The 71,258-nt window shown below is 35.4% G+C and overlaps 6 protein-coding genes across 8 annotated transcripts in view; 2 read left to right on the forward strand and 4 right to left on the reverse strand.

The window, feature by feature from the left end:
* Positions 1 to 3,116: 3,116 nt before the first annotated feature.
* Positions 3,117 to 10,916, forward strand: LOC115974846 (phospholipase D Z-like). Its single transcript, XM_031095385.1, has 7 exons — positions 3,117 to 3,497; positions 3,603 to 3,807; positions 5,833 to 6,034; positions 6,393 to 6,586; positions 7,637 to 7,793; positions 8,415 to 8,579; positions 10,230 to 10,916. Exons 1-7 carry the CDS (start codon positions 3,302 to 3,304, stop codon positions 10,686 to 10,688), a joined length of 1,578 nt encoding a protein of 525 aa, XP_030951245.1. The 5' UTR covers positions 3,117 to 3,301; the 3' UTR covers positions 10,689 to 10,916.
* A 1,736-nt stretch (positions 10,917 to 12,652) lies between these two features.
* Positions 12,653 to 20,751, forward strand: LOC115974847 (3-hydroxyisobutyryl-CoA hydrolase-like protein 2, mitochondrial). The gene is made up of 14 exons (XM_031095386.1): positions 12,653 to 12,996; positions 13,186 to 13,266; positions 13,394 to 13,462; positions 14,003 to 14,066; positions 15,125 to 15,204; positions 15,896 to 15,979; positions 17,006 to 17,090; positions 17,279 to 17,364; positions 17,462 to 17,583; positions 18,499 to 18,559; positions 19,790 to 19,888; positions 19,973 to 20,074; positions 20,155 to 20,196; positions 20,299 to 20,751. The coding sequence occupies exons 1-14, from the start codon at positions 12,847 to 12,849 to the stop codon at positions 20,416 to 20,418; spliced, it is 1,245 nt and encodes a 414-aa protein (XP_030951246.1). The 5' UTR covers positions 12,653 to 12,846; the 3' UTR covers positions 20,419 to 20,751.
* A 1,414-nt stretch (positions 20,752 to 22,165) lies between these two features.
* Positions 22,166 to 34,615, reverse strand: LOC115974848 (DNA-directed RNA polymerases IV and V subunit 2-like). Its single transcript, XM_031095387.1, has 8 exons — positions 34,401 to 34,615; positions 32,784 to 33,269; positions 31,799 to 32,011; positions 29,548 to 30,431; positions 27,500 to 27,785; positions 24,897 to 25,847; positions 24,382 to 24,653; positions 22,166 to 22,796 (listed from the first exon to the last, which is right to left on the reverse strand). The coding sequence occupies exons 2-8, from the start codon at positions 33,255 to 33,257 to the stop codon at positions 22,295 to 22,297; spliced, it is 3,582 nt and encodes a 1,193-aa protein (XP_030951247.1). The 5' UTR covers positions 33,258 to 33,269; positions 34,401 to 34,615; the 3' UTR covers positions 22,166 to 22,294.
* Positions 34,616 to 36,964: 2,349 nt separating this feature from the next.
* LOC115974849 (chorismate mutase 2-like) lies at positions 36,965 to 40,622 on the reverse strand. Its single transcript, XM_031095388.1, has 6 exons — positions 40,379 to 40,622; positions 39,872 to 40,085; positions 38,368 to 38,454; positions 38,145 to 38,288; positions 37,843 to 37,935; positions 36,965 to 37,577 (listed from the first exon to the last, which is right to left on the reverse strand). The coding sequence occupies exons 2-6, from the start codon at positions 40,076 to 40,078 to the stop codon at positions 37,347 to 37,349; spliced, it is 762 nt and encodes a 253-aa protein (XP_030951248.1). The 5' UTR covers positions 40,079 to 40,085; positions 40,379 to 40,622; the 3' UTR covers positions 36,965 to 37,346.
* A 13,227-nt stretch (positions 40,623 to 53,849) lies between these two features.
* Positions 53,850 to 59,990, reverse strand: LOC115974850 (chorismate mutase 2-like). The gene is made up of 6 exons (XM_031095390.1): positions 59,789 to 59,990; positions 59,295 to 59,508; positions 55,004 to 55,090; positions 54,781 to 54,924; positions 54,479 to 54,571; positions 53,850 to 54,208 (listed from the first exon to the last, which is right to left on the reverse strand). The coding sequence occupies exons 2-6, from the start codon at positions 59,499 to 59,501 to the stop codon at positions 53,978 to 53,980; spliced, it is 762 nt and encodes a 253-aa protein (XP_030951250.1). The 5' UTR covers positions 59,502 to 59,508; positions 59,789 to 59,990; the 3' UTR covers positions 53,850 to 53,977.
* A 10,697-nt stretch (positions 59,991 to 70,687) lies between these two features.
* Positions 70,688 to 71,258, reverse strand: part of LOC115974852 (chorismate mutase 2-like) — a 3,548-nt gene continuing 2,977 nt past the window's right edge. For all 3 annotated transcript variants that reach the window (XM_031095393.1, XM_031095394.1, XM_031095392.1), the window contains one exon: positions 70,688 to 71,123. In XM_031095393.1, coding sequence (XP_030951253.1) covers positions 70,893 to 71,123 — 231 coding nt within the window. In that variant the 3' untranslated portion in view covers positions 70,688 to 70,892. The remainder of the gene's footprint in view (positions 71,124 to 71,258) is intronic.

The following is a 71,258-nucleotide window of genomic DNA, read 5'->3' on the forward strand; positions in this document are numbered from 1 at the left end:
TGACTTGTGTCACCAATTAGACTCTGCCATGTGTCGCTCACCCCACCCCTAAACTCCTATAAGTAGAAGCCTTCCTAAGGCAATTTTGCACACCAAGACATCTTGGAAGACACTAAGACATTCATGCCACAAGCAGCATCAAAGAAGATTCAGAAGTACAGAAGCTCTACCGGAATCAAGCCCTAAAGCCTCCAGGAACTTCAAGAACTTCAACCTTAAGTACGAAGAACATTCGAACTAGAATCATCCAAACTACCTGCCTAGATCTTAAAGTTTGCTGGAATCAAGCCCAAAAACCTCTAGAAACTTCAAGAAACCATAAATCAATGAACCTTTACAGATTCAAGCCCCAAAAGTTCCAAAGAACTTCCACCACAAACGGAGGATTTGAAAAAAAGAAGCAAATCTTCATTTCGTGGTTCAATGTATTTTTCTGGATAAGTTTTAATGAATTGGAACCTCCTATTTATAGTGGAGAGACGAAGAATGGTAGATGGGTATGTTAAATGAGAATGGTGGATGAGAATTTTTGGTGGGAATGGTAGATGAGAATGTTTGGCATTGAATGGGAATGATAGGTGGAAGACTAATAGGCACCAAACGGGAATGGTAGGTAGAATTGGTGACTCAATTTAACTTCAAAGAGGGCTCACGTATGTAATCCTTGCCCTACGCCCCACGGTATTTCATGGGTACCAACTACGCAATAATGGGTATCGCCACTAATCAAACTCAAGACCTTGGCCTCAGGGGCGACAAAGGCATCCAACCGCTATGCCACACTCACAAATGGTGACATGGAGTGGGATGAATTTTTCTTTATTAGTACGCTTTCAAAGGTAATGGGAAGATATCATGTACCTTTGTAGCATTGCCATGGCCAATTTAAGCTCTTACTGAGGAGTGGTTCTCGATTTTCAAGTGTAAAAGTGTTGCAAGAGTAGGGTTATAGCAAAAGACTAATCCTAGGGTTATAGCACAATATAGAATTACACTCCACCGATGATAATGACATTGATAGTTGGAATGATGATATTGATTATGGATAGCATCATTGGTGGCTGGTCAACAACTGATTCGAGAGGCACTTTGTGAGGTGCACATGTACAAGTTTATGGCCTTTGAGAATTCTTTTGCGTCGATTGAGCTAAAAAGAATGACTGATGCCCTTTCAAGGAGATTTTGTGGCCTTAATTGTGAAAATGGACTTCATATTTTGAATTTACCAAAAACTTGGTGGAAAAGGGGTTGGTTTAGCGGCAAAATGGTATTAAAAAAAGGTCAATGGTGGTAGTGTGAGAACGTGATATAACCTAAGCACATAAGAATTAAGGTGATTTGACTTGAAAATTTACACCTATAACAAAGTCCTGAACAATTACATCTTTATTATAAAACTTTGCGTTGCAATAGATTTAATCTAGGATATCAGGGTAGCATTATGCTTATCATACAAGTATTGTAAATAGACCTAACAAAATTGGACCTTGACCATTAAACGAACCCAAATGAACAAATAAGGTATGAGAAAAATGAATAGCTACCTATTTTATTTTGATAAGTTTTTGATCCTAACCCGATTTCGACTTAACCCTTACCCTACCCAACCTGCTCATCAAGCCTTTATTATAAAATTTTTAATTTAATTTATTTTATTGACTCATTTTCAATATATGTTTATATACTAAATTTATCAAATTTGATGGGCATTTCTCAAATACAAATATAAATGTTTTCAATGTTTGATCAACTGAGTAGTTTTTAAAATTGATCATAGATTATCTGCCAGGTGTAATTGTTGTAGTATTTTTTTTTTTTTTGGAGAAGAAATTGTTGTAGTATTAGTTGTACTACCAGTACAAATGAAAGCTTGAGAAAGAAATCTGTAGCAAGTCTAAAAAGAGATTGTTTATAAGTTGTAACTTGTAAGGATTCTCTAACTTCTAAAAGGAGAAAAGCAAAGCAAAAACAACTAAAACTGAAAAAATTGCTGACAACTAATAGGTTAAGTAGTAATTATTTCAACATCGATATCTAGTATTTGAAAATGACAACGGAAAGAAATACTGGAAGTGGATAATAGCATAATAATAATTCATAATAGCTTAACCAAGAATGCAATATTCACAATGTTTCCTTTTTAAGAGAAATGTTATGTAGTGATATTTCTACAACAAATCATAAATGGTAAGTTATTATTGATTGTAATAAGTAAGCAAAAAAAAGTAATTTAAGTTATGAATTTAAATTAGAACCAATAACAATTTACCACATATTTTAGACGTAACACTTATATTTGTTATAAATGAGAAAAAGAATAATTTAAGTTATGAATTCAAATTAGAATCATTAACAATTTACCACTTATTTTAAACGTAAAACACACATATACTAGTTTGAGTAGTCTCTTAACACGCGTTCACACGCGTGCTTAGAAGTTTTTCCTTTTTTTTAGGTAAATGTTAATAATTTGCATCTATTATAATTTAGAATTTTTTTAAAAAAAATTTCAAACAAATAAAAAGGATAAACTTTAGAGATAAACTAATTTCTTTTTTGAACGTGAAGGAAAAAAAAATCATAAATTTTAGGAATTTTCTTTTTGAATTTAAAATAAAATTCGTTATTTGACACTTATGACCTTATTTCTAAATGAAGTTACCCTATATTTATGAGGGTATTTTTAAACCACATAAAAATTCAGTTGAAAGAGGGGAATCCTCTTATATATAGTATAATATATATATATATATATATTTAACACTTTTTTAACAAATTCTTAAGGTTATTTACTGGTGGGTAAGAATGTATTTTTAGTGTGTTCAAATTTCAAATTACAATCGGTAATAATTTATGTTGTAAAATTTGTTGAACACACCATTATAGTTTGACATTTGAGGGACTAACATTGTAGTTTCACCATATTATGAATGTTATAGCATATATTATTAGTTTTTTTTTGTGTTGGTTTGCTAGGGAAAATGAGAGAGATAGAACCCCCAGCTAAAGGTATACAATGACACCGGATGCCACTAGTGTACAAGGCCCAGTGACGGGTATATTATTAGTTATTAGTATATTATTTGATTGAAGCTAATATAATATAATATTAGTTATATAATTCCCTGTAGATTAGGGAGGAAACGCAATGATTCCATAAAGATATTCTGCTCTCTTTCATTGACCTTCCGACTTTTCGTTCAGACTTCAACTTCTTCATTACAAATACTCAACCCCCCTCACCCCCACGCATTTTAGAAAATTTGAGAGAAAGAGAGAGAGAGAAAAAAAAAAAAAAAAAATGGAAGTGAGCATTGGCAACAGAAGTAGAAGAAGCAGAACCACCATGTTTGTGGTTTTAGTATTTGTGTCAGCCACTCTGTGTTTGCCACATGTGTCCGTGTCTGTATCAGCACACCAATGCAAAGCATGGTTGGTCCAATCCATCCCCACCGACATGCCCCACCTCGCTCGAGTCTCTGGTGTCCTCTCCACCGGTAATAATATCATATATATTAACATGTTGTTTTTGTTTTTATGAGTGTCAAACTCAAAAGTGTATACTGAGTTTGGGTTTTGTTTTTTTGTTTTTTTTGGCTTAGGGGATGTGTTTCGCTGGTTAGCTCAGAACTCGAGCCATAAACTGGACATAATAGCTCAGTACTGGCAACTGAATGCGCAGCCCAAAGACCCTCGTTCCGGGGACTATGGATATTCAGAAGCTGATATGAGCAGATTCGGTGCTGCTCAGGGGTCTCAAGTTTACAAGGCCATTGAGGACGCAGCTGATCGCAATGTTTCCATTAGGTACAATACGCAACTCAACTCAATGCACGCAACGTTTCAGTTGTTTCTGTCTTTTTTTTTTTTTTTTTTAGTTGATTGGTGTCTGTGTGATGATAGATACATATATGATAGGATTGCTTTCAATAATTCAGTTCATGTCTTTTTTAAAGCTAGTTACTTACTTCAACCGATTTCTCAAGCAAAGTGTAACAGAGTGCTCCTTTTCCTGTAAAACCCCATCCACTTATATTGTTCTTCACTTCACTTAGCAAAAAACAATATATATACAGTAGTAGTATATGAGGTGGAAAAACATATACAGTGATTTATGAGTTGGAAAAAGAATATAATCAATGCTTGATACGCACACCCACTTGTGTTTTAACTGAAATTGTTACTTAAAAACAAGGTGTGTGTAAGAGTAATTACTGAAAATAATATATGCGGTTCAGAATACATTACTTTTACAACTAATTTAATGACTTGTGTACAAAAGTGATACACAAGACAAGATAGTCTAAAGAATTTCATCCAAAGAGTTACAAGCAAATGAATGAGATTATATGTGCAATGGTACTATCTGTTAGAGATACATTGGGCTAATATGTCTAATATATATCTCTAACACTATCATTGGGACCTGAGTAACAGCAGACCATTCAAATAGTAATCTAAAGAAAGAGGTCTTCAATTGCATCTACAAAGCATTCATATCTTCAGAAGTGTGATTATTCCACTCCATCCACAATATCCAATATTAAGCATAAGCTGGTTAAATTCCAAATGGTGGAAGAGTGATTAGAAAACCAATTTCTCTAACTAGCCAATAGGTCAATCATTCGATTTGGCCTCACCCATTGAGCCCCAAACACGCACAAAGAACATAGCTCAACAAAGAATATGCAAGATCACAATGAAGTGACAAATGACCCAATGTCTCCCTGCTGCACCTACACATATAGCACCGATCTACTAGCTTGATTCCTGTCTTCTTAAGATTATTAATCAAAATTTTCCCACATGTTATTGTCAACACAAAGAAAGTGACCAACTTCGGAGCTTGGCGCATCAAATGCCTTTGCATGAAAACTAAATCTCCATAAGCTACAACCATGAGTTCTTTGCACTTGCTTCATTGTCCAGCCTCTCCAATCCACCTCATACTTTATTGCTACAACTTGTTTCCAACTTTCCATAAATGTGTTTCTTCCTCCCTAAAAGGCCAAATCTACTTTCCTAGGAAAGTTTGGTTAAAGGTGCTTAACTTGCACACCCCCAAATCCCTTCTGACAATTGGAGAACACATTGTATTCCAATCCACTAAATGGAATTTGAACTCATTTCCTAGACCAATCCATAAAAACTCTTTTACAACCTCTCTAACCTATTTGACATAAGAAACAATGATAAACAAGGAAAGATAGTAAGTTGGAAGACTTCAAATCATACTTTTTAGTAGCGTCAACCTTCCCCATTTTGACAGGTATAATTTTAATTTTTTCCAACCTAAACAATCTATGCTCCATTTTCTCTAAAATGGGATTCCACACTGTTGTTGCCTTGAATGATGAACCCAGAGGCATGCCTAAATAGTTCATTAGCAAACTCCCAATTCTATAACAGATAATATTAGCTAACTCATCCATACTTCCAACATCTCCTACAAGCACTATACCACTTATACTCAAATTTACATTTTCAAACTTGTAACAGCCTCAAAGCATTTAATATATTGTGTGTGTGTGTATTCAATTTTATTTTGTATGATGAATGGAGTTTTTTGTTGAAAAATACATATGTTTTTAACATAAAATATACTATGTGTATTTTACTAATTGTGTGAACAATTATAAAAACTCGGCCAGTAGTGAGTAATGTGTCATTTTTCTACCTAATTGATGGATAATCATAGAAACACATCAATATCATGGGCATGGTTCATGTTAGGTTTGAATTTCTGCCTCTTTTTGTTTTTGTCAGTTTGCATTTACTATATTCTACATATTTAAACTAATTGTTCTTTATATGAAATTGATTACTCTGTAGGCTAGTGTCACACTCAGGAGTTTATCCAGACTTTACAAAAGAACCATCCAACCTTGCTTCACGAAGGCCAAATGTGAAGAGTGTGACTTTATTGCATAGTGAATGGTGGGGTTCTGGCATAGTCCATGCTAAAGTATGGATATCAAATCGTCGAGATGTATATATTGGATCTGCAAACAATGACTGGAAATCTCTCACACAGGTATTCTGACACAGTTTTGTCTTGTCATGTAGAGAAAAACCATAACCACTTAGTCTCCCAGAGCAAAATCATTCAGTAAAAAATAGTGAAATCTAGAAGTTGGTATTTATCTATAAAAAGTAGTAAAAGCCATAACCAGATAAAGAAGTGGGGCGATTTGTTAGTCAGTAGCTCAAAATAATGATAAAGAGGTGAGAGTGAGAATCCTGCAAAGAGAAGAATTGGCAAAGCGGCAGATTAGGATCAATCATAAAACCATATTGAACTGTTTATTTTAAAAGTTCACTCTTCTAATTGTTTCAGTAAGTTGGTTTTCAATTCAACCATGTTATAAGGTGTCATTATTGAACGGCTATAGGTGAAGGAAGTTGGTATTTATCTTGTTGGTTGTCCAAAAATTGCAAAGAAGGTTGAAGCCTACTTTGAAAACCTGTGGCAACTTGCACATCTCAATTCTGCAGCTTACACCAAAACAGTGTGGGATGAACAATGGCAGGCAGAAAGAAAAGTTCCTTGCTGGTCACGCTTTGTTGATTCTGAAGAGAGGTGCTGGTAAGTCAGAGGCTTATTTCAAGAAACAACCTCTGTTAAGTTTTTATCTTCAGAAGTGCTAATCATGTAAAAATGATTTCTCTTCCCCAAGTGCTTAGATAGTTTGCCATCTTCACTTGGTATTATTACTCATGCTTACAGGATATCATTTTCCGTTGATTTTTCTTTTTCTTTTTTTGTGTGTGTATACATTTTGAGATTTGATCACTATGTATCTCCTTTTTTTGCTGGAATTTTGCTATTAAGGAAGGGAGAATAGTGTAAGTGTAAGATAAATATAATATATACATTACATCTGCTTTACAATTAAGCTGGTACTTTTCTGCGAAATTGCTTGCAAAATCAGTTTGCTTGTCCCTAATTTAGTGATGGCCCCTTCTGAATGGTGGCCTCAAGCCTGTGAGACCAATAATAACATTTTGACTTATAGATGTACAAGAATCTTGTTTGCAGGAATTTAGAAATAATGGGTAGCATTATAACAAGAAATTAGTTAAACTTTAAAAAAAACTATTTTGCTTGAAATTGACTGGTGGTGATTGCTTGGAAAGAGAGAGAGAGAGAGAGAAGCAAGCAAGCCTGCTGAAGGCTCCCTCCCCCAATTTTTTTTATTTTATAATAATTCCGAGTGTATATGCTGAATTTAAACTTGATCTACCCACAGAAGGATTTCTAGTATAGTCAAAATTCCATCTCCAAGTTTCTTATAGAGCTTTCTTTTTCATTTTGTAAGAAAAATTACAATCTTATTTATATTTTAGAGAGCTTATTTCTGCAGCTACTAGTTTCGTTCTTTTACCTGATCATCTAGCTTAACATGCACACTGCAGCTATATTTATTCCCCCCCACTCCCCCACCCTTCTCTCTTCCCAATAAAAAAAAGATATTTTGGTCATTTATGAGCTTGTATACCATTAGCAAAGAAAGCCTAATGATTTGCTTGAATGGCACAATTTTATTCATCTTTTTTATGGTCATTTGTCTAGTTGGCAAGCAAATGAAGTGAGGGGAAAAAAGCTATGATAGTTAATTGATTTGTATCATCACAGGTCGCCTCTTGATGATCATTTTGTGAGGATTCCCCATGTAGCAGGATATCCTACATTGTCCCACCCTCATATGTTTAAATTGCCAATTCAGAGTCCCGGGCAGAACTATTCAACTTTGCAGCCTGAATTTAGCTATCTCTCTTTTGCTCCTCCAGAGGTAACTGGGAATTCCTAACATTTTGTTGGTGATGTGGCTTTTGTTTTGTTCTGTTATCTAATACAAATCTAGGGTTGCTTAGAAATTGAATTTTCATTATATTAAGTAATATTAAGGCACAAACTCATCATTTAGATTGAAACTATTACAACCAATTATAATGTTGAACTGAAATGACATTAGTTGGTAACATATTCAATACATTTCAAATGCTGAGCTGTAATGAACTGGAATAGCAAAGCATGTAATGGCCTTGGAACAACACTTTTTTGCATTAGTACCAAATGGCACATATGCAGAAAGTGATTTTTGTCTAATAATGATGCCCAAAAGTGATTTTAGGCAAAGGTCATCAAGTGCAAATACCTAATCAAGGTGCATCTTACTCAAAATCATTTTATTTAATATTTGCTTAAAACCCTCTCTAAAGTGTGAACAAAGGGGTTCTAAGACCATGAAGATGTCATAGAAAACCCATTGGGGAATATATATAGGGTTGATATTATCTGCACTTATAGCCTATTTTTAATTGTTAACTCATTGCTATTTCTGGAAGTGATGTTTAGCATTTTGGAAGCATTGTGTTTTATGCTTTAATTTTGTTGCAATTGTGTTTGGCAGCTATCATTTGGCACATACCCGCCAGATGAACAGGCATGGGTGGAGACAATAAAGTCTGTAGGAAGCGGAGCAACTCTTAGAATTAGTACCATGGATTGGCTTGGTCAGTCCCAATATATGAAGCCGACAGTTTATTGGTCATCCCTTTCCTCTGCTGTATCAGAGGTAACTATCAATGTCATTGCTTCTTATATTCTTGAAACATTGTTAGCTTCTTGTTACAACCAGTTAGCAAAGTAGTGTTGGCCAATTATCTAGTTTCTTAGGAGTGTGCCACCATTACATAAGGAGAGGGGTTTAGGGTGACACCTTTGAGGCTGATCTCTGTGTGTGTGTGTAGATAACAAAATTTAGGGCCTGCCTTGGCCATGAAACATCACCCCTATTATCTATTACATTTTATTTCTTATTGTGGATTGGAGGATTTAAGGTTTGTTTCAGGCACTTTTTAAGAGTAGGGAGTTCCACATTCAATGCCAACATGATCTAAAGTAGCTGCCTCGAATATAGTTTGCATGACTGCTTTTTAGGCTCCTATTGTCATATTCTATGCAAAGAGAAAATTTTCCCCTTCTTTTGTGCTTATCTCTATGAAATCTGTCTCCTCCCCCCCCCCCCCCCCCCACTTCTGATTTCATTTGTCACAACCCTAAGAAAGTGCTACATCAAGGCTCCTTATGATCGCTTATATGGCCTAATGTGGAACTAAACACACACCCACACGACACATAGTCATAAAATTTAATCCAATTCAAACAATTTGGGGTATCACATACACCAATTCATGTATTAACACATCAATTTGAATTGTCTTGTAATTTTTAAATTTATTTCCATTTTTCTAAACTTGAGGACTTATACTCTGGGATTGGAACCATGTGCTTAGAGGCTTACTGTTCATCTATTTAATTGGTTTGCTGGGAAAGTATGGTTCAATGGCCAATCTGCCACAACACCTGACATTTTGTGTATGTGTTCTAGGTTTGGTGTGTTCAAATACCTTATTCATAAAACAAAAGCCTGTTCACTTTCAAGTTAGGACATAAGCAATTGATGAGATTTTATACGGAAAAAAAATTACAGACCAGCTTCTGATACTAGTGGAGTTTTTTATGCCAGGCCACACACCCTTCCTTTTCTAAATGCACTGGCATCAGCCTGATATTGGTGGACCCCAATATTAATAGCAAGCTTTAAGTATTCATTCGAGTTGTATTCTCCAGTGGAGGATTTAATGGTACTCCCTTATGCATTCCTTGAAAAAGAGTTTCTGTAGCAAAGTAGTGAATAGCGATTAATAATGCTGTCATTGTTACTTGTCCATGATTGCAATATGCATTTCCAGGACCATTTAACATACCTAAGTCATTCAAATAAAGATTCTGACCATGTTGAAAAGAAATTTGTCCAGAAAAATCTGGACCAATTATCTTATATGCATTAAATATATATATGGAGGTTGGTGGCTTGGGAACTTAGCACGAAGAACCTCCCCCCCCCCCCCCCAAAAAAAACCCACAGAGAGAGAGAGAGAGAACTCCCTAGGTTTTGGCAGCTTGTTTAACACCTGGTGAAATGAATTCATGCTATCTTGCTGTTTCGAGTTTCCTTATCTTTGAAGGCACAAGAAGTGTTCTTTCTATTGGCAAGGAAAACGAGAGACTTATTTCAAATGCTACCAAAAGGTGGAATGGATGATCTTTCATTGTTACCAAACATGATTTTACTCATTTAATAGATTTTCACCTGTTTATATCTTTATTAGAACCTTCAACATTCCAGGTTTTATAGTCTTGCAAAATTTATGATTAGTAGGTTGTCTTCTCCAAGCATGCAACAGTGAAGATATTAGTAGCCTACTGGGCACATTTTATCGACAATACTGATCTGTACCTGAAGTCTCTCCTTTACTCCAATGTTCTCTGCAATTCATCAAAGTACAACAAATGTTCTGGAAAAGTTGAGATCAAGTACTACAGGGTTCCAGGTTTCAATTTGACAGGACCTGCTACTCAAAAGGGAACTAGTACAGGAAATGTTTACCCTGGATATACCAGGGTAAACCATGGAAAGTATGCAGTTAGTGATGTGCGAGCCCACATTGGCACAAGCAATCTTATTTGGGATTACTTCTATACAACAGCTGGGGTCAGCTTTGGAACATACAACCCTGCCATTGTTTCGCAACTTCAACAAATCTTTGATGCTGACTGGAGTTCGCCATATGCTATTCCAGTTGAAGAGTTGGAGGTTGGTCATGCTTGTCCAAGATGAGGAGTAATTGAACTTGTTGATTTGGATTAGTTCCAATCAGTAAATAATGGTCTGAAATTAAATAAAGCTGAGGAGTAGCTGAACTTGTTGCTTTAGGCAAGTTCCAACCAGAAAATGATAGGCTTGAAACAAAGGGTTTAGTACATTTGATGTAAATTAGTTAAGGAATTGGATTTGGTATTACGAAGAATAAAAGTTTGCAATTGAATAATTATTCTTATTTATGTTTTTTGGTTTTTAACACTAGAACAAAATTACATTTTAGCCAATTTTTATAGATATCCTTCTAAAATTATATTTAAATTTTTTGTGGGTTTCAATTAGCATCCTGTTATATGAAATTTAAGCAATTGTATAGTTAATGTCTCCATGAACATTAAAAAAAAAATGGTAGCATCTCTCCCCAAAAAACAATTATTGTGGCATTCAAACAAGATACTGTCAGTAAACATCACTGGATTTTATATTAGAACCCCAATCAATGTCAAAACCAAGCTTAAGCCTTTGAAATACCTCTCACCTTCACTTTTATTTTATTCAATACAAACAAAATAAATAAATCCAAATGTGTGAAAAAAAAAAAAAAAAAAAAAAAATCCCATAGAGGGAGAACCCAAATTCAACCAGTTCAACACGTGCCAAAACCCAGTATTCCCAATCATCAAACCCAAAATTCGGAACCACAAATAATTAAAAGTTCAACATATGTAAGAGATAAAACCAAAGCTAATGAGGGTATCTTATTTATGTAAGAATTCAGGATAAAAAATTGTGATCATTCATGAAAATTGGTTGCTCATTTGATTAATTTATCGAAAATGACAATTTCCATGAATTGTGGGAATTCTACATCTCTCCTTTTAAGTTAAGGAGATATCAATTCTCACATATCTTGCATTAGTGAGAATTACTAGTGTGACATTTTAATTTTTCACAATTTTCCCTTAAAATTAAGTATATGTAACTAATTTCGGAAAATAAAATGTTTCTTTTTATTCAGACCATACATTTATTAATGTCATTTTTTTCATATTTTTAAAAAATTTATAATATTTAAATTTATAATATTTTTGTTACTAATAAATTTGTATAAAATTATCTTAATATCATATAGCAGGCCTCTTTTTATCAAGGCCAATCCTCTTTTCTCATAATTAAACACACGGCAAAAACCCAGACCCAACACAATGGACACTAGGCCCAATCTTAAAATAGACCAAGCCAGCCCACACTTAAACAAAACAAACCCACCCAAAGAACAAACCCACCCAAAGACAAACCCATCAGCCAACATTTCAAGAAATAACAAACTTCATCTATAGTGATAAGGGATTATGGAGTGTTTTTCTTTTGAAGGTTTCTTCAAAAAGTTTCCATTATTTCACTATGATTCAGCATGTTGCTTTATTCTTATTGTTATTTTACTGCTTTGTATTATAGAGATATATTTGTGATTTTTTTTATAAAAAAATTGTGGTTGGTATGGATATAAGTGATAAACTGATAATCAATGTTGTTATTAGAACAAATAGGACTCAAACTCAATATTTTCAAAAAGAAAAATGATAGATGCATAATTCTCAACAAAAGAAAAATATGCATACATAGATTAATGACCCTCCCACTTATTTAAAATTGAGTGTACGTAAATATAACAACTTAGCTGAAGTTAAAAGGTTTTTGTGAATTTTAGTTAGTTCAACTGGTAAAATTTCTTGTATTTAAATAAGATATTGAGGTTTAAACCCTACTTATACCAAATTATTAGTGCTTTAGCTTGATAACAAAGACTAAAGAGCAATTATTATAGAGCAGCACCACTGAAAACAAAAAATTAAGAGGCCTTAAAAAAAAAAAAAAAAAAAAAAAACTCTCAGGTAAAGCCCAGACATAAATACAACTGGGCTACACTAAAGCCCGACGACCATCTTAGAATGTCGAATTTATTACCCGACAAAATGTGTGCCTCACAATACGACGTAGTATGAGTCGTATGATGACCAAAGCAGCACACTGGTTGAGGTTGAGGGTTTAGAGAATTTGAGAGAGCTGAAGAAACCAACCTCTACTGTTCTGTTCTGTGACTGTGACTTAGGAGGAGAGAGAGTGTGTAGTGTAGCAGAGACAGAGTGTGTTTTTGTATTTGTAGAAGTAGAAGATGCAGAGTTTGAAAGCTTTGGTGGGTTTGAGAAGTAGAAGTAGAAATAGTTGTTCATTTCAAAGACCCAGATTTCTGTCTCACCATTACCAAAGGCCCTTTTCTGCTCAACCAAACTACACCCCCCAAAACGATGATCTCGAAGACCAGGTCTCTCTCCATTTATCTCTCTCTATATGTTTTTGTACCTCTATGTATGTACTCACTTTTAGAGATTTCAATGCCTGTGCTCTCTTTTTTTTCTCGACAAATTTTGTTCTTTTTGTTTCTTAAATGAAACCCCATTTGTGGGTCTTGCTCTATTGATCTCAAAGGTTTCGAATTTGCGTGTGCTTTCAGGTTTTGGTTCAAGGAAGAGCTAAGTCAAGAGCTTCCATTCTCAACAGACCTTCTGCTCTCAATGCTCTCACTACTTCTATGGTTTTTTTCTTTTTTCTTTTTTGTCACATTTTCTCCATCTCCTTGTGGTTGTTTGTTCATTTTAGTTCATGCCCATTTGGTAAATTTTTTAATTGGAGGTTTTTTTCCCCCCTTTATAATTTTGTAGGTTGCTCGGCTTAAGAGATTGTATGAATCATGGGAAGAAAACTCGAATATCGGCTTTGTCTTAATGAAGGTATTACATTGTTTCCGGTTGCCCTGACACACAAAACTCTTTGTTCTTCATGTTTTTTTTTTTTTTTTTTTGGGTGGGGGGGGGGGGATGTTTGATTTTATGTTCAATAACATCTTCTACAAGTTTGCCGTCTATGTGAGTTGCTAATATTGTTTTATGATTACACTGAAATTGGCCAACGTTGTCATATGATTGCGAAAAAGGCATGAGGTGTGGAGTGGCCCTGGCATTAGGGGGAAGAAAAAGGATTACATTGAGAATATTGATGGACTCTAATCTTGGGGATGTGTTGTGCTCTTATATTCTATTTAAATGATATATAAAAATGAATACATGGAAAGCTGCTTTAGGATGTTTCCGGAGGAATGCATTTTTAAAATAATTTTCGTGAAACTGTTAATGGAAATGAGCTTCAAAATGCATTCTGTGTCTAATTCATTAAAATCATTTGTGGAAGTGCTTTTGAACATGTAAACATGCCCCTATGCTTCAAATTTGGTCACCTTGATGTCTGAGATGCTATCTTGAATTTTTTTGAAGGGTAGTGGCAGGGCTTTCTGTTCTGGTGCGGATGTTGTTACCCTTTATCAGTTAATCAATGACGGTGCGTTGCCTATTGATCTTTTCCTTAATTATTAGATTCAATGTCCTCCATACTTTTCTTTTTAAGGTATTATTAAGAGTGATTAGGTTTACATAATGTAGTCACTAATTTTGGAACCAATGCAAAAGCAAATAATTTTTTTTCCTTTTCTTTGGAACTTCCTAAGACCTACTTTCATTTTTCATGGCAGTGGGTCTAAAGAATTCTGCCTTTTTTTGTGGGTATGAACTTATTTACACATCAACAAGCACTCAATTAGTAAAATTGTTGTTTCAGATGTGCATATCTGGCTAATTTTCATTATAGAGGAGAAGAATACTGATTCTGGTCATATGCCCCATTGTTTAACTAGGTCAGTGTCATATTACAGATTATAGTAATGATGAATCAGATGGTTATTTAGTATGGTTCTCAGTAATCAGGCCAAAATGTTAGCATTGTATTGAATCTTACAGTTTGTTCTCAACAAGTAAAATTGCTTATTCATCACCCTCCAAAAAAATAAAAAATTGAAGATCTTAATATCTTATAGATTTTTACATTTAGTGGCTTATGGATTTGATATTCAAACAATGGTAGTTATAATCTAAAATCCAGTAAATAAATATTTTTATGTCTTGGACCTCTTGTTTGTTAGGGCTAAGCACATCAGTGAAGATGTTATGCTCATTTAGACCAGGTTTGGCAGATGGGCTATAGAACAAAATTAACATTGGAATTCTGAATCAATTTAACAAAAGGGAGGGGGGGGGGGGGGTTAAGAGGTTGTCTAGAGGTGCTTGCCATGGTTTAATTTGGATTTATTTGGATGAAAATGTTCCACACATAGTTGTTGTATATTTGGGATCAGCAAGTTTAATTTGCCATAGTTTAATTTGGATTTATTTGGATGAAAATGTTCCACACATAGTTGTTGTAACTGGTGTCTTCTTGACTATTTGTGTTTTCAAATTCTTATTACAATTTTCTTCTGGTCGGGAAACAGTTGTCACCTTCATGGTCTCATTAGAAATTGAGTTGGTTGTTAATATCTTTATATTTATTTTGATTATACGCAGGGAATGTTGAGGAGTGTAAGAAGTTTTTTGAAACACTATATAAGTTTGTATATCTTCAACGAACATATTTGAAGCCACATGTAAGCATTCCTCCCTTTAGTTTTGGAAATTTCAGAAAATTTTAGTTAATCTCCTACCTTTTGAATTTGAAATTTCAGAAAATTTTAATGAATAATCTAATTATCTGAGATATCAGTTTTCTTCTTGGGGGCATGGCCAGGTTTCAATCATTTTAATGCCTGTGATTCTGTGAAAATATTATGGATTTAGACCATAATTAAAGATATGGATAATTAAATTATTTATTTTTATTGAGACATTATGAATAACTGAAAAATGTTGGTAAAATACCCCATAGGCATAGTGAGGATAAGCCCATATCTAAAGTATTGAGGAAGCGCTAACGTAATTTAGTCTGGCTGCTTATTAAGCCTCAGTAATGTTGATCTAATATAAAATGTATCATATATTGTGTCATAAAAAACATTGGCTAGTGTCATGTGTTAATTGCTTCTCTCATGTATCATCACTAAAATAAGTTTTGTTATCAACTGCTTTATCTTGTTAGGATGTCTGTAGCATTGACTATGGTATCTTGCATTTGATGTTTATGTGATGGAATGATATTTCATTATCATTTTTTTTAATCATGTGATGAGTTGTAGCATACTTGTGGTTTCTTCTGTCTTACGGGGGAAAAAATTCTTTTACCCATATGACTATCACTGTCCAGATGGCAAATTGATGATCATTTAATTGACATCTATACAGGTGGCTATCTTGGATGGTATCACTATGGGAGGTGGAGCTGGAATTTCACTTCCAGGAATGTTTCGTGTGGTGACTGAAAAAACAGTATGTAACTGCTGCTACTCCCAACTGAATATATAATATATAATTATTTTTTCCTTTTGAGCTATCAATATCCTCCTGTTTTATATGAACTGTAAAAATTTAAGCTAAGTGAAGCTCTAGGGTTGTTGACGGGTCGAGTTCAGTCGGGTTTTTGTTCAAAGTGCCACCTGATCCCATTGTGTCAGGTTCAAACGTTAGTAATAATGCCGAAGGAACGGTGTCTTCAGGTATTCAGCTGGTTGTGTTGGCTTAGCAAGTCGATGAAAACAACAAGCAGCCGACATCAAGGGAGGGAGAGAGGGGCTTCACTGTTTTCAGATCTCAAACTTGTGGAAGTCAGACCGGCGTCCCATGACCACAATAGGGAGTGTCTCACCTGCAAATGGTGGTGACTGTCAGAGAGAGAGAGAGAGAGAGAGAGATGCCTGAAGATTGTTTGGTCATGTTAATCAATTAAACTTCCTTAAATCTGATACCTGCACGGATCAAATTTGCTTTTATAAAATTCAATGCCAACCGAACTGGCTGGTGATATCGTCCGAAAAGGGTCAGGTTGCTTTGAACAGCTGTATGAAGAGCGCTATTGGATTTTATGCTATTATCTTGACTAATAAAGATGGTATATAGCCTTAACCTTTGGATGAGATGAAAAGCGCATAATCTTGATTGTGTGAGAATGTTTTTGCTGTTTTGTTAGGACTTCCAGATAGAATATGTATGTTCAGTTTCCTCAGGGAGATGAGGATCACTTTTTAAAATTATTTTTACCAGTATAATAACCAAGTAATGAAATATAAATCTCTAGAATCACTCCATGATATTACCTCTAGTAGCAAAAACTCTATGTAGCATTTTTCAATCTCCCAAACATCAGTAAAGCATCCTGAACTTATCAAAAAAAAAAGAAAAAGTAAAGCATCCTGAAATTTTGCTCTCTGGTGTGCTTTATATACTTTTGTATAATCACCATGTTTTGGTGAAGTAGATGCATAGTCAAAAGCTTCTAACCTCAGCATGAAATTGCAGGTTTTTGCCAACCCAGAGACTCAAATGGGCTTCCATCCTGATGCAGGAGCTTCCTATTATCTTTCTCGTCTACCTGGCTATTTGGGTAAGATATTTTGTTCAATTTGAAGTATGCAATATCTTCAAGAAAAACTTAAACACATACTTGGATTCACATGGTTTTTATACTGTTCAATCGCTAGGACTGAGCATTTAACTCTTTGAATTGTTATCCATTTTTTCTGTAAACATGAAAACAGATTTGCAAACTGTTGGATTCTATTTTCATTGCAGGGGAATACTTAGCTCTTACAGGAGACAAGCTCAATGGTGTAGAAATGATTGCCTGTGGCCTTGCTACACACTATTCATTAAATGCAGTTTGTTTTCACTTCCTTTACTTCTTCGTTTCTGTTTTCTATGTTTTTTCTTCATTATTGGCAGCTTGTAGTTTTAGCTATCAACTCTCTCTGACAGAGACTTGCTTGGGTTGAAGAACGCGTTGGTAAATTGATCACAGATGAACCTTCTGTTATAGAGACAGCCCTTGCGCAATATGGTGACCTTGTCTATCCAGACAGGGGGAGTGTTCTTCATAAGTAATGATCTGACAAATACATCTTAGTTCTGCAGATTTTTATCAATTTTATTGTCCATCATGCTTGTGTAGAAATTCTTTAATGTTTAAAGTAGAGTTATTAAGGATAAAAGTAAAATTATATATAGGGCTGCTAGATATCTTTGGCTATGTTCATATTGCAGATCATTGTAAGACTGTTGTTTTCACTTAGTGTGGTATGGAAGTACTGGACACTGTGATATTACTACTAGAGTGAAAGAAGGGACACTTTCATTTCTCTAAAAGATCATAAAGACCCATAATTTGATTGCTGGGACATCATTGATTTCAGTTCCATCTGAAACTATAATACCTGAAGATGTATCAGCTGGTATCTAATCATCTATCATACACTCATAGTGTAAACAGGTGCTTTACACATCTACTTGTCATGCTTTAAGAAACTGGACAAATCTATTTAGTATGTTGCATTTGAAAAATCAATTTTCAGTTTCTCAGATTTTTGTAATAAGAAAATTGCAAATCCACCTTGCTTTGATATAACTGATATCCAATGACTCATGTTGATTTAGTTTACTATTTTTGTTACATGGGGCGCCTAATTGCATGAACCATGCATGAGAGTGAAGGGAAAAGCGTGCTTCTAAGTTTCAAGTTGATATTCCCCATGGAAAACATAGTTCTCTGTGCAAATGCTCCTCTCTGCCTCTATAAATAGTCTGAAATCTTGATTTTCCATAATATTGATCTGTAGATCAAAAACATTAACTGATGCTGATGGCATTTTCTATAAAAATTCTTTTTTGTTCATATAAATTCTGTATTCTTGAAATAAGAGGATTCAGTATTTGATGGTCTGTTTTAGAAATACATGCAGCGGCACTGATGTCTCTGACTTAATTTACTTGCCCGTCCTGTTTTGATTTTGACTCAGGATTGACACAGTTGATAGATGCTTCTGCCATGATACAGTTGAGGAAATTATTGATGCTTTGGTAAGCATAAAACAATATTTCTTCACTAGGTACTTGATAGAGTTGGATGATAGTGAATATTTAAAAAATTAATTTAATTTTGTCAGATAAAGGTCCACCGCCCAGCAAAATTAGTTGGTGGTTGATTCTATTCTTGTACATGAGCATTGTCTTTCCTTTTTTCCCCCCTAGAAATTTTCTGGGGTTTCTGTAAAAGATAAGAATCTTTTTTAGTTAGAAAGAATGTAATTTATGGTAATTTTGAAATAAATTCCACATCCTGAAGTTGATTTCTGTTGGCTAATCGTGTCTTTGTGACGCTTTCTGAATCTAGACTGTTAGTGTGAACCATATTCCTTTATTGGTTCATCATCATCATCATCATTATTATTATTTTGGTTTTGCCACTTTAGAGAGTATAATGGAAATATTTTGTGCCTTCCAAATAGGAAAGTTGGTTCTATCATACTTATAAATTAAAAATTAAAAATAAAAAAAATTTGGTTCTATCATAAAAGTTATGATGAACTTCTTTAAACAGTCAGTAATTATCTTGTTAGGCACTTTGTCTCCCTTTCAGTGGGAAGCAAAACTCCATCACTGCTCTCAGAATATCGAGGGCAACAAATTGCATCAAGTACCTTATTAATGTTTAGTCCATTATCAGCTGGATTTGTTAGGATTTAATTATTTGTAGCACTATCTTTGCAGAAGTCATAAAACTTAATTGCTTGAAGTACCATGATTGATTTCATATAGCTGATATTGTTATCTCATTCTGATTTATTTGTTGATATGCCTGATTTGCAAAGTGGGTTCCAAGCTTAATCATTTTATTCTGACAGTTATATGGAAAGTTTTACTAGAAAACTAATGAACTCTATACAAAGAGTGGTAAAAATTAAGCCTTGGATTGAAAGATATAATACAAATCAATCTTCAACTATCAATTTGTATTTGCCGCACATCAGTCTCAGGCAAAGAGCTGGAAGACTGGTATTCTGCATTTCATGAGGCCTGAAAAATTGTTCCTTGCATTGAAGAGACAGAACACATTTTTAAATTACTTGTGATTAAATTTGATTTGATAGATAGCCAACTCTGGTGGGGCAATTGTTTGTGTGTGGATAACATTTAGCAACTCTTTTTTATCTCAATTTTTGCTAGAATTTACATCCTGATAATTTTTCTTTGATAAGTTAGAATTTTCATCCTGATGGATTGGTTGTTTCTTCCTACCAATTTGCTCAGGAAAAGGAGGCAGCGGAGTCTTATGATGAATGGTGTAAAACAGCCCTCAAGAAACTAAGTGAAGCCTCCCCATTAAGCTTAAAAATTACTTTGCAATCTGTGAGTTACCTTGTTTGCTTACATGTGGTTGTAAACGGTGTTTGCTTTTACACTCCATGCCTTGACTTTCTCCTTTGCAATTAGATACGTGAAGGTAGATTTCAAACTCTTGATCAATGTCTTGCTCGTGAATACCGGATTTCCCTTAATGGAGTTTCTAAACGGGTTTCAAATGACTTTTGTGAGGTATGGGATAAACCATTTCTAATGTGAAGATCACTATTGATTCTGCTCTTACATTATCCCTTCGTTTCATTCATCTGTAGGGTGTTCGGGCACGATTGGTGGATAAGGACTTTGCGCCAAAGGTATCTGATCTTTCTTTGTCCATAATTAGTATATCTTAATCATTAAATCATGTTTCAAGATAAAAGAAAAGTGTGAATTATTTTTTAATTCCCAATATGCAGTGGGACCCTCCTAGTTTAGCAGATGTATCAAAAGACATGGTTGACTGCTGCTTCTCCCGGCTTGATGAGTTTGAGCCTGAACTGCAGCTGCCCACGGCTCTGCGAGAACCTCACATGTGAGATACATTCATAAATACTGTGTAATGATTATCTGCCTTGGTGGTTGGTTTTGAATAAATGTAGCCATTTCAAGGTTTTTCTTAGAGAAATCATTTTTTGGAAATTTTTGTTGTAAGTAGCCTATCATTCTGAAAGCACTCAAAGCAGTCTTTCATGGCCATTATTTTTGGAAATAGTTTTTTTTTTATGGTACATTAGGTATACAAGTGTATTCCCTGGAGAACTATACATGAGGGTTTGTGTTCACATGGTCCATGGAATTGTTGTTACCATGTATTTTGCATCACTTCTTGACTTAAACTCATTATGATTTCCAATCCTTTTGCTCTATCAGCTGCAATATCTTGCAAATATGATTAGTATAACTACAGTCACTGTTTGCTTACTGGTACTAAAAGATGATTATATTGTACCTTGAAGCCACTTAATGGTAAAGTTTGAGGTTATTCCTACACAGTATTTTTACAATATTATCCTACACTTAATGTAAACTATTCCGTTGCTAACTTTAAAAATCCAACTATAAGAAATTTTACCAATTCATTCATTTAATTTTACTTAACCATTTTCCTCCCTTTTATTTATTTTTATTCTTTTTCCCATAATTTATTATCTAACCATTATTCTTACTCCAACGCTTCCCTCTCTTTTTGGCTTTCTTCTCATTATTAATCCCCTACCTTAATGTTATTCTTCCTCCCCTTTTTTTATTTTTCTTTCTCCCCATCTTCTTCTCTATAAATTTATTATTACTCCCTTTGTACATTTCTCTCTTACTTAGTTCATGCTTTGCCCATTAAAAAAAAAAAAAAAAAAAAAGAAGGCGATGTCGCTCTCTCTCCCCTTTGTTTTTGATGGTTTTTTTTTTTTTTTTCCTCTTTCTTGTAGAGTTTTTGTATTTTTGAATTTTGACAACTCCAATTTGGATTGATGTGCTTTAGTGGTTCCAGTTGTGTTTCGTAATTCTCCATCACATATTCCCTCTCCCTCTCGTGACTTTGGCTAAGTGAAAACTTTTAATTGTTAAATACTTACTTATTTTGTAAGCATATTTCTTCTGAAAACAATTTATCATAATATATTATTTTCAATAAATTATAGATAATAAATTTCAAATTATATCACATTTCAAAATAATTATATATTCCCTAGCATATATATAAACATTGTTGTTAATGGGGTAAGACCTTCCTCACGTATATATATATACATTGTTGTTATGGGGTAGACCTTCCTCACCCAAATCAAAATCAAAGGATTCTTGTAACTTTATAACGATTGAACAACAATCCCAAACACAAAACATTGCGAATTTTGACAGGCTCCAAACTAAGCAATAACCCAAACTCAAGCTGAAGAGGAAAACCATGAACCAATACCAGACAAGCTTTCTAATCAGTGAGGTCCATCTTGTTCCTGCTATTGTCGCTTTGTTGTCTTTGTTTGTTTGTTTTGATAAGGTAGTGGTCACTCGCAAGCCTGGCATATAGATGCATTTGGATGAAAAAACCCAACCCCTGGTTCAAGACTAATAAGTATAGCATGAAAATGCTTTAGCCACTCATAGCACGTGCCCTCCATCTCCAGTAATATCACTGATAAAACCTAATTTTATATGCTGCCTACGAAAATAACTCAGCCAAAACGTGTCATGATTATTGTGCAGAGACACAATAACAAATGACCTAAATAGTAAATTCTACTTATTTAGGTTCCCCATCATTTTGGATCCCTTTTCTAGCCTTGATAATTGAAAGAGACCAGAAAGTAAATTTTAAAATAAACACCATTTAACCCATTCAAATATTAACAAGATAATACTGGTTGACAAGCAGTTCAGAAGTAGCACAACCCAAAAGACAACCAGCAGGAAGACTCAACAGAGCCGGGTTTCAAACTTCAGACTTATGCCCATGCTGAAAAGCTCCTGGCACAATAACTTGGCCCCATAAGGTACATTAACCTTAACAATGTCATCTACTGACTCACAAACCCGGCAATATGGACCCCTAATCTTCCGGCCACCTTGCACAGTCCGTTGGATCACATTTGCAACATTTTTGCATTTCTGGCAAATGTGCATCTGGGAGGAATCACTGAGCGTAAAGAGGCGTTCATGCAAGTTTCCTGAGGCACCATGAGCTATAAGGCAGTCACGCTCCATCTCACCAAACTTGATCCCACCAAACCGCTTCCTATCGGCCACTGGCTGTCGGGTAAGAGGATGGACTGGACCTGTGTTGCGAAATTTTACTTTGTCCTCAGACATGTGAGTCAGACGCTGATAAAATGTTGGACCCATAAATATGAGGGAACGAACCATTTCACCAGTTCGTCCATTGTATACTCTCTCATTTCCCCATCTTGAAAATCCAGCCCTGCCACATATTTAACAATACAATAATCAGTTTATTCAAAAATTATTATAAAAAAATTTATTAAAAAAAAAAAAAAAAAAAAAAAAAAAAAAAAAACAATACAAGAATCAGTCTGGTGAACATTTGAATCCAAAAAAAAAAGAACTGATTCCGAACAATAGGAGATCAAATAAGAAAAAACCCCTAAGACAAATAGAACTGCAAGAATAACATGCAACCTATCAACTGAGCACATAAATCTGAGAAGGAACAGAATCACAGTACTAAATACTGATACCATATCCTAGACAAAATAAATGAACATGACCTCCAAAAAGGTAAGCCCAAATGTTTAACACAAGGAGATTAAATAAGAAAATAACCCCTGAAACACATAAATATCACTTCAAGTATAGCACGCAACCTAGCAACTAAGCACAAAAATTTGACAAGGAACAGACGAACAGATAATCATAGCATAAAGAGCCAGATCCTAGACAAAATTAAATGAAATGAACATGACATACAAGCAAAAGTGACGCAAGACAACTAAAACAGATAAAAGTAGTACCCAGTGCACTAAGGTCCCAATTTTGCAGTGTCTAGGACAGATCATGGTAGGCAGCTTACTTCCAATTTATTGGAGAGGCTGATTCCCATACACAACAACAAAATTGAAGAACATAAAAATAAAAGATAGATAAATCAACACCTATGCTTGCTTGGAGTCTGCACCAAGCAAAAGAGAAAAAAACCCGAGAGTCAGTGCCTAGGGTTGGCTAGAATCAGCACCAAACCATTGGAAAAATTCCAAGAGAAACTATATTGATCAATCAAACTATAACGTCATGTCTCCATAGAATCACAATACTATGCTTATATAGACTATAAGTTAACCCCAATTCTGGTTAATTTAGGAAACCCTAATTCTAAGTGACTTGGGATATCCCAATTACTGACTTACAAAAATAACCACAACTCTAGGAAATTAATAAAATAACCGACTAAAATAATAATACATAAACTGAAAGACAATTGACCAATAAAAATAAAATTTCTTTGCAAAATCGAATAAAACTAAATTAGAATAAAATTATTAAAAAGTTGAAAGAAAAAAGACTTATACTTAACATACCACAATATAATGGAACTATTTCCGAGTCCTCAAATGGATGCACGGATATATATGCCTTCCATGCCATAATGGTGTCTTTTATATTTGGTGTGTCCCAACATGAGCATCCATTGCTCAATGGCCAATTCATTAACTATTTTATTTCTATATTACTTCATTTATAAAATTAAAACAAAACAAAATGTGCTTAGTGCTCCTCAATTGTCAAAGCCTTTAATAAAGGAAATAATGGAAATATACTACAAGGATCTGAATCGTCCTTGCATTAATGTCTTTTCTTATTAAGCTTTGTGTTTTGTCAAATAAGGCACTCATTATTGCATGGAGGGAGTACGTACAAAACAAAACATAATTTTTCTGGATCCACAAACTTTCTTTTTTCTAAAGCAACAATGTAAGAAGAAAATTCAAAGAAACTTATTGGATGGTGAAATGATATTGAATAAATAATTATGCCCAAGTACTAGTTACCTATGAAGCTGTTCAGTGATGGCATCAACAGAGACTGTGGAGAAAGGGGTGGCATATCTCATTGAACCACCACAGGCTATTCCCTTCCCTAAAGCAGCCTCTAGGAGCTGACCCGGAGTTTGTCGTGAAGGAAATGCATGTGGATTTATTACAACATCTGGAACTATCCCTTGTATTGTGAAGGGGAAGTTCTCTTGAGATTCCAAAAAACCCAAGACACCCTTCTGACCATGCATGCTTGAAAACTTGTCTCCAAGACATGGAGAACGAACCTGCATTAAAATGTAATTAATGAACACGAAGTTCAATCTTTCTAAAAAAGATAGTAAAGGTGAAAGCCTACATATTCCCACATCTAGTAAATGACTAATATATAGACATTATCAATACAGTGCACATTGTGCACATATGCATAAAGGTACATGCGTGTGCATGTGTCTTGCACAAACATAAGCACATACGCATATAAACATGTGTTTGCATTAAGGTTCAAGTACAATATGGTCTAAAATTACCTGTCTCAGGGACACCACAGCAAAATTCTTTCCCTCATCGTTAGAAGACAGCAAAACTTTCTGAACCATGCCCCTTTCAGTGTGCTTCAGTTTTATACTGTGATCAGACCCAGATTCTGCACACCTCCCTATGACAATGTCACCACTCTGCAGGTTTGCACCAATGAAAGGGAAACCGTCATCATCAAGGCTGTCAACACGTCCAATCTTACTTTGAATCTTTCCAAAGTTGACAAAATCCTCAGGCTTCCGCTTTTTTTCTAACGAGTCCTTGTTGTCAACCTCAGCCTTATAACTTCTGATATGCTCAGACCGAAACATTCCACGCTCCAAAGAAGCCTTGTTCATCACCAAGGAATCCTCTTGGTTGTACCCTAGGTGAACATTGACTGCTACAATAGCATTCTGGCCATTGTAGAATTCAGGCTTTGGCAGCATTCCATGATGACCAAGAGGATATCCTGGTTTTCCAAGACAATCAGAAGTCATCGTACGAAAAAGTGGCCTTTGCGGATAATGTAATTGGTGAGACAGAGTATCCACTCTAATATTAGGATTTGTTGTTGAAAAGCCAATAGCCTGTGAAGAGTGCTTCTGAGATTGATAAAGGACCCTCCTTGCATGGTCATGATTTGCAAATGGGACAAGTCCACAGCTCAAACCTAATAAAAACGACATGTCAAGTTCACAGTGGGTATATTTATCAGATGACTTCCCTCCTTTTTCCATGAACAGATATTTAATGCCCCATGCAGTGCAACAATCTTCTTCTTCTTCAGTTCCGATTAAATCAATGATTCCCTTGTCCAAAAGAGATTGGAAGGTGTAATTTTCACCTTTATCTCCTTTAATCTTTCCTAAATTCTCTACAACTAAAAGTGGACGTAAAATCCTTCCAGCATCAGAATATATACGTATTTCTTCATGTTGTTCATCTCTTTTAATCTCCACCTGCAAGAGTAAATCATTATTAAAAATGATGGGTATATATACATTTCTTCATGTTTTTCATCTCTTTTATAACACACACATGCGCTCGCGCGCGCGCACACACACACAAGCGGAAATACAATAAAAGATAAGATACGAAATGAAAAATTCGTTCACAGATAAGGGTGGAACCTATTGATGAAAAGATGAGAGAAAGTTGCTTGAGATGGTTTGGTCATGTGCAAAGGAGAGAAATTAATTCACCAGTGAGGAAGAGGGATTCTATACAAGTCAAAGGGAACGAAAAGTGGTAAAGGAAGACCTAGAATAACACTAATAGAAGTAGTAAATTGACATGCTAATTAAGAAGGATAATGATAGAATGATAGAGAAAAATTCATGTAGACAACCCCAATTAGTCTGTTGAGAATCAATAATCGACCTCAAAGTTTTGGGACTAAGTCTTTGTTGTTATTGTTAATGCTATATACATAAAACAAACCAACTCAAAATCCACAGCAGAATTGCAACTGCGGGATAAGAACTAAAAGAAGACTAAACCATAATCAAAGACTACTCCATTAGTTCAACCAAAAAACAAAGGAAATGAAGATAATTTACATATTTGTCCAAGCATTAGCACAAAGAGGACCAAGATCCAGAATAATTCAGTATTCTGACTATGGTTTTAAAAAAACTGAACTGTAATAAGATCCATAAAGAGGAAAGGTTCAAGGTTATAAGGTTTGACTAGAACTATGATGACATAATAATTCTTTTATAATTAATTAATATAATAATAAAGAGAATAAATGGCCAAAGTTTAGTAATCTTAACCTAAACAATATTTAAAGAGGTTCAAATATATCTTGATTAAAGATGAGATCGACTTCCAGCTTTTTTAGTGAATTTTTTCATGGAAGAAACCCTTATTAGACTGGTAAACCCGTGCCCGGTTTAGCTGGGTTTGACGGCAGTTCAAGCAGTTCCCAGCAAAATAATGAATTTTAACTTCCAAAACCTGAACAGGTGGCTGGTTCCCAGTTAACCCGGTCCACTTTTTAAAACCATGACAGTGACAGACCAGCATAGATAATACTAAAATAAGAACTTATAACACCAGCACTGCATCACACATGAGCAGGACACAGCACTGCTGGTGGCGTAAAATTATTCAGAATATGTTGAAAAAACTTGAATTTGCATTGATTGTGCTATTCATATAATCTAATCAAGGAAATGTTATAGATGTTAAAAAAGGAGCAAAACAACAGAAAATGAGATATAGGGTGAGAGAAGGAACTTCCTGCAGCTAGGAATTCAACCAGAAACTTACTAAGGCATCCACTGTTGGATAGCCTATACAAATAATAGAGCTTGGCTCCTCACACATATCTTGCTTGCAGTGACATTGTACACCAGGATAAATCAAAGTCAAACCTTTTATGTATATACTTTGCAAGCCAGAAACAGCTAACCACATAGAGGTTAGTTTGCAGAACTAACTTCCCCAAGCTCTTGTAGAATATTAACAACTATTTACCCAAAGTAATATTTCAGATCATGATTTAACCTTCCACCTCAACCATAGCAAAAAATTATGGAAGCATATAAGACCAAAATAAAAGAAATCTGAAAAGCCTCTAGGGAAATAGGGAAGACTTATAATGTACCTGATGTGGCAATTTCTTCCTGCGTCGCTTATATCTAAGCTCTTGAACAAATGAAATGGAATCTGTACAGACACCAACCCATTCCCCATTCAAAAATACTTTATACTTTTTACCCAATGGAGCATCATCCCCCAATTCCTCCAACCCACAATCAAACAATTTGGAAGTTATAGGCTCCAATATGTTTGTGCTTACTAGTCCGGTGATGGCCATATTTTTTACAAGCCCACAATTTTCACCATCTGGAGTAGAGAGAAAACATACCCTCCCCCAGTGAGAAGGATGTCTGCACACACACAATTCAATCAGGTATATTACAGCCCTTTTTGACAAACCACTCAAAAACCAAACCCAGTCAACCACTCAGCACTCCAACAATCAAATATACAAAAGTTGAGCATATACAATTTACCATCCAACACTAGGACTCAAAACAATTAATAATATTGAACGCATACACAAATAGAGGAAACAGCCCAATCAAATGATGATAGCAATATGAACTTAATTTAACCTCACGTAAACACACATCCCTTTTCTTTCTATAAGTAGCAAATAATTATATCTTTTTTTTTTATAGGTAGTAGCAAATAATTATATCTGGCGCGTCTAACACCAATTGATCCAGGATTTTCACTTCTGACATAATTTCCTTCTTTTTTCCATTCCTCATTTAATGTACTATCTTTGCACATGTTTGTTTTCTTATCATTCACCTTCTCATTTCCTCTTAATTATATCAGTTCCAAAAAAGAAAATTTACATCTAAATTGAGAAGCCTGATAGGAAGAAGAGATTAATGGAGGAGGTACTTAAGAGAAATCAATATACATGCCAAGAAAAATTTCAATTGCTTTCCTGTTCCTGCTTGATCTTCAATTAAGGTGTGAAAGAACATGCATCCGCTAAAAAAATGACCAAGAGGTAAAAATACATTATGTAGAGTTCTTTTTTTTTGGGGGGGGGGGGGGGGGGAGACTGGAGGAGAGGTAATTTAGTCTTATTTAATTTTAGGAGTCAATTGTAATTTTATTGGTAATTTGGATTTTATTTTAGGTCTTAATAATTAATTAGGTCTAAAAAATATTCCTCATCTTCCAAGTGATTTTGATTGGAGAAGCAAGGCAGAGGATCACTTTGCAGCCACATTCACCACTATGTGGAGAGAGAGAGAGAGAGAGAGGTATTTTCATAATATAAATCACAAATAAAATTAAATGTAGACAGACAAAACAAAACAACTTAAGCCTCCTAGCAACCACCTCCCCCCCCCCCCCCCAAAAAAAAAATCCCTCTCTCTGGCTGCCTCAAACCTTCATGACACCTCTGGATATTGGGTCACGATTCATTTCAACCCCTCTTTCCTATAAGGATTCCCCACTCTTCATTGTCAAATCTCTATTAACATCTTTACTTCCAAACAAAAATGGTGAAAAATAATTTCTTCATCATTTTCACAGTTCTAGCCAAACAACATAGAATAAGTTATTTTCCCAAAAAATATTTTCTACTGAAATCATTTCCAGAACAAATGGAACCTAAAATGATGCTCTTTTGCTTTAGTGAGATGCTTAAATAGTTTTATCGTTAATTTACTCTTCTGAAAATAATCTGATCTTTTAAAACTGTCAGCATTGTCAGTTTTTATCTTGATACATGACTAGCTGTTTATATCAAACATTAATCTGATTTTTAAAAAAATTGTCAGTTTTTATCTTGAGACATGACTAGCTATTTAGATCAAGCACCACACATTGCACACACAAACCTTGTACACCAAAGCCAGCACTAAAATATTAACTTTGCTTTAAAGGGAGAAGAATGTTTAATGCCAAATGAAATTGACCAGGATATATTTAGAAAGAATGTTGATGATACCATTAACTTCCCAGCAGCCTATTTCAGTCTAACCATGCATAAATATCAAAAGGAGATTGTTTGGCACAATAACTCAAGCATATATCATTCAACCAATATATCAGCTATGTTGAAGGTATAGCCAGTAACACATTGAAATTCAACACTCAATATAAGTTCAAATAACTTACGGATATCTGGCATCTCCAACCTTCCCTGTGTACTGAACCTGCTGGCGTGTTCTCCTCATTTCAGCCATCGTCTGCAATGGGTTTGTTCGCCCTAGCGTTGCCACCACACCAGAAATCCTTTCCATCCTCTTGAAAGGATGAGACCATGCGCCAGTTGAGAAGGCTCTTGAAAGGCCATTGGTGATTATGGAAGCATCCAGGTAGTGTTCAATTTGACGTATATCACGATCTCCATAAAGGTCTCTCTGCAGAGCCTTCTGCATGCGCCTCCGTGCATGTGCAATATGCACTTTCAGCTCTCGCTCAAGCAGCTCACCAGCCAAGTCAAACCTTTTGTTTCTAAAATCATCCCTGTTATCAGATTTTCTTTGGCCATTATAAGCCTGTAAGAGGCACTTCACCATATACCCAAGAAGACGAGCCTTTTGCTTAGAGCTTTGGAGACTGGGAAACAGATACATGTTAATGCACTCTTCAATAGCTTCCCCAGGAGGAAATTTGGTGTCCTTTACACATTTTTCTACAAAATTTAGAGCTGCCTTCCCTCTCCGGAAGCCCCCATAGTTCTCATTGGCATCATGAATTGAGGCAAATAGAATATTCAATATGCTGGCATCTTCACTGTCATAATCAATAAGATCTATGACTTCTCTGTCTGATGATACCCCAAGAGCAAAAAACAATATCCATATAGGGATTTCTGTTGACAAGAAATATACAGTAAGAACTTGCTCTCCTCCTTTAATATCTTCAACTTTAGGAACCCCCACTAGCTTCACAATTAACCTGTGCTTCTTCACTTCAGACTTGTATGCAACAGTCCAACCTTGATTGTTCAAAACCCAAAGCCTCCTCATACTAGTCTGCTCTTGTGCAATAAATGTCTGCAATAAACACAATATTTTTTACATTAATATATATATATATATATATAATTGGCAGAGTAAGAAGAAAATAAACAAAAAATATATATCTACCTATAATTAAAATACTGCATGGCATATTTAAGTTACAGTTAAAATTCAGCATAAGAAGTGGAGGAAGAAAAGAGAATTTCAGAAACCTAAAATTTCAAGCCCAAAGGTGACAGAAACTTCTCCATGAAGGGAATTATCAGCTAATAATGTAAAACAACAAAGATGGCATTGCGAATTCACACTAAGTGGAAACCATGGATAACTTGCTTTTGCATTGTCCAGTCGCTAAGGAATTATGGGATTTTTTATTTGTTGCCTTTGGGATGAAGTGGGTGATGCCAAAGAAATTGAAAGATCTGTATCAATGTAGGCACTGCAGTTCCAAGTCCTTGCAAAATCATGCTTAGAATGTTGCTACCTCTTGTTTAAGGTGGCATGTTTGGAGAGAGGAGAATAGGAGAATCTATTAGGATCAGGAACTACTTATACAGAGATTCAAATAACAGCATTGCTGTTTTTAGATGCAAGTAGACCATCAACATTGCATGACTTTATTTATGCATTGTATTTGTAACTGTTTGTAAGGAAACATGGGGTATACTGCCTGTATATTCCATAGTTTCCCTTGTACATTTCTTTAGTTTTAATAATTAAAAAAAGAAATTATTATTACTTACAAAGAAAATAAAGTAGTTGACCACACGTCATTTATTTGGGCCCTTAGAAGTTACTTTGCAACAAGTGTCATAGTTTGATATTAAAATCATTTTGATCTTTTTTTTAATATAAGTAAAAATTTCATTAATGAAAAGGAAGAGAAGGCATAGCAATGTACATAGGAAGTGTACAACAGGTCACCAACATCTAGCATTAAAAGTACAAGTATCAAGCATCTCAAACAAAAAATTGAAAGAGAAGGAAACCGAAGCATTTATCAACTCAGACAAAGTCTTGAGCAATAAAAGCATCAAGTTAGAAATAGAAATTCTGCATCCTTCAAATGTCCTAATATTCAGCTTTTGCCATATGCCCCACATGAAACAATGGGGGATCATGCTCCAAAGCACCACAGTATTCGTCCTACCAAACATTCCTTGCCAACTTGTTAACAGCTCAACACCCTTTAGCATAACCCACCTAACCCCAAAACGCGAGAATACCATGCACCAAAGTTCTCAAGCAATAGAGCAATGGAGGAGAAAGTGATCAATAGTCTCCCCATCCCCCTAAAACACTTGTTTGTTCCACTTTAAGTGCCATAAAAGAAAATCTATTAGAGCTGCAACCATGAATATATAGGACAGAAACTAAAAGAAACCATAATTCAAATTTACCTTCTCTGCACCCTTGATTAAAAAGTAGCCTCCATGATCGAAATCACAATCAGCATTCTCAGCTCCTTTCATGTAGCACAGGTCAGACTTCACCATCACAGGAATCCTTCCGAAAAAAATATCCCTGTTTTCTTCACTTAGGATCTCCCTATCAACGAATTGATCCTTCCCGGTTTTAAACTTGTCACTTCTGACTAGTTTCTGCGTATACACCTGATAAATTACATGGGTGCAACACAATGTCAGGTCTTTTTTGGCTGTCAACAGATTACACAATAAATGATGCATGTCACATAATATACATAAACAATTCATCAAATAATACTTTGCACAGTATTTCATCTGTAAGATCCTTTTCATAAAGAGTTCACACTTTACAAAAAGTAACCTAAATTGTATCATAGTAATAATAAAACCAAGCATGACCAAGATTAAAAGCAGTGTATTTGTATTTAATAATGGACAACACCTTGAATTCCATATCCTGCAGATGAAAATTATGAATAATCAGAATGTATAAGCTTAAACTCATGGGGGAACCAACAGCACAATGCTGCACTGGTTAGTTCAATCCTCAAACCAATAACGTACCAAGCACGGCATCTAGGAGAAAGCAAATAATTTTGAATTATTGCTAGTAAGGCCCAAGTCAGTTGACTGGCTTACTAGAACAAACAATCATGCACCTATCACCTTCAGCTAGGCACATGGCTACCCTCATTTTCTCAAAATTACATTAAGTATTATCCAATGTCACACAAAAGTTACAGATATTCAGCAACTAAGTGTACTTATTAATATAGCATAACAACTCAAGTGCACTCTTATACAATATGCAAATGTTAAATCAGCAGATGGAAATTATCATACAGAACCTAAGCTATGATAAGCAGGATAGGTATAGCATCAACAAGAATGTCAAGCACTTGTCAAAATGAAATGGGAAAAACTGTACTAATTCAATTAAAAAGTTAGATTTATTGACCTGAACATCGATATTCACTTTCATCCTTGCTGAGTATGTCATGTTCTGAAGCCGGGCATGCCTAGGAAGCATATTAAACTCCTTCACATTTCCTTCACCACCCCAAAAGATTGGCGGATCAAGGGTCACCTTCCCAAACCTTACTGAAGCGTAGCGCCACTCACCCTCCCCCTTCTTTGATGGGTCAAATCCAGGCTCAACTATGATCTCACCAAAAGAGTCAAAGGCCTTCTGGATACCATTCTTGATGAAGTCATTGTACGAGTTGATTTGGTGACTTATCAAACCATACTCATTGAAGAATGAAACCGCTGCCTTCTTACAAAAAATTTTCAGAAACTTTTCACCCAACTCATGTATACTAGTCAACTCGAGAAACTCATCATCATCGGTATCCATCTCCACCCCATTCGAATACGCTTCACCCTTACTACTCATGCCTATTTCTTCCTTGGCATCCGATGACGCCCCCATTGGCTTCAAAATCTGTGAAAAAAAAAGGACAAAACAACCAATATTAAAATTAAAACCATCAAAGTAATTATGTCAAAAGCCCTTATGCCAAAATTAGCAACAGAGGCACTAGTGGAAAAGAAAAGAAACATAAAGCTTGAACAAGTAGGCTCAACAGCAAAAAAAGTGAGAACCACACAGACAAGGCATTGCACAGAATCTTCCACAAAAATAAAAATAGATAATAAACCCAAGGCCCAAATGTAAAAAAATTCAACATATGTAAGCAAGAAATGCACCAGTTTCTTCTCTACTACCTGATTCTCTCTTTTCAAATTAAATATAAGCCAAATTCTCATAGCTTTATTTATAAACTGATCAGTTATTGATTATATTTCCAAAAAAAAAAAAAAAAAAATCTTAAACATGCATTAATTTAAAGCTTTGAACCTTATGTCATAGTTTTGAAGTTTACAACTTTTTAGTTACAAACAGACCTCTAAAAATGTGGACACACTTATCCTTTCTTTAAGTGCCTCAATCATTAACTAAACCCAAAACCTTCAAACATTCTGAAATATCACTTATTTGCATACCCATGAATCCCAAACAGCAAAATCAAATAAACCCACATGCAAAAACCAGTTTCTTCCTCTCTTGTACAATTTTTTGCCTTCCAAAAACAAAATGCATTATAAATATAATAGAGTATTTAATTTTTCCCTCGCCATTTTTTTCTTTAATAATTGTAAACTAGTCCATCCTATTACCTTGTTTCCAAAAACAAAGACCATTGCTTTCCTATAACAAATCAATTTAAATGCACTTCTTTTTAGTACATCCAGTACTTGCATTCAATAAAATGCTCATACTTTTTTTTTAGGAAAAGATGGAAACTTTTTCATTGGAATAACCTAAAGAATTGATTACATAATGCTCCAAACTAAAAGCCTTTTACTTTTTCTATGATATACATACACCAAACCGATTCCAACAATTTTTTTTTTTTTTTTTTTGCCCTGAAACTATAACGTGATCGTTTAAAAAAAAAAAAAAACCCATTTTAAATTTTTGCTTTTAAAAAAAAAAAAAAAAATCAGGGTTAGCAATATTTTACCTAGAATGAGAAAGAAAAAAACATTAGAAATGAAGGTAGGGACTTACATTAGAGGCTGTCTGTGAAGTCCGATAAAACCCTAAACCCTTTTCTCTTTAAAATCTTCGGGAAAATCAGGAATTTGCTTGCTCACAGTCACTGCTACAGCCACACAATGTGTGTGTGTGTGTGAGAGGTATTTATTTTTCACACTCACTCTGTCACTCACTCTCTCTTTCTTTTTTCTGTGTCTGATAAAAAGGAAAGGAGTGTAGTCAACATGGAAGGAGAAGATGAATATATGACTTCTGTGTTCCGAGAGCTGAAATGACTAATATATCCTCTATTGGACTTGACCTCTGTGTTTCATGGGGTCTTGGACCCCGCAGTGGGCCCACAAAGGTGAGGGTGTTTTTGGATAATATGAAATTATGCTGATTTATAAGATTATTCCGGCTAACTTTAACGAGAATGCTACAAACACAACAGTTTTCGCTACAAATTTTACTTTAACTGAATTGCCAAGTTATTATTTAGTTTTATATAATGAAAAACTATCATTACTTTATTACCCTATCATTAAATACTTGTAAGGTGATATTGGTTGAAAATTTTGATTTACCTATAAATTTATTTAACCTTTACTCCCAAAAGAAAATCTCAGTTGTATCTTTATAAGTTACAACTTACTATCCAAATTTCGATTTAAATCTCAGCTGTATCTTGGAAATCTTACAAACACCAAAAAATGAAAAAATCACAATTTAAAATTGTAATAGCATATTTTAGCCCAAAAACGCTTAACCAAACAGGCACTAATTTCCCATGTCCTACCAAAAAGGTTGCTTATTTCTCAAGGCCACATGTGTCTTTTAGCCCTCATTTTTCTGTTCAAACTTCGAAAGATAGCTAATGCTCCTCCAAAACAAAACAAAAAAACAAAAAAAAAAAAATTCAAACTCTTTTTTTTCTTTTCAAACTCTTTGTTAATTCTTTTTAAAAAAATACTTTTTGTCAAAGTTTTTAAATTCCATTTCAATACCATATTGGCCAAAACCTTTGTATAAAGCCTTATATTTCACTGATTCTTAAAAAAAAAAAGCCTTATATATCACTCTATCTCACCCTTCTCAAGTAGTAAATTGTGTTGAAATTTATATAGATCAACTTTTGAGGCAACAAGGTTTTTCAGAATTTTTTTTTTTTCCAATTATGTGTAAATATTTAAATAGTCATAGTTCTTAACAACCAAATCTTCACTTGCCATTATGATGTTGAATAAGTATAGTGACATAACTTTTTCATAACTTATTGAGTTAAAAAGTTACGAGAACTTGTTTATTACTTTTTTTTTATTTTTTAGAAAATAAAAGTTACGAGCAATTAGTAATAAAAGTAGTATAAATGGTAGACCTAAATGAAATGAATTACCCACCACTGCCAACCTGTTATCTTAACAAGTAATAGAAAAAGTTATGTCAACAACAAATTAAATTTTTTGTGGGATTGTAAGGCCCAATACCTTAATTTCTTTATCAATAATGTATGCATATATACAGGACAACTCAATACATTTTAGGTCCTAAAGCGATAACTTTAAGTTGGACCATTTCTTATATTTATATATTAATTAAATAATATTTATTTGAATTTTGATAATAAACATTGGATTTCATTAACGAGTTTATTTGAAAAAACTATTAATTTTATTTTAATTATGATAGAGAAATGAATAGTTTATTCACCTTCCATGTATTTAGAAGATAGGAAATTTCTATGCTCACTATAAACGTGAAACACATTATCACACATTATCAAAGCGCACAACATTTGAAGAGAGGATAATTTCAAAAAATAATTTTTGTTAATTAAAATATTTGGGCTTTAATTAAAAAGTTTGCTCTATAAGACAAATGAATAATGCTACATCCATAACATTCACACAACAAATCTTAAATTACAAGCTATCACTAGTTCTAATAGGAGCCTATTACTAAAATTATTTTTTGACCCACTAATTACAGCCTAATAACTTGTCACGTAAGATTTATTGTGAAAATGTTATGGACAAGCATTTCTCAAGACAAATAGATAATGCATTCTCTTGACCAATAGTGGGCCTTGAAATTATTATTTTATTTATTTGGGAGCTTTGGCCCATTACCTAAAGGTTGAGCCAGCCCGTATATATAGACATCAATATTATTGTATATCCAATGATGGATAAACGTTGATAAGTAATAAAATTTAGGCTAAAAGTGTAAAACACAACCTTAAAGTTAAGAGGTTTTTGAATTTCACAAAATTTGATTTTCCCCCTAACATTATATGCTATTTGGATCGCTACCCCACCATCAGTTTTTTGTTGATGTATCTTTAAGTGTCATACCAGTAGCCCAATGAAATTCTTTTATTTTATAGATTTTAGGATTTTTTTTTTTTTAAAGATTTTTTAGTTAATTTAATTACATGTAAATGTTAAATCCACATGTCACAATTTGATCGGACCTATTAATACACGTTATAAGCTGATGTAGCACTTAACAAACATATATGCAAAAAACTAAGGGGCTAATGATCCAAACAACATATAATATTGAAGGGTAAAATCCAAATTCCAAAACTTCAAGTATAAAAACTCCCAAAATTTAAGGGTGTGTTTTGCACTTTGGACTAAATTTTATTCAAATAAAAGATCATAAGTACACATGTATTATACCAGATGTTAATCACATCTAAGCTTAAATAGTACAACTATCAAGAAATTCCAATAAGTTTGAGAAAGAGAACCTCCCTTCAAACATCCCCAGGAAGTGCACCAGTCGTGGATACACTGGTACGCATATTCAAGCAGACGAGTTTTCTTCATTAAACACAGATTTCTTCACTGGCCTTTAATATGATACTCAATTCCAAAATCACCATTCTTGAATAAGCAATTATGGTCATCAAACAAATTCAATTCTTTGAAACTCCATCATATTAGTAGTTGATACATGAAGGAAAAGTAGGCTTCAATCAAGGCGTCGTAGTAGGTACTCGACTTCAACATGCTTGGTAAGAGGCATTATCCAATCCCCATAGAGGCGAGAAACTACTGATGGATCAACCTTGTACTTTCCATCATTACCATCCTTATTCAGAGTCACTTCTTGCCCAAACATCATGGCCTTCTTAGCAACCCTCTTCATCACTGCCTCCTCTACTTTCTCAAATGTCAACAATTTCATCAGAGTATCTCTGTCCTGAAAAAACCAACACATTATCTGAGTATAACGCATGACCTTTATGTTTAAATTTGCCATATGATCTCATTTTCCTCAAATGCCTGTCATAGTGTAATTGAACTCATTATTGTATTAAAATAGATCCAACTTTATATTGTTTAGTGAATCTAATTTATTGCTTAAGAGTTAAGACTCACAGGTTCTTCAATCTGCTGATCAGAACAAGGCAAATATTCTAGCAAAACCTTATTTACTATGGTCCTTAATGATGCACCTATAATACCTTAGCGCGAATTGCAGGCTCATATTCTTGAGGGGATTCCCTGAATTTCACCTCAGCTACTAACTTTCCATAATGAATTCTTCTGGAGAGGGCCTACGGGAAATACTTTGTATTATTCATTGTGAAAAACTCAAAATATGGCTTATGCCAATAATCAAGAATTTACCTTCTTGAAGAAATTTTTTAAAAGGATAACAACATATGACTTTGCACAACAATCCAAATGACCATAAGCAGCCAGAAAATGTTTAATTTTAACAACAACATAGCAGAATACTGAACAAGTTCACATACACCATTACCTGTAAACACAATAGGTCACTAGCAGCAGTCGATGCATAATTGCCATCATCGCCCGGTGTAACAAACAATTGAAGCAGTTTATTGATATACGTATCCCATATGTCCTTGTTTATGTTAATTGATGCAGCTGGAGGATGCAAAAACTGTAGTTGGAATTAGATCAAGAGAAACTGACCATTTCAAAATTTAAAAGCAAAACAAGAGTTTGCAACATATGATTACCTTTTCAAAGTTGTGAGGTGGCACCACTGAAGGTGGTAAATCTTCTGGAAAGAAGGGATGTTCTTCAGGGTTTGCATATCTACCAGCCTGCAAAATTTCAAGTCATATTATAAATAATACTGAAGTAGAAAGTACCCATGCAACACAATCCAAACAATTATCTGTCGCCTGAGATTCATTACTGTGGTTCTACTAAGTTCACATTTGGCATTTACACTAAACAAAAATGTAGACATATCAAGGATACAAGTAACTTAGTAGATAGAAAGCTGGAACAAACGAAATTACATACAGTAAAGCAATTTATCTCAGGGCTAGATTTTCAGATGCTGCATTCAAATTTAATTTGCTTTGGGTGCCCTTGTCAGATATGTTCAACAGCGTGAAGACTGAAGAGTCAGTGTGGCGTACTAATGACAACAATGTTCATGTTTTCTAATTAAAATTAGCCGATGACAATACCATATAAACTTGATGTCGTTTGATACAATTCTACTAAGAATCAAAGAACACAAACCCAAATTTCCCAATGGAATGTCTGGTCAGTCCACCCCATTTGTTAAGATCTTTCATATTATTGGTTCTCCAAATTTTTAGTGTCCCTTAACTGGCTACATCTATGGAAGCAAGAATGACTCTTCACTCCTTCCTACACACTGTGAAATGTGATGATCAATTTCAACTACAGAAATGTTACCATATTGAAATCTCTTTGCCATTTGGCTAGCCAAGCATTAGAGGATGCAGAGGCTCGATTAGTAAAAGAGCACTGTCATAAAAATATATAATTAAAAAAAAAAAACCATACATACATAAAAGGAGACCAAAAAAAAAAGGAAAACATAATTTCCACTAGACCTTTATTCACATGGTAGGACCATCATCAATTCATCATTGGGAACTGGGAATAGTATGGAAAAATCAAAATAGCACCACCCAAAATAAGATTAATTCTTAGGTACTCCTAGAGTAATTATTGGGTACTCCTAGAGTACGGAGAATAGTACTTCCTCCTCTCACATTTATGGTGGAGTCCGTTCATTAAATTCATGGTGGAGTCCACTATGAATGTGAAAGGAGGGAGCACCATTTTACTATACTCCAGGACTACCTAAAAATTTTCTCCAAAATAAATGGTGAATACAAAGTCCTAGGCTAATATGTTTTGTACTTATATATATATATATATATATATATATATATATATAAATATAAGTTTTGTACTTTGGTTTCTGTATCAGTATTAGACTAAAACATCACCAGGGTGCGACAGCATAACAACAAATAAGAGGGGGAGTTCTCCCACATGACCCAAAATCCAAATAGTGTCCACACACAATGTGGTCCGTCCAAATTGACAACACAAGCCCAACTTCAATTTTTTTTTTTTTTTTTGCAGACATTACAAAACATTAATATATTTTATTATTATTATAATGATAGTATCAATATTTTATTTATTAAAATATGAATATTTTGAATGAAAAGCACAGCGCATACATACCTTAGCTAGGAGGGCTTCGGTTTCCTTAACAACAAAGCGAAGCAAAGGACCAGAAAAGGTGTGAAGGGAATTTGAAACGTAAGACTGGCTGTAGGTAGGAAAATTGATGGGGAAGTGAGCTCGCTCTATGAGACCGAAAATGATGCTGTCTTCTTGTCTTATCAATGAATGTCTCACCGATTCAAGCGTCAGACAATTCCTCGCCATGCTATTTCTAACATTATGGGATGCCACACCAAAAAAAAAAAAAAAAGTAATAATAATAGGGACATGTTATGTTATATGTTAGCAACAATTTTGTCAAAAAACAACTAGGAAATTAAGGAATTTTGCCATTATTATTATTATTGGGACTTGGGATATATGGTAATTGTAATTTTTTTTTTTTTTTTTTTTTAAAAGGCACCCTTTGGTGAAGCATTTTGTTATATGGTTGGTAAATAAATAGAAAATGGAAAACGTCAAATAAAACATGAATAAAAAAGAAGAAGAAGAAATTATAAGTACCTTTGAGTTTGGTGGGACTTTGTGGTGATGGAAGAGTCAAGACTTCCGGGATAGGATTAGGAGGTGATGTTAGGAAGGGGTAGTGGAGGAGAGAGATGTAAGAGAGAACGGAACAATGGTGATGGTGTTTTGTTTTCTATGACTGACTACTCTGGCTCTGAGTTCATGATAAAAGTCATGAACTTAATTATATATGGAAACGAAAATCGTGGGAAAGAATCAAGGAAGTGGGGTTTGATTGAAGCGGCCACTTCTATTCTTAATATGCGGATTTTGCGTGTGTACCAGTAGCGTAGCGTGATTGCAGATTGTATGTGTTACTTAGGTAGGAAGATAGGTAAGTATCCATCAAAAAAAAGGAAGACAGGTAAGTGAGGACCCACACGCACCTTCTTTATTTCCACCTCTTGCTGGTGTCGCTTCTAGTTAGCACTTAGAGTAAGGGTTTGTTTAGATACTATTTATTTGTTAAAATCTAAAAATTTATTGTTGGAAATATTATAGTAAAATATTTTTTTATGATGAATGGTATTGTGGGTTGTAAACAGTGTAATTTATCTGTATTTTTGTTGAGTTTTTAGCTGGATCACGAACAGTACCGTGGGACCAATCAAAAACACAAACGCATAGACACTAACATTCATTTGAACACAAATGCGTGCTAAATGAATAAAGCTGTAGCTATTCATTTTGTAAATACTGTAGGTTGTTGATGTGATATATTACATTATTATTTTGTGAGTTTATTAATAATATAATCATTCATTTTGTTGTAAACATTCATTGATTTGTGAGGGGGTCAAAAATTTTAGTCATCGTTTTGTCATATATGTGAAAAAATAATAATTTTTTTTTGAAAGTAAGAGAAAAATAATAAATTAGTCAAGTAACTACTAGCTACTAGCTAGCGAAGAAACTTAAACTTGTTTGATAAGAAAATAAATCAAACTTGAACATATAATTTTGTTCGATAAAGGGGTTAAGCTTAGCACATGTTTGAAATAAAATTAAATGAATGAGGCTGAACTTTTAACACTCAGCACAACTTTTGATATAAATTCAAATGATCACTTCCAAATTAATTCAAACAAAAATCAAACTAAAGTTATAAAAGGGAGAGAGACTACTTATGATAGGGAACTAAAAAACACAACACCAAAACTTATTAACCCAAAACAAAGTTATAAAAAACACAATGATTCATCAACTTAAAGTAGAGTTGCAAGAAATAATACAAAATTGAGAGAGAGAGAGAGTAGCAAATTCATAGAAAATAAAAATAAGAAGAAAAAAAGTAAAATAAAATATATGGTAATAAATAGCAAATTATCTAAGCCATGCTATGTAATAGAATAATATTATATTCTTATGTACTATCTTTATATGCAATAGGATAACATCTAACAATTAAAAAAAAAGATAACAGCTTAAAAACACAAAACTAAATTCCATCAACCAAAAGTAGAGTTCTATAGAATATTAAAATTTATCATTCTAAAGTAGAGATGCAGGGAAAAAAACCACAAAAAATAAAAATAAAAATAAAAATTAAGAGAGAGAGAGAGAGAGAGAGAGAGAGAGAGAGAGAGAGAAATAACCTTCTTACGTGAAAATTTATAGTAAGAGAATGTGAATAAGAAGAGTCAAAATTACGAAAGATAAATGGATAAGGGAAGAGTGACATAAAGGTAGAGAGTACTATGAAGATGAAAATGCAAAAAGGAAGAGGAAAGGTGGGAGAAAGTGTAACAATCCGAAAGAAAATTAATAAGAGGAAAAAAAGAAGAAGTTAAAAATAAGGAAGAGAATGTTGGAGATAAGTGAATGATATGACATAATGTGAGAGTGTAAAAATTAATTGCTACCCTTCAACTTTTAGATAAGTATAAATAGATACAGATATAGATATAAACTAACTAGTTATTAACCGTGCTTTGCATAGTTTATTTTAGTATTTATTAAATTTCATTTAATTTATAAATGTGTAAATATTAGAAGTAAAAACGTTTGAAGAAAAAATATTATTTATTATTATATAGAGAAATTTTTTTTTGGTGGTAGCCTCTTTTAATTCATTACTAAATTTGATTATATATATATATATATATATATATGTATGTGTGTGTGTGTTAAAAAAAAATATGAGCTGTATATATTAAATTGTATGTTGCTTCTTGCCTAAAATTATTTAGTGCATTTAAATTTAAAATTTTTTTTTTTTGATAAGATAGTGCATTTAAGATCATGTTAGCAATATCTGATTGTTTCTTCCGCTCAATAGTATAATGTCATGTTGCCAATTAATTGAGTAAGATGTTTATCATAATCAAGATATATCAACATTGGATTCTCAAGAAAAAAAAGATATGTCAACATCCTTATTAGTTTCAACACTTTTCTTGCTCAATTGGACAACATGTCAACATCTTTATCAATTCTTTATTATTATTATCTTTTCCTTATCAATTCTTTATTATTATTATGATTTTTTCAGGAAAATACTTTCTAAAAGATTTAGTGTTGATTAGATTGATAAGTTTGGATTAATTTGAAGATTTGTTTCTATAAATGGTAAGTATATGCTCTTCGACAATCAAATAAGTTTAGCAGCGCGATTAGGACCATCCATCGTGCCTTTCATCCAAGTTATGTGTAGCTTTTGTTTGATTAAATGCAATTTCATGGTTTACATTAATTTGATTTTTCTTTTCTTCCATAATATTGTGAGTGTTGTGATGGTGCATTTTTATTTACTTTTATTTCGGATAGTACACTTAGGATTTGTTTGCCACATGACATTATAGTATTGAGTGTGTGAAAATCTCCCCTTTCCTACATGTGTCATTAGATTTGGCACATTTCGCCCATTTCTACAAATGGAGATGCCCCTGATATCACCAGCAACCACAGCTTGATTCAATAATCCATGAAGACCTTCAGTACAAAGGATAAAGAGATAAGGTGAGAGGGGATCACCCTGTCTAATACCTCTGCTCGGGTTGATTGTACCTGAAGGTTCCCCATTAATCAAAATGGAATAAGAGACGGTGGTAATACACTCCATCATCAAAGCCACCCATTTCTCATGGAAACCCAACTTTCTCAAAAGCTCTTCCATAAAACTCCATTCCACTCGATCATAAGCTTTACTCATATCGAGTTTAAGGGTCATAAAGCCTGTTTTACCCGATTGATGGTTTTTCATATAGTGGAGAGTTTCAAAGGCCATCAATATATTATCAGTGATTACCTTCCCTGCCTGGAAGGCACTTTGATTTTCAGAAACGAGGTAAGGTAACACTTTTTTCAATCGGTTGGCTAGCACTTTAGACAACAATTTGTAAATGACATTACATAAGCTAATTGGTCTAAATTCAGAAATAAGCTCAGGACTCTTTACTTTAGGGATAAGGGTCACAAAAGTATGATTAAGATCAGGAGGGATACGACAATTATTGAGACAATCAAGCACAGCAAAAGTAACATTATCACCCACCACAGACCAAAAAGATTGGAAGAAAATGGGAGGCATACCATCCGGGCCCGGGGCCGTTAAAGGTTCCATGTTTTTTAGAGCAAGATCAACTTCCTCCCTCGTGAAAACTTTAGTAAGCTCCTGGTTCATGCCCGCTGTCACTTTAGGTTCTACAACTTCCATAACCTTGTGCATATCAGTGGGGTTTGATGAAGAGAACAAGGATTCATAAAACCTTATTACAATCTCTGCAACTTGACTGTCTGAGGTGCACCATTCATTAGCATTATTCTTCAGTCCCTTGATACTATTCCGTCTGCATCTATGCGAAGCCCTGTTGTGAAAGTACCGGGTGTTTCTATCCGAAGATTTGAGAAATAAGGATCGAGCCCTCTGCTGCCACATCAAGTTTTCTTTTTCTAATAGCTCATTCACCTCTAGCTGTATGGCCCTCACACTATCTAAATCAACCCCAGTAGCTGCTGCCCATTCAGCCTTAATCAAGTCCCTAGTTTTCTCCTCCAATTGCCGCCTAATGCTGCCAAATGATTGCCTACTCCATTCAGAAAGCCGTAACCCACAGTTCTTAATTTTTTGAGACACCATAGGCATTGTGCTATCAACTAAAGACTCACCCCAAGTAGCTTTTACCGTCTCCCCACAATCTGCCTCCCTTAGCCACATTTGCTCGAACCGGAAAGGTTTGTTTCGACCAGCTGTGATACCTTCCGGTTTAATAATAATCGGGTTATGATCTGAAGAATGGGCTCTAACATGTTGCACTCGAGTTGCTGGGTTTAGTTCCAACCATGCCATATTAGCAAAAGCCCGGTCTAACCGTTCTAGCACCATACCTCCTGATCGTTTACCTCTCCAAGTGAATTTGTGTCCACAGTACCCCAAGTCAACCAGCTCACATTCATCCACAATGTCACGAAAAGCTTGCATCTCAGCTTCTCTTCTTGGCAAACCTCCAAGTTTCTCATGCCCCCTTAGAATTTCATTGAAATCACTGGCGCAAATCCAAGGAAGGCTAAATTTTTTATTCAAACCACGTAGCAAGTCCCATGTTTCTGATTTCCTACTAGTTTCTGGAATTCCATATACCCCCGTGAACCTCCAAGCATCCTCCTTATCCTTGTTTATGATGGCGTCAATATGATTGAGAGATGCCGAATCGACATCGATATCTACTGAGTTTTTCCAGAGGAGAGCTAAACCACCTGCTCTAGTGATGCGGCCTACCACCCATACCTCATCAAATTGTAATTCGTCACAAAGTTTCCTCAGCCTAGCTTCATCTGCCCACGTCTCGGCCAGGAACAGGACAGAGGGGTCTTGCGCTCGCACAAATTTTGCAAGCTCCTGAACAGTGCGTTGGTTCCCAAGCCCCCGCACGTTCCAACATACCAGACTCATGGCTCTCGGCAGGGCTGGATATCAGCCCTCGCCGTTGGATAATCGTTATCGGATTCAAAGCTTGCATCCTGAGCCCTGCGTTTCTGTACTGGTTGATCATAAGTTGTGGAAGAGCTGCTGCGTTTACCAAGTAAGTCACCCAGCGAAATTGTGTCCTGGGGGGGTAATGGGCCTGTTAATCCTAGTCCATTTAGTGGGCTTGCAAGTGTAGACTGATGGGATCAGGTTCGGCCCATTAGGGGAAGGATTGGAGGACGTAGCATGGGAGTTAAAGTTTTTGTGCGTTACGAGTACGTCAGAGCTCTCCTCTGTATCAATACCCGGATTTAAATCCGCAAAATCCTCTTTTCCGTTATCCTCGCTTAATTGCACTGAGTCATTCACGGGATTGCAATCACGGCGAGTTAAGGGAGTAGTAACGTCTGCATTAAATGGTATCCCCTGTTTTTCGCTACCGGTTTCAGGGGACTCCGTGACTGGTGGACGAGGTGACGGAATCTCCTTCGTCGCTGGTGGCTTGCTACTGCTCATGGATGATGCTTTGCCTTGTTCCTTTTTCCTCCCCTCAAAAAAACCCGGAACATGTACTACATTCTTACTGGACTGGTAAACCGGCTTCGCACGAATACTAGAATCGTAGTTCTTTTTACTTGCATCCAAGCTCCCTTCGCTTTGCACCCAGACCTCACAATCTTTATCGTCATGATCCAGCCAACCGCACCAATAGCACAAGTTTGGCAGTCTTTCATACCTGAAGGAAATCCAGATTTTTTTCCCGTTTTCAAGAGTTACAACTCTTCCACGGCACAGGGGTTGAGTCACGTCCACGATCACTCTAACCCGAATGAAGCCCTCACCCCCAAAGTCTTTTTTACCCGTCGATTTCACCCCCTTACCAATTTTTGAGCAAATTTCTTCTGCTGTGTTTGTGTCCATGTATCCCAACGGGATGTTGTGCACTTGTACCCAAAAAGTTGCTTCATTCAGAGCAAAATCCTCACTGACCGTATTCTTGTTGTAACGTTGAAACACTACTAGGTGTTTGTCAAAGCTCCATGGTTTGTTCTGCAATACTCTCTCCACATCCGGTTTATTATCAAAAATAAACAAGAGTTTGTGATCCCCTAAATTCCGTATCTGAAATCCGTTTTGCGATCTCCACAAAGGAGAGAAGGTTCTTGCTACTGCATTGATATTCAGAGCTCTGCTAGTTAGAAATCTAGCTACCAGAGAGAACTCTTCTTTTGGGCCCTTCTTAGTAAGTGGCATATTATCTTCTTCTCTATCCATTAGCGAGAGACTATTCCAACCTTGAGTGATTTCGTCCATTCTTGATATATGCCACCACCAAAAGTTAATCGCTCACACTGTTTCCCCACCCCTGAAAAAAACCCCACTAGCCCTAACAATACACTTGGTAAAGTAGGGGACAAAAATCTTGCCTTTCTAGAAAGGTACTTCAATTCTACTCTCGTTTGTCCAGAAGGGTTTTTGGGAGCCTATCTTTCCAAACGAGAGAGAAACTTAGGGACCCAAGCCTTATCATTTAGTAGCCCAATTTTTCTAATAGGGAGAAGTTCTCTTTTGCAGGGCCTCTATCCAAGAATGTCAACATATTCAAGACATCCTCTTGACTTATGAAAAGGCATCTGGGCAGCAACTGAATAGAGACAAAACTACGCTATTTTTTGGTAAAAATGTGCACCAAAGTTTACAAGAGGCTATTATTTCACTGCTAGGTGTTCCGGAGATCAAGCAATATGAGAAGTACTTGGGTCTCCCCTCTTTTGTGGGTCGTAGAAAGAAGGCTAGCTTCCAATACATAAAGGAGCGAGTGTGGGCAAAAATGAAAGGGTGGAAGGAGAAACTACTATCCCAAGCCAGTAGGGAGATTCTTTTGAAAGCTGTGATCCAAGCAATCCCAGCTTTCTCTATGAGTTGCTTTAAACTTTCCAGCATTTTATGCAATGAGATTGAGATTATAATCCGTAAATTTTGGTGGGGTCAAAGGGGTGAAAGGAGGAAGGTGCATTGGGTTAAATGGAGTAAGTTGTGTAGGGCAAAAACTGAAGGTGGTATGGGTTTTAGGGATCTACAAAAATTCAACGATGCGCTACTGGCCAAACAAGTCTGGAGATTGGCCACTGAGGAAGACTCTCTATTTTTCAGATTTTTTAAGGCAAAATTTTTCCCCCATGGTTCAATTTTTGATGCCAAGGAGAAAAATGGATCCTATGCGTGGAGAAGCCTGTTAAAAGGGCGCGAAGTCATTTTGCGTGGTATGAGATGGAGAATTGGTGATGGCTCTTTAGTCCGCATCTACCAAGACAGTTGGCTGCCAACAGTTGAGAATGGTAGAGTAAGCTCTCCCATCTTAGACAATAATCCAGCTGAATTGGTGGCATCGCTGATTGACCAAGACTGGTGCTGTTGGAGAGACACTGAAGTTGACAGGAAGTTCCTACCAGAGGAGGCTGCTGCTATTAAAGCTATTCCACTGAGCTTTTCTCACAGAAGGGATAAGATATTTTGGCCAAGAAACCTTAATGGGGTCTACTCTGTGAAGTCCGGTTACAAGCTTTTAATGGAAACGGAACACACAAGTGATCGTGACCTTAACTCATCCGTTTCAAAAGATGCGAAGTCTACTTGGAAAAAAATTTGGCAAGTGGAGGTGCCAAACAGGATACGACTTCTCTTGTGGCGTGCTGGAAATGATTCGCTCCCTTCAAGAGTGAATCTTTTTCGCCGTAAGCTTCTAACAGAGAACCTGTGCCTTCAGTGCAGTGCCGGACCTGAAGATACTCTTCATGCCCTTTGGACTTGCCCTCAGTTAGATTTGGTTTGGCGGGCCAACTTCGAGGATTTAAGAGAAGCCTCCATCTCAGCATCAAACTTTCTGGAGGTTATTAAAGTCGCTCAACAGGACTGGTCTTGCTTTCCTCTGTTTGCTTGGACGTCATCCTTAATTTGGATGCGCAGAAACAAGATACGCATGCAGGAAGCAACGACGCAACTAGACCAAATTAGCTCCTTGGCACAAAAAGCTCTCCAGGAGTATAACCAACTCCGGCCCACGCATGAAGCGATCCCCAGAACTGCCAGATCAGTAAGGTGGCGCCCTCCTCCAACGGGACTGCTAAAAATCAACTTTGATGGTGCACTCTCTGTTGAAGAAAATAATGCTGGTTTAGGTGTAATAATCCGTAATGAAAATGGATTAGCTATGGCTGCTTTGTCACAACAGATTCTGCTGCCTATTTCGGTAGAGATGGTGGAAGTGCTAGCGGCGCGTCGAGCCCTATGGTTTGCAAGAGAGTTGGATTTCCACAGTGTGGTTGTTGAAGGTGACTCAGAAATCATTATTAACTCCATCAATGGCAATGGTATGGATCACTCCGAGTTTGGGCATATTCTTCATGACATAAAGTTTCTTAGCTCTTTTTTTAGTTGTATTTCTTTTCAGCATGTTAAAAGACAAAGTAATGGTCTAGCCCACAAGTTGGCTAGAAGAGCATTGTCTAATACTTTAGATGTTTGGATGGAGTTTGTTCCTCCAGACACGGTTGATGTCTACAATGTTGATCTTCAGTTCATTCCTTAATAATATTCCCCACTTAGGGGTTTCTCAAAAAAAAAAAAAAAAGATTTGGCACTTTCTTGCTAGCTGAATTGGACAACATCCTCATCAATTATTTGTTATTAGTAGGACAAAATTTAGCTACAAAATTGGTTGTAGCCTTAAACTACAACCTTACTCAATAAAATAACAATTACTATATATTTTGAAAATCTAACTGTTGAATTATATGTTCTTTACTCTCTTAATACACATATCAAATTTTGTATCAACCACATATTATTTACTATATGATTTATAAGCTTATATTTTATGCATAATGTGAAGTACGGGAATTTAAATAAGGAAATCGCGCCACGTATCAAACCCATGGTCGAGGGGGCCATTATCGTGCCAAGGAGGCCACAACCTCGGACAATATGGCCACGTTAGTGGCATGTTACTAGAGAAAGAGTTTCGGCGAAAGGGTTAGCCCTGACGTGACTGAAGGGATGGTGGATGCCACCACATTTAATGCATCCTACCAAACCGTCTAGTTGCATTTATGTGGAGAAGACCCTTGAACAATGCTGCCTTGGCTGCCGCAACTCACAAGGGGTTTGGGAAGGTGTCTGACAGGGCAAGCACTGAAGTAATGACCTGAACGATCAACAAATAGAGGGTCAAGACCATCTAAAGGAAGCTATATAATGTAAGAGACCCTCCAGGGAAAAGGGATAGGAAAATCTGTAGAGAACATACTGTAGCAACAAGAACTGAAATTATATCAAAGTCTAAAAGAACTATATTCAAGAATCATTCTTCTCAGACTTTGTTGAGGAAGGATTTCCTTGCTTAAAACTTGTCTTTCTTTGCTTTCTTAATATCTTTAACCTACTGTGCGTATTGCATGATCCATTGAAGCCTAGCTTTTAAGCTCATTCTCTACAAATTCACTGTGTTAGGCTCTTTGGGCCTGAATCCTTTTACCCTTTGGGTTCAGGAACCAAAACGCCGCCCGTACACATAATTTTAAATTACAAAAACTTGCAATTTAAAAACTTTATTTATGACATAGCTATTAATGTTTAATTTTCTAGAAATTTTGCAAGTATAGGGGTTATAAGAAAAAGATGTAATCCAAGGGTGGATTTGTCAAAATTCACCTCCAATAAAAAGATATTAAGTAAGGTTGTAGCCTTAATCTACAACAAATTTTGTAGCTAAACTTTGTCCTTATTATTATCTTTTCCTCATCATTTTTTTATTATTACTATCTTTTTTTATTATTATTATAAAAATACATTCTAAAAGATTTAGTGTTTGATTGGATTAATAAGTTTGGTTTAATTTGAGGATTTAAAAAAAAAAAAAAAATTATCAAGGGCAGCTATATGCTCTTCAACCATCAAGGACGTTTAGCAACATGATGGTTCCAAGCCATTAGGAACCATCCATTGTGTCTTTCATGCAATTTATGAGTACATTTTGTTTGATTAAATGTAATTTTCATGGTTTAAATTGATTTGAATATTCTTTTCCTCCATAATATTGTGAATGTTGTGATGTGGTGTATTTTTATTACTTTTATTGGGATGGTGTAATTAAAATTAATTTGCACACATAAAATTAAAACACTGAGTGGCAGAAATCTCCCCTCCAATTGTAGCTATTGAATTAAAATATAAAAATAAAAAATTTGATCATTGGATCTTGCTGATGTGATCTTTCAGGTATGTAGAATAATTTCTCGCAATCTTGTATTCATTCTATAACAATTGTTAATGCACTATACTCATTTGTAATGCATTTAATTGGGGAAAATAATGATGGAAAGACATAAACATTTTATAAGCATCATTTTTAATATTTATTTTCTACAATTTGTAGACATGTAGATCACTAGGGAAAAATTGACACTAACTAATTCAACCATGGTGTTTTCTATATTGGTGTTATATCTACACTTTGTAGTCATATAAAAAGTGATTTGAAATAAAAATAGAATAAATTTTTTGAATTTACCTCATGGATATTGGCATTAATCTAAAAATCATAAATACAAAACTAGAAGGAGTGCTTCTATTGGCACAAAACTATATAATTCTCTTAACTTATCGTGTGATGACAAGCATGCCTTATGCAATTTGGATCTGTAAAATTACAAAAATATGTTATAGGGAAGAATAATTTTAAAATTTCATTTAAACAAAGAAGAATAATTTGAATCTATATTATAATTGATTATATTAAGAAGATTGTTAAAAACTTCTTTGTTAATAGCAAATGGATTTTTTTTTTTTTTTTTTTGGAGAGAAAAATGGAGTTTCATTAAGAATAATTCACCATAAAAAAGTTAAGAATATTTCAAAAATAGTATTAACAGGTATGCAAATTTTATTTGTCACAGCTACACATAAATCACATTCTTTTGGAAGCACAGGACTTATAGGAAAGGAATGGTATAGGGCATGTCAAGAATTATGTGATACCTAAAAGAAGAGGAAGAAGAAGAAAAATTTTCCTAGTTTAATTTCACTCTGTTGCAATTTTTGAAGTGTATTATTCTTCTCATTTGTCATCATTACACCTTGTTACAATTTATATCCCACACTGTTACAATCCATGAGCCAAAAAGCCAGACAGATAATGTAACTCATCATCAAACACCCAAGTGTAATTACTCATGCATGATGGCTTGATCAAAGTCTCACTCAAAACCTGTTGTTTACATTATTTGATGGTTAGGAAGTTTCTGAATTATATCAGGAAACAAATCGTGAAGGCCCTGGAATATGCTGCGAGATAAGTCGTGCAGTGTTTTTCCACCAAGAAACCTCTATTTCTTTCTCACAAAGCTTGTGTATAATGGCACATTCTAGAGCAACTTCTAGCTCTTCTACCTGTTCTTGCTGTCTTGCTTCCACTAGTTCATGCAACCTTCTCTCGAGTTCTGTGGGTGGAACTCCATATTCCCATTCAGTACCTCCATTTTGAGGGTCAATTACTTACCCAAAACTCTAACTGTGGCTTCTGACAGAAGCAGTTTCCTGAGCAGTCACTTGTTAGTTTTAGTCTACAGATGTTAAGAAAGTTTCAACAGAGAAATTGATCTTTCATGATGTGTATGAACTGCAGACAGGGGGTGTGACGAAAAGAAGGAAAATGCTACCTATACAAACTTTTTTACAAAAAAATTTACAAATTGTTGAGTGATTATTGGTAAATGAAAAATTAATGTTAGTAGTTGGCCCATGTAACTCATAAGAACTAGTAAGAAATTGACCACAACAAAAGTTAGTAAAAATTCTGTAAAATAGTTTATAGCTGTAATATTACTCCAAAAAAAAAGACAATAATTAACTCAAAAGGTGATTCTCCCACAGTGTTGAATAGTTTGAATAATCTTTTACTAGTGTACAAGAACAAGGATGACAATATTTGCAGGAATCATCACCAAAACTCTTAAAGTACCTCTATTTGTGCAGGAGGCAACCATACAAATTAAGGGTCCGTTTGGATACAGTTGAAAACTAAAAATTGAAAATTGAAAAACACTGTTGCAAAATAATTTTTAAACGTGTGAATAATACCGTGGGACCCATTTTTAATGAAAAAATTGCTAAAAAGTGAGGTTTGTGGGTCCCGTGTCTGAAAAGTTTCTGAAAAAGTTACTGTGTATACACTGTTCGCACCCCAAAGTCAACAATCACGGCTTAAAAAAAAAATTGAAAACATAGACATGAACGCTGGGAAGCGCGTACGCGCTTCCCAAACGTACACTAAATGACGGAAAAATCGGTTCAAATTAACTCACCCCTATATATCGAATTATTAAAAAAAAAAAAATTTATAGAAACTTGACCCATCTAACCAACCCGGCTGGACCTGATCCATTTTAAATGGTTTCACCCAATAAATAGTTCTTAACAACAAAGTCTTCACACACCAATATAATGTTGAATGAGTACAGGGATACAACTTTTTCACAACTTGTTGAGTTAAAAAATTATGAGTAGTTGATAACAAAAGTAGTGTAAGGACACAATTTGTAACGACCCAAAACGATACTGGGTTCGCACGTAAATAGACCCAGACAATATAATTTGTAGAGCGTGGGAGTTAAGAACTAGGTTAACTTTTTCGTAATGAAAAGATTCACCCTCACGTATCTTGAAGGCCTAGAGCTGACTCAACGATCGTTTTTTTTTGGTAATCGATACAGTTCTTTTTCTCTTTTCGTTCTTCTTCTTCTGTTTGTGTTTTCTTTCTTTCTTTGTTCCAATCCCCCCTTTGGCATGTTCTTCTTTCAGTTTATATACCATCTTTTGTGTTCCATCCTCACCACACACGTGTAGGTTGGGTTCGGAAGATTTCTTTTTGTCCCATCTAACACCTCCTGGAACTTCCTATGGGCAGCTGTAAGGCTGCGTCCTTATTGTTCAGGTATCACCTCCACATTAATGCGGTCAGAGAGTTGGTTGAGAGGTAATTAATGCGGAGGCAGCTGTAATTATGGATATTTATTTTGTCTTTTCTCTTTTACCCTTGGTCTATTATCCTATCTTCAGTGGTGACATAATTCTGAGATCCGGTTGCAACAAGACCGCGTCCTGATCATCCTCGGACGTATACTGCCGAGGAGTATGGTATCCTTGGACGAATACAGAACTCTACCTTCGTGATATTGACCACCACCCCCCTTCGGTAATTGCCTGGTGACCTGACTTGGCCTCCTCGGATGGGCCACAGGCCCAACGATCCTAACCTTAATGGGCCTGTCGATTGACAGGCCCCCACAAGTAGTGTTAGTGAAAGGTATCCACCACTCACAACTTTTCATTTCAACAAGTTATGGAAAAAGTTATGTCAACAACATATTATATAAATCATTTTTTTAGGATTATAAGCCTCACTACCTTCATTTCTTTATCAATAATGCATGCATATATATGTACATCAATATCTCTGTTGGATACACATATTCAAGTAGACGAACTTTCTTAATTAAGCGCAGATTTATTCGCTAGCTTTTAAAACGATACTCATTTCAAAATCATCATTTTTGAATAAGCAATGATCATTAGAAAAATTCAATCCTTTGAAACTCCATCACATTATTGGATGATTCATAAAGGAAACAGCTTCAATCAAGGCGTCTTAGTAGGTACTCAACTTGGACAAGTTTGGTGAGAGGTATTATCGAATCCCCATAGAGGCGAGAAACTACTGATGGATCAACCTTGTACTTTCCAAGGTTGCCATCCTTATTCAGAGTCACTTCTTGCCCAAACATCATGGCCTTCTTAGCAACCCTCTTCATCACTGCCTCCTCTACTTTCTCAAATGTCAACAATTTCATCAAAGTATCTCTGTCCTGAAAAAACCAACACATTATTGAAGTAAAATGCATGACCTTTATGTTTACATTAGCCATATGTTCTCATTTTCCTCAAATGTCTGTCATAGTGTAATTGAACTCATTATTGTATTAAAAAAAAAAAATCCAACTTTATATTGTTATAGTGAATCTAATTTATTGCTTGAGAGTTAAGACTCACAGGTTCTTCAATCTGCTGATCAGAACAAGGCAAATATTCTAGCAAAACCTTATTTACTATGGTCCTTAATGATGCACCTATAATACCTTAGTGTGAATTGCAGGCTCATATTCTTGAGGGGATTCCCTGAATTTCACCTCAGCTACTAACTTTCCATAATGAATTCTTCTGGAGAGGGCCTACAGGAAATACTTTGTATTATTCATTGTGAAAAACTCAAAATATGGTTTATGCCAGTAATCAAGAATTTACCTTCTCGAAGAAAATTTTTAAAAGGATAACAACATATGACTTTGCACAACAATCCAAATGATCATAAGCAGCCAGAAAATGTTTAATTTTAACAACAGCATAGCAGAACACTGAACAAGTTCACATGCACCTTTACCTGTAAACACACTAGGTCACTAGCAGCAGTTGATGCATAATTGCCATCATCGCCCGGTGCAACAAACAACTGAAGCAGTTTATTGATATACGTATCCCATATGTCCTTGTTTATGTTAATTGAAGCAGCTGGAGGATGCAAAAACTGTAGTTGGAATTAGATCAAGAGAAATTGACCATTTCAAAATTTAAAAGCAAAACAAGAGTTTGCAGCATATGCTTACCTTTGCAAAGTTGTGAGGTGGCACCACTGAAGGTGGTAAATCTTCTGGAAAGAAGGGATGTTCTTCAGGGTTTGCATATCTACCAGCCTGCAAAATTCCAAGTCATATTATAAATAATACTGAAGTAGAAAGTACCTGCACAACACAATCCAAACAATTATCTGTCGCCTGAGATTCATTACTGTGGTTCTACTAAGTTCACATTTGGCATTTACACTAAACAAAAAAGTAGACATATCAAGGATACAAGTAACTTAGTAGATAGAAAGCTGGAACAAACGAAATTACATACAGTCAAGCAATTTATCTCAGGGCTAGATTTTCAGATGCTGCGTTCGAATTTAATTTTGCTTGGGTGCCCTTGTCAGATATGTTTAACAGCGTGAAGAGTCGGTGTGGCGTACTAATGACAACAATGTTCATGTTTTCTAGTTAAAATTAGCCGATGACAATACCATATAAACTTGATGTCGTTTGATACAATTCTACTAAGAATCAAAGAACACAAACCCACATTTCCCAATGGAATGTCTGGTCAGTCCACCCCATTTGTTATAAGAAAAAAAGGTTCACCCTTGGAGATCTTTCATATTATTGGTTCTCCAAATTTTTAGTGTCCCTTAACTGGCTGCATCTATGGAAGCAAGAATGACTCTTCACTCCTTTCTACACTGTGTGAAATGTGATGATCAATTTCAACTAGAGAAATGTTACCATATTGAAATCTCTTTGCCACTTGTCTAGTCAAGCATTAGAGGATGCAGAGGCTCGATTAGTAAAAGGGCACTATCTTTCCCATATAATAAAATCATAAAAATATATTAAAAAAAAACCATACATACATACAAGGAGACCAAAAAAGAAAAGGAAACATAATTTCCACTAGACCTTTATTCACATGGTAGGACCATCATCAATTCATCAGTGGGAACTGGGAATAGTATGGAAAAATGGACATAGCACCACCCAAAATAAATGGTGAATACAAAGTCCTAGGCTAATATGTTTTGTACTTATATATATATATATATATATATATATATAAGTTTTGTACTTTGGTTACTGTATCAGTATTAGATTAAAACATTAAACATCACCAGGGTGCGACAGCATAACAACGAATAAGAGGGGGGAGTTCTCCCACATAACCCAAAATCCAAATAGTGTCCACACACAATGTGGTCCGTCCAAATTGACACCACAAGCCCAACTTCGATAAGCTGTTTGTAGTGAGATTGTTTTAGCCTTTCAATCAGGGCCAGTTCCAAATTACTTGAATGAAACGCTTATAGCTCTCATTCCAAAATGTCAGAATTCGGAATCATTGGGGAATTATAGAACAATCAGCTTGTGCAACTCGGTCTATAAAGTGATCACAAAAATCATCACTGCTCGACTGCGACCTTTCCTCAATACTCTGGTTTCACCATTACAGGCTGCTTTTGTTCCGGGTAGGAAGGGTATGGACAACATTGTTGTAGCACAGGAACTCATTTACTCCATGGATAACAAGAAAGGAAGGACGGGATTTATGGCAATTAAGGTGGACCTTGAGAAAGCATATGATAGGCTTGAGTGGAACTTCATTCACAAAGTCCTTCGAGCCTTTCACTTTCCTAATCAAATGATAAAGCTCATTATGAGCTGCATATCCACTACAAGTATCTCTATACTTTTTAATGGCGAGACCTTGGACAATTTTAACCCCTCTAGAGGCATCTGCCAAGGCAACCCATTATCCCCTTACATCTTCATCCTATGTATGGAGTATCTGGGAAGCCTAATCTAAAAAGAATGTATGCATGGTGACTAGATTCCCATGAAGGATTCAAGAGGAAATCTCGAGATTTTGCATCTCTTTTTTGCCAACAACCTAATTCTATTTGCCAAGGCAAGTGAAGAAGGTGGTGAGGTTATCAAAGATGTGCTAGACAGATTTTGTGCTGAGTCTGGACAAAAAGTGAGCTCTGACAAATCCTACATCTACTTCTCCAGGAATGTAAAGGCAGATTTGAAGGCCAAAATTTGTAGCAATCTGCAAATCCAAGCTACCAATGACTTAGGCAAATATCTAGGATTCCCCATAAGACATAAAGGGGCTACAAGGAATCAATTCAATTTTGTGGCAGAAAGGATTATCAACATGCTATCGAGGTAGAAAGCTAAGCTTCTATCCTTCGTAGATAGGACGGTCCTAGTGAAATCTGTGATGTCCATCATACCAAACTATGTGATGCAAGGGACGGCCTTACGAATTTACCTTTGTAATAAATTGGATAAAATCAGTAGGGATTTCCTTTGGGATCCGTTTGGTTGGAAGAGTAGAAAAGTGAGAGGATAGAAAATGGTGGGTATGGAAAAGTGAGGGGATAGAAAAGATTTTAATTTCCCTCTTTTTTGTTTGGTTGGGAGTAAAAAAGTGGGAGGATGGAAAAAATGTTTTTGAATAAATTTACTCATATACCCTTGTTAAAAAATGATGCCCTATTAAAAAAAAAAAATATATATATATATATATATAGTGACAAAAAAAGCAAATCACCCAAATTTATTAGGAAATAAAAATCATATCTAGAAAAGAAAAATCACATCTAAAGAAAAAACAAAAACAAAAAATCACAAAAAAAAAACTACGGATTGAACAAGCACATGGGTATTTTTGTCATTTACCTAATAAATTCCTCCCACTAAGTTTTCACTCCATTTTGGAGAGAAAACATTTTGGTGGGCTCGAAGAGAAAACATCTGGGTCCCACTAATTTTTTCCTTCCCCTCTCTCCAACTAAATACCTACCAAAAAAGTTTTCGTTCACATTTTTTCTCCAAAGTTTTCTATCCACCTTATTTTATCTCCAAACAAACACACCCTTGGGAATCATCTCAAGGAAAAAACAAGATGGACTTGGTAGGTTGGAAAAAAATAATCAAATCCAAGGAGGAGGGAGGGTTGGGCATTCAAACAGCAAGAGCAGAAAATATTGCCCTATTGGCTAAGTTTAACTGGCGGCTCTATCATGAAAAGGAGGCTTTGTGGGTGAAAGTTTTGTTAAACAAATACTGCTCTCGGTCTTGGAGGAACTCCATTGACCCCAACAAGCTTCCTTGCTCTCCAATCTGGAATGCAGTCAAACAGGGGTTTCATGTCTTCTCTAAAGGCATTGCATGGAGTGTAGGCAATAATTCTGCATTGAAGTTTTAAGCAGACAACTGGTTAAAAGGGGGCAGCTTAAGGGAGCTCATTGAAGGTCCATTACAGCATATGGAAGACAATACAACAGTAAAAGACATGTACTTTAGAGATGGAGAATGGAAATGGAATGATCTGTCCTTTCAGCTACCGACAACTGTGAAGGAAAAAATTTCAGCTACGCCTATTCAATTATATGGAGTTAAGCAGGACACGGACACCCTAATTTGGAGGGTAACCAAGAATGGAGAATTCTCTGCAGCTTCGGCATACAAGTTGGCGAGACCTAAGGACGATCAAGAAAGCACCTTTTTGAGTAAATGGGTCTGGGAACTGGACACAATGCCTAAAATATCACATTTCTTATGGTTGGGTCACCATAACAGTGTACCCGTAAGAGAGGTCATCGCTGCAAGAGGTGTGAACTGTGAATCCACCTGCCCTTTGTGCAGAAATGGTATTGAATCAATTAGCCATTTATTAAGGGAGTGCCCTTTTGCCGTAGACTTTTGGAGGAAGATTGGAGTGCCTGCCTCTCTGGTTTCCTCATTCAACACAAACTGGTTGGAATGGTTGAAGATTAATAGCTTGTGCAACCACCAAATCCAATCCCACGGATATCCTTGGAGGAACTTATTTCCTTTTGCTGTTTGGGGCTTATGGAAGCACAGGAACAAAGTGGTCTTTGAGAACACCACACTGAATCACTCTCTTCATAAATCTTGTATTAATCAGGCAGCCGAGTACTTCTTTTGTGTGGGCAAATCTGTCCGACCTCAGCAACAGGGCTGCATGCAGATCAGATGGAATAAACCCAACGTGGGTTGGCACAAGCTCAACACAGATGGAGCCTCGATGGGGAATCCAGGAAAAACAAGATGGAGGGGTAATTCGGGATCACAGAGGGAACTGGGTTCAGGATTTTGCAGTGTTCACTAATTCCCCTTCCCCTGATATTACCTCTTTTGTTATGTTTGATGCTAATGGTCTGTACCCCTTAAGGCGTTCTGCCACTGTTGTAACTGCTTTGGACAGTTAGTTGTTTTATGCATTCTCCTTTTAACCAGAAAAGTAAAAAAAAAAAAAAGCACAGCACATACATACCTTAGCTAGGATGGCTTCGGTTTCCTCAACAACAAAGCGAAGCAAAGAACCAGAAAAGGTGTGAATGGAATTTGAAACGTAAGACTGGCTGTAGGTAGGAGAATTGATGGGGAAGTGAGCTCGCTCTATGAGACTGAAAATGATGCTGTCTTCTTGTCTTATCAATGAATGTCTCACCGATTCAAGCGTCAGACTATTCGTCGCCATGCTATTTCTAACATTATGGGATGCCACAAAATAAAAACAATGAGTAATAATAATAGGGACATGTTATGTTATATGTTAGCAACAATTTTGTCAAAAAACAACTAGGAAATTAAGGAATTTTTGCCATTATTATTATTGGGACTTGGGATATATGGTAATTGTAATTATTATTATTTTTTAAAAAGGCACCCTTTGGTGAAGCATTTTGTTATATGGTTGGTAAATAAATAGAAAATGGAAAAGGTCAAATAAAACATGAATTAAAAAGAAGAAGAAATTATAAGTACCTTGGAGTTTGGTTGGACTTTGTGGTGATGGAAGAGTCAATACTTCTGGGATAGGATTAGGAGGTGATGTTAGGAAGGGGTAGTGGAGGAGAGAAAGAGGTAAGAGAGAATGGAATTGTTGTGATGATGTTTAGTTTTCTATGACTGACTACTCTCTGGCTGTTAGTTCACGATAAAAGTCACAAACTTAATTATATATGGAAAGGAAAATCGTGGGAAAGAATCAAAGAAGTGGGGTTTGATGGGAGCGGCCATTTCTATTCTTATGCGGATGTTGCGTGTGTACTAGTGGCCATAGCGTGGCGTGATTGCAGATTGAATTGCTTATTAGGCAGGAAGATAGGTAAGTGAGGACCCACACGCACTTTCTTTGTTTCCACCTCCTGGTGGTGTCGCCTCTTTAGTTAGCACTTAGGGTAAATGAATAAAGCTGTCGCTATTCATTTTGTAAATACGGTAGGTTGTTTTTTTCTTTTTGGGAAAGTTAGGTTGTTTTTTTTTTAAGCATAAATACTGTAGGTTGTTGATGTGATATTTTACATTATTATTTTGTGAGTTTATTAATAATATAGTCATTCATTTGTCGTAAACATTCATTGATTTGTGAGGGGATCAAAAATTTTACTCATAGTTTTACCATATATGTAAAAAAATAATTTTTTTTTTAAGTAAGAGAAAAATAATAAATTAGTGAAGTAACTACTAGCTAGTAGCTAGTGAAAAAACTTAAGCTTGTTCGATAAGAAAATAAACCAAACTTGAACATATAATTTTGTTCGATAAAGAGATTAAGGTTAGCTCATGTTTGAAATAAAATTAAATGAATGAGGCTGAACTTTTAACACTCAGCATGACTTTTAATATAAATTCAAATTATCACATCCAAATTAATTCAAACAAAAATCAAACTAAAGTTATAAGAGGGAGAGAGACTACTTATGATAGGGAACTAAAAAATACAACACCAAAACTTATTAACCCAAAACAGAGTTATAAAAAATACAATGATTTATCAACTAAAAGTAGAGTTGCAAGAAATAATACAAAATTGAGAGAGAGAGAGAGAGAATAGCAAATTCATAGAAAATAAAAATGAGAAGAAAAAAAAGTAAAGATAAAATATTTGGTAATAAATAGCAAATTATCCAAGCCATGCTATGTAATAGAATAACATTATATTCTTATGTACTATCTTCATATGCAATAGGATAACATCTAACAATTAAAAAAAAAAAGATAACAGCTTAAAACACAAAACTAAATTGCATCAACCAAAAGTAGAGTTCTATAGAACATAAAAATTTATTATCCTAAAGTAGAGATGCAGGGAAAAAACCACCAAAAAATAATAATAAAAATTAAGAGAGAGAGAGAGAGAGAGAGAGAGAGAGAGAGAAATAACCTTCTTACATGGAAATTTATAGTAAGAGAATGTAAATAAGAAGAGCCAAAATAACAAAAGATAAATGGATAAGGGAAGAGTGACATTAAAGTAGAGAGTACTATGAAGATGAAAAGGCATAAATAAAGAGGAAATGTAGGAGAAGTGTAACAATCCGTTGGAAAATTAATAAGAGGAAAAAATGTTAAAAATAAGGGAGAGAATGTTGGAAATAAGTGAATGATGTGACATAATGTAAGAGTGTAAAAATTAATTGCTACTCTTCAATTTTTAGATAAGTATAGATAGATACGGATATAGATATAAACTAATTATTAACCGTGCTTTGCACAATTTATTTTATTTTTTATTAAATTTCTTTTAATTTATAAATGTGTAAATATTAGAAGTAAAAACGTTTGAAGAAAAAATATTATTTATTATCATATAGATAATTTTTTTTTTGGGTGGTAGCCTCTTTTAATTCATTACTAAATTAGATTATATATATATATATATGTGTGTGTGTGTGTGTGTTAAATATATATATATATATATATATATGAGTTGTATATATTAAATTGTATGTTGCTTCTTGCCTACAATTATTTAGTGCATTTTTATTTTTTTGATAAGATAGTGCGTTTAAGATCATGTTAGCAATATCTGATTGTTTCTTCCACTCAATAGTATAATGTCATGTTGCCAATTAATTGAGTCAGATGTTTATCATAATCAAGATATGTCAACAGCCACTATTAGGGAGCATTAACATTTTTTCTTTCTATTGTGGATCAGTTCCTTTTCAAGTCATGCAAATCAACTTGAGTATGGGGCCAGGAGAAATGACTTTTCTTCATGAAAGTCTCTCTGTTGTGTAGAGAAGTGGGTGTTTCCTCCTTCTTTTCAACAGTAGAAATTATTTGTCCCTTCCACACGAAGGAGAGTTTTGTTTTGGGTTTGTCTTGTTTGTTATTTTGTCTCTCTATGGATATCAAGCGTATCCGTAGAGCTTGTGGGGTTTATTTGTTGTGGGGCCGGGGAAACATTTTTCTTTTTGAGATGAGTCTACTACACTGGAGAGTGATTACGCTGGAGAGTGGAGCTAAGAGTTGGGTTCGTTTCAAGTATGAGAGTCTTCCAAACCTTTGCTTTTGCTTTTGGTGCGGGCGGCTTGATCATAGTGATAAAAATTGTGAATTGTAGTTACAAAGCAAAGGCTCTCTTACACCGGATCAACAACAATTCAATTCTAACCTGAAGGCAGCCCTCTCATGCCTCTGACCATGTACCTATAATTCTACACATTAAGAAAGCTAATAAGATGTGTCCAAGATTTTCAAGAAGTTTTAAATTCGAGGAGGCGTGGCTTTTATGGGAGGATTGTGAGCAAGTGATCCAAGATGCATGGAATAAGGAAGCAAGGGCAGATTCGGGTTTGGCAAGAATAAAGGAGAAAATAGTAACATGTGGGGGAGATTTGCATGCTTGGGGTTCTTCTAGAACTCACCCTGACGTGGACAAAATAAAAAGACTCCAAGCTAAGGTGGAGGCACTTGGAAAGGGAGAGTTGACTAAAGATAGCAAAATGGCTCTTTTGGGAGCAAGCAAAGAGCTGGATGATCTCTTGTTAAAACAAGAAATCTATTGGGCGCAACGTTCAAGAATTTCTTGGTTGAAACATGGAGATAAGAATATGAAGTTTTTTCATTCTAAAGCATCACAGAGAAAGAGAAGGAACTTTATTGAGGGGATTAGGGACCAAGCAAACAACTGGGTGACGGAGAATGATGAGATTGTAGAAGTAGCGGTGAACTATTTTGAGAACATTTTCAAAGCAGGTGACTGTGACCGGATGGAGGAATGTCTTGAGGCTATTCATCACAGAATTACTCCTGAGATGCAGTATATCTTGTCCAGTGACTTTAGTCTGGAGGAAATAAAAGCAGCGGTGTTCCAAATGGGACCAACAAAGGCTCCTGGACCAGACAGTATGAATGCTTTATTTTATCAAAAATTCTGGCATGTGGTTGGTGATGATGTGATGAATGCGGTGTTAGATTTTCTAAATAATGGGGTTATGTCACCTGATGTTAATGTTACTCAAATTGTCCTCATCCCAAAAATCAAATCCCCGGAAAAAATGTCAAATTTTAGACCAATCAGCTTGTGCAATGTTATTTACAAAACAATTTCAAAGGTTTTGACAAACAGGCTGAAGCAAATACTCCCCCAATTGATTTCTCCTACTCAAAGTGCCTTTGTACCTGGGCGACTTATTACAGATAATATTTTAGTTGCCTATGAACAATTACATGCCATGCATTCCCGTAAAAAAGGAAAAACTGGCTCTTTTGCCTTGAAGCTGGATGTCAGTAAAGCGTATGATAGGGTGGAGTGGGCCTTTCTAAAAGGGATTATGACAAAGTTGGGTTTTTCCAGGTTTTGGATTGACCGGGTAATATGTTGTATCTCCACGCCTTCTTTCTCTGTTTGTATTAATGGTAAATCTTATGGAAATATTAAACCCTCTAGGGGGCTCCGTCAAGGAGACCCGTTGTCCCCTTATTTGTTTCTTCTATGTGCAGAAGGATTTACTTCTTTACTGACAAATGCTGAATTGGAAGATAGGCTTCATGGTGTTAAAATTTGCAGGAGAGCTCCTAGCATTTCTCACCTTCTCTTTGCAGATGACTCATTGCTTTTTGGCCGTACTACTAGAGAAGAAGTTAAAGTGATTATGGAGATATTGAAGCTGTATGAATCGGCATCTGGACAATGCATCAACCTCGAAAAATCATCGGTGTATTTCAGTAGCAATACAGAGGCAAGGCAAAGGGATTGGATTAAAAGCACATTGGAGGTTAAGGAGGTGGATAGATTCGAGTCATATTTGGGTCTACCTACATTAGTTGGGCGCTCAAAGTACCAAACTTTTTCCTTCCTCAAGGATAGAGTTTGGAAAAAATTACAAGGTTGGAAGGGCAAGTTATTGTCTAAAGCAGGAAAGGAAGTGCTCATTAAAGCAATTGCACAATCCGTACCTACTTACACAATGGGGGTGTTTCAGTTACCAGTGAAGTTGTGTAATGAGCTAAATGCCATGTGTGCAAGATTCTGGTGAGGACAAGTGGGCAATGAGAGGAAAATTCATTAGCGGAGTTGGGATCTGTTGTCCAAACCAAAAAGGAGGGAGGGATGGGCTTTAGAGATATCCGGAGTTTCAACCTTGCAATGTTAGCTAAACAAGGATGGAGGTTAATGCAGGATACTAATTCATTAATGTATGGGTGCTTCAAGGCGAAATACTTTCCTAGATGTAATTTCTTGGAAGCGGGAGTGTCTCCTAACAGCTCCTATGTTTGGAGAAGCATTATGGCTGCTCAAGAAATTTTAAGAAAAGGGAGCTGCTGGAGAGTGGGAGATGGGTCGGCAATTCGGGTTAATCGGGACAAATGGATTCCCAATCATCCAACCAACATGGTGATTCACCCATCACAAGATGATGAGTGGGAGTGGAGGGTGGTGGAGTTGATCGATTGGACAACTCGGACTTGGGACAGACAATTGGTGGAAATGAAATTCCATCCTGAAGATGCTGAAGCAATTCTTCAAATACCACTGAGTAGGAGATTGGGTACAGACAAGCTGTTTTGGTTACACAACAGGGAAGGAAGGTATAAGGTAAAATCTGGATATCACTTAGCGAAACAGCTGGAACGAGAAGCGGAATCTCAAGAGGAGTGTTCTAAAGGGGTGGAGGTCAATCCGGTGTGGTGCAAGTTGTGGAAACTCAAACTTCCCAACAAGATTAAAATTTTTGCGTGGAGGGCTTGTCATAATATCCTCCCTACCAGTGAAAATCTTGTTCGGAGGCGAGTGATTGATGATAGCACTTGTGAGTTGTGTCAAAGAGAGATGGAATCGGTTCTACATGTGTTATGGGAATGCAATGTGGCGGTGCACGTATGGGCAGGGAGTTTGAAGAGAATTCAGAAGTGTGGAGGAAGTTATAATAGTTTTATGCAGCTTGTGGAGATGTTGTTTTACAGACTGCCTTTGGAGGAAGTGGAGCTGTTTGTGGTGCAAGCCTGGCTATTGTGGACACAGCGAAACAAGGTCAAAACGGGAGGCATGATTCAAGACCCGAATCAACTGGTGAAGCGGGCCTCTGTTTTTTTGGAGGAATACAAAGCATCACAGGAACACCTTGCTGTTCCGGTCGTGGCAGAGAGGAGCTCGAGATGGGTGCCGCCTTCTGAAAACCGGTTCAAACTCAACTTTGATGCAGCCATTTTCCAGGAAATCCAGGCGTCGGGCTTCTGGGCCATAATCCGGAACGAGAGGGGCGAAGTTATGGCGTCTTTCTCAGCTAGAGGACCTTCCGTTGTAGACAGTGAGGAGGCTGAACTCCTTGCATGTAGAAGAGCACTAGAGTTTGCAATAGACACGGGGTTAACGGATATTGTGGTGGAGGGAGACAACTCGGTGGTCATGAAGGATTTATTGAGTTCGCGGACTGAGTTTTCTCGATTGGGACATTTTTATGAGGACGTGAAGGGGTTGGCAGCAAGGATGACTAATTTGACAGTGAGTTGTGTTCATCGCACAGCTAACTCTGTAGCGCATTCCCTTGCCCGATTTGCAAAGAATATTGATGATGTAATTGTATGGATGGAGGACTCCCCTCCAGTGGCTATAGAAGCTCTGTACTTTGACATTTCTTGAGTTTTAATAAAAGTTGGAGTTGGTTTCAAAAAAAAAAAAAACTTGAAGGCAGCCCCATACACGTCAACTGGTAGGGATGTCATCGTGGTGCCTGGCTTTTATGAGAACAAATCTCCTTTCACGCAGAAAGCTTGCCAAACGGCAAGGATGAGGGCTGAGGCTACAGTGGCGAAAACGGTGGCTAGCCGACCGGAGATGGCTCAGGCAAATATGGAAATTGAAGTGAGTGAATGCATTATTGCCAATGAAGTGTTGGTTACAAAAGAGGGGGGAGTTGGTGATACATTATAGCCGAGTATGTTTGAGGGTTTAACTTCAACAGCTGTTGCCAATAAGTTTGTGGAAGCAAGTCATGTTGATTGCGAGATAAAGAAGGAAAAGGAGTTAAGTTCGAAGGCAGGCAATAAGGAGAATTTATTTGATATTCAAATAAAGGAGATAGATACAGAATTGGCAAAGTTTGATGAGGATCCGGATTTTATGGGGTGCACTTTAAAGCAATCCCAACGGCAAGTGTTTAATATGGTCAATATTCCAGACAAGGAAAAAAGCTCAACAACAACAATGAAGGGTAATGAGTTGGATAAGTCCAATCAGCCTCCACACCGTGCCATTTGGAAACCACCTCCATGGCCGATCTTGAAAGCGAACTCTAATGATGCTAATTTTCGGGAACAAAATTTTTTGGGTGTTGTTTTGGATATGGGTGGTGGATTAGTGTTGTTTTAGAAATCGACTATTGACGAAATTGTGGAGGGTTCGGGCACATATTATATCGATACAATGTTTCAAGAAGAAGATAGGGCAGGGATTGGAATGATCATCTGAGATTGCCAAGGAAAAGGCTTGGAACACATGGTCGGAATCATCCCTCTCCCCCTAACTATCATAGGGCTTGAAACTTTGGCTATATCGAAGGCTTTACAGTTTGATGCTGATCTGAGTTTGAAAGATGTCATCCCAGAGGGAGATTCAAAGATTGCTATGAACGCTTTGAATGCAGATTCACATTCTTTAGATTCCTTTGGTTTACTTAGTCGAGATGTTAAATGTTTTGCAAGTCTATTTCATTGCATTAGGTTTTCACATGTGCATAGAGAAGGAAATAGTGTAGCTCACAACCTAGTTCGACATGCACGACATGTCACTAGTTTTCAAGTGTGGATGGAAGATGTCCCATCGTACACCATTGCTACTTATTAGGTAGATTTGCCTACTATTTAATAAAATTCAAAGTCTTGATTCTCAAAAAAAATAAAAAATAAAAAATAAAAAATAAAAAATAAAAAATAAAAAAATAAAAAAAGAGGAAAGAAAGATATGTCAACATCCTTATTAGTTTCAACACTTTTCTTGTTAAATTGTGGACAACATCTTTATCAATTCTTTATTATTATTATCTTTTCCTTATCAATTCTTTATTATTATTATGGTTTTTTTTAGGAAAATACTTTCTAAAAGATTTAGTGTTGATTAGATTGATAAGTTTGGATTAATTTGAAGATTTGTTTCTATGAATGGTAAGTATATGCTCTTCAATAATCAAATAAGTTTAGCAACGCGATTAGGACCATCCATTGTGCCTTTCATCCAAGTTATGTGTAGCTTTTGTTTGATTAAATGTAATTTCATGGTTTACATTAATTTGATTTTTCTTTTCTTCCATAATATTGTGAATGTTGTGATGGTGTATTTCTTTTTACTTTTATTTCGGATAGTATACTTAGGATTTGTTTGCCACATGACATTATAGTATTGAGTGTGTGAAAATCTCCCCTTCCTACACGTGTCATTAGATTTGGCACTTTCTTGCTAGCTAAATTGGACAACATCTTCATCAATTATTTTTTATTATTAGGACAAAATTTAGCTACAAATTTGGTTGTAGTCTTAGGCCACAACCTTACTCAATAAAATAAAAATTACTATATATTTTGAAAATCTAACTGTTGAATTGTATGTTCTTTACTCTCTTAGTACACATGTCAAATTTTGTGTCAATCGAATATTATTTACTATATGATCTATAAACTTATATTTTATGCATAATTTTAAATTACAAAAACTTGCAATTTAAACAATTTATTGATGACATAACTATTAATTTTTAATTTTCTAGAAATTTTGCAAGCATGGAGGTTATAAGAAAAAGATGTAACCCATTGGTAAATTTTGTCAAAATTCACCTCCAATAAAAAGATATTGAGTAAGGTTGTAACCTTAATCTACAACAAATTTTGTAGCTAAACTTTGTCCTTATTATTATGTACTTCCTCATCAATTCTTTGTTATTACTATCCTTTTTTTATTATAAAAATACATTCTAAAAGATTTAGTGTTTGATTGGATTAATAAGTTTGGTTTAATTTGAAGATTTAAAAAAAAAAAAAAATTATCAAGGGCAGCTATATGCTCTTCAACCATCAAGGACGTTTAGCAACATGATGGTCCCAAGCCATTAGGAACCATCCATTGTGTCTTTCATGCAATTTATGTGTACATTTTGTTTGATTAAATGTAATTTTTATAAAATTAAATTGATTTGAATTTTCTTTTCCTCCATAATATTGTGAATGTTGTGATGTGGTGCATTTTTATTATTTTTATTGGGATGGTATAATTAAAATTAATTTGCACACATGAAATTAAAACACTGAGGGTCCGTTTGGATACCGCTTATTTTGCTGAAACTAAAAATTAAAAATTGAAAATAATAAAAAAAAAAGTTATTGTTCACACGCGGATTACTGTTCATTTGCTTGTTTGCACTATTCATGTCTCATGGCCATGAACAGTGCAAGAGGCGTTGGTCCTTAAAAAAAAAAAAAGCAAACGCAGCCAAATAATCTGAATCCAAACACTCACTGAGTGGCAGAAATCTCCTCTCCAATTGTAGCTATTGAATTAAAAGATAAAAATAAATAATAAATAAATAATTTGATCACTAGATATTACTGATGTGATCTTCCAGGTATGTAGAATAATTTCTTGCAATCTTGTATTCATTCTATAACAATAGTTAGTGCACTATACTCATTTGTAATGCATCATTTTTAATATTTGTTTTCTACAATTTGTAGACATGTAGATCACTAGGGCAAAATTGACACTAACTAATTCAACCATGGTGTTTTCTATATTGGTGTTATATCTACACTTTGTAGTTATATAAAAAGTGATTTGAAATAAAAATAGAATAATTTTTTTGAATTTACCTTATGGATATTGGCATTAATCTAAAAATCATAAATATAAAACTAGAAGGAGAGCTTCTATTGGCACATAACTATATAATTCTCTGAACTTATCATGTGATGACAGGCATGCCTTATGCAATTTGGATCTGTAAAATTACAAAAATATGTTATAGGGAAGAATAATTTTAAAATTTCATTTAAACAAAGAAGAATAATTTGAATCTATATCATGATTGATTAGATAAAGAAGATAGTTAAAAACTTCTTTGTTGATAGCAAATGGATTTTTTTTTTTTTTTTTTAATTTTGGAGAGAAAATGGAGTTTCGTTAAGAATAATTCACCATAAAAAAGTTAAGAATATTTAAAAAATGGTATTAATTGGTATGCAAATTTTAGTTGTCACAGCTACACATAAATCACGCTCTTTTGGAAGCACAGGACTTATAGGAAAGGAATGGTATAAGGCATGTCAAGACTTATGTGATACCTAAAAGAAAATGAGGAAGAAGAAAAGTTTTCCTAGTTTAATTTCATGCAATTTTTGAATGTGTATTATTCTTCTCATTTGTCATCATTACACCTTTTTCAATTTATATCCCACACTGTTACAATCCACAAGCCGAAAAGCCAGACAGATACTGTAACTCATCATCAAACACCCAAGTATAATTACTCATGCATAATGGCTTGATCAAAATCTCACTCAAAACCTGTTGTTTACAATATTTGATGCTTAGGAAGTTTCTGAATTATGTCAGGAACCAAATCGTGAAGGCCCTGGAACATGCTGCGAAATAAGTCGTGCAGTGTCTTTCCACCAAGAAACCTCTATTTCTTTTTCATGAAGATTGTGTATGGTACATTCTAGAGCAGCTTCTAGCTCTTCTACTCTACCTGTTCTTGCTCCCTTGTTTCCAGTAGTTCATGCAACCTTCTCTCGAGTTCTGTGGGTGGAACTCCATATTCCATTTCAGTACCTCCATTTTGAGGGTCAATTACTTACCCAAAACTCAAACTGTGGCTTCTGACAGAAGCAGTTTCCTGAGCAGTCACTTGTTAGTTTTAGTCTACAGATATTAAGAAAGTGTAACAGAGATGACCCAAACCTCATTTGTTCCATTGTCTTTGGGTCATTTCTTCTCAAGCCGTTTAATCCATCTGGACCAAAACCTTTGTATTAAGCCCTATATTTCACTCCATGCCTTACCCTCCTCAGGTAGTAAATTGTGTTGATAGTTTATATAGATCAACTTTTGAGGCAACAAGGTGTTTCAAAACCTTTCTTTTTTCTCCAATTGTGTGTAAATATGTAAATTGTCATGGTCTTAACAACAACGTCTTCATGTACCAATATAATGTTGAATAAGTACAGCAATACAACTTTTTCACAACTTGTTGAATTAAAAAATTATGAGTAGCTGATAACAAAAGTGGTGTTAGTGGAAAGTATATGAAATTATCCACCACTCACAACTTTTCATCTCAACAAGTTACGGAAAAAGTTATGTCTACGACATATTATATAAATTATTTTTTTAGGATTGTAAGCTTCACTACCTTCATTTCTTTATCAATAATGCATGCATATATATACATCGATATCTCTATATATCCAATCATGGATACATGTTCATGTAGACGAACTTTCTTCATTAAATGCAGATTTATTTGCTAGCTTTTAAAATGATACTCAATTCAAAATCATCTTTCTTGAATAAGCAATTATGTGATCATAAGAAAAATTCAATCCTTTGAAACTCCATCACATTATTGGATGATTCATAAAGGAAACGGCTTCAATCAAGGCGTCTTAGTAGGTACTCAACTTGGACAAGTTTAGTGAGAGGCATTATCCAATCCCCATAGAGGCGAGAAACTACTGTTGGATCAACCTTGTACTTTCCCTTGTTGTCATCATTATTCAGAGTCACTTCTTGTCCAAACACCATGGCCTTCTTTGCAACCCTCTTCTTCACTGCCTCTTCTACACTCGCAAATGTCAACAATTTCATCAGAGCATCTCTGTCCTGAAAAAACCAACACATTATTGAAGTAAATGCATGACCTTTACTTTTTTTCTTCAAGAAGTAGCACCTAAACAATTTAGGAAGTTAAAATATGCTTAATATAGAAATCAATCCATATGTTCTCATTTTTCTCAA

This window comes from Quercus lobata, chromosome 2 (genome assembly GCF_001633185.2).
Source record: "Quercus lobata isolate SW786 chromosome 2, ValleyOak3.0 Primary Assembly, whole genome shotgun sequence".
Classification (NCBI taxonomy): domain Eukaryota; kingdom Viridiplantae; phylum Streptophyta; class Magnoliopsida; order Fagales; family Fagaceae; genus Quercus; species Quercus lobata.

What these genes read in the sequence shown, in the direction of transcription:
- LOC115974850 (XM_031095390.1), bottom strand. Translation starts at nt 59,501, where the DNA reads ATGGCGACGAATAGTCTGACGCTTGAATCGGTGAGACATTCATTGATA. An exon ending in CCGAAGCCATCCTAGCTAAG is followed by an intron (nt 55,091 to 59,294) that starts GTATGTATGTGC and finishes GGAATTTTGCAG; the next exon opens with GCTGGTAGATATGCAAACCC. An exon ending in CACCTCACAACTTTGCAAAG is followed by an intron (nt 54,925 to 55,003) that starts GTAAGCATATGC and finishes TTCCAACTACAG; the next exon opens with TTTTTGCATCCTCCAGCTGC.
- LOC115974848 (XM_031095387.1), bottom strand. Translation starts at nt 33,257, where the DNA reads ATGGGGGCGTCATCGGATGCCAAGGAAGAAATAGGCATGAGTAGTAAG. An exon ending in AAGTGAATATCGATGTTCAG is followed by an intron (nt 32,012 to 32,783) that starts GTCAATAAATCT and finishes GTAATTTATCAG; the next exon opens with GTGTATACGCAGAAACTAGT. An exon ending in ATCACTGAACAGCTTCATAG is followed by an intron (nt 22,797 to 24,381) that starts GTAACTAGTACT and finishes AATATGTGGCAG; the next exon opens with GGCTGGATTTTCAAGATGGG.
- LOC115974846 (XM_031095385.1), top strand. Translation starts at nt 3,302, where the DNA reads ATGGAAGTGAGCATTGGCAACAGAAGTAGAAGAAGCAGAACCACCATG. An exon ending in CTCTGGTGTCCTCTCCACCG is followed by an intron (nt 3,498 to 3,602) that starts GTAATAATATCA and finishes TTTTTGGCTTAG; the next exon opens with GGGATGTGTTTCGCTGGTTA. An exon ending in TTTCCTCTGCTGTATCAGAG is followed by an intron (nt 8,580 to 10,229) that starts GTAACTATCAAT and finishes TATGATTAGTAG; the next exon opens with GTTGTCTTCTCCAAGCATGC.
- LOC115974847 (XM_031095386.1), top strand. Translation starts at nt 12,847, where the DNA reads ATGCAGAGTTTGAAAGCTTTGGTGGGTTTGAGAAGTAGAAGTAGAAAT. An exon ending in TCGGCTTTGTCTTAATGAAG is followed by an intron (nt 13,463 to 14,002) that starts GTATTACATTGT and finishes ATTTTTTTGAAG; the next exon opens with GGTAGTGGCAGGGCTTTCTG. An exon ending in TAAAAATTACTTTGCAATCT is followed by an intron (nt 19,889 to 19,972) that starts GTGAGTTACCTT and finishes CTTTGCAATTAG; the next exon opens with ATACGTGAAGGTAGATTTCA.
- LOC115974849 (XM_031095388.1), bottom strand. Translation starts at nt 40,078, where the DNA reads ATGGCGAGGAATTGTCTGACGCTTGAATCGGTGAGACATTCATTGATA. An exon ending in CCGAAGCCCTCCTAGCTAAG is followed by an intron (nt 38,455 to 39,871) that starts GTATGTATGCGC and finishes GAAATTTTGCAG; the next exon opens with GCTGGTAGATATGCAAACCC. An exon ending in GTGACCTATTGTGTTTACAG is followed by an intron (nt 37,936 to 38,144) that starts GTAATGGTGTAT and finishes TATTTCCCGTAG; the next exon opens with GCCCTCTCCAGAAGAATTCA.